The sequence below is a fragment of the Microcebus murinus genome, chromosome 5, assembly GCF_040939455.1.
Source record: "Microcebus murinus isolate Inina chromosome 5, M.murinus_Inina_mat1.0, whole genome shotgun sequence".
NCBI classification, from domain to species: domain Eukaryota; kingdom Metazoa; phylum Chordata; class Mammalia; order Primates; family Cheirogaleidae; genus Microcebus; species Microcebus murinus.
In genome coordinates, this window is record NC_134108.1 from 68,993,492 (window position 1) to 69,065,580 (window position 72,089).

The 72,089-nt window shown below is 40.0% G+C and overlaps 1 protein-coding gene, 1 long non-coding RNA gene, 3 other non-coding genes and 3 pseudogenes across 10 annotated transcripts in view; 5 read left to right on the forward strand and 3 right to left on the reverse strand.

The window, feature by feature from the left end:
• The window catches only part of LOC105862225 (COP9 signalosome complex subunit 8 pseudogene), a 1,597-nt pseudogene extending 922 nt beyond the window's left edge, over nucleotides 1-675 (reverse strand).
• A 5,251-nt stretch (nucleotides 676-5,926) lies between these two features.
• Nucleotides 5,927-6,696, forward strand: LOC105862226 (GTP:AMP phosphotransferase AK3, mitochondrial pseudogene; annotated as a pseudogene).
• An 18,861-nt stretch (nucleotides 6,697-25,557) lies between these two features.
• LOC142871145 (U1 spliceosomal RNA) lies at nucleotides 25,558-25,721 on the reverse strand. Its single transcript, XR_012919420.1, has one exon. It is a non-coding gene; the product is annotated as a U1 spliceosomal RNA (small nuclear RNA).
• Nucleotides 25,722-31,656: 5,935 nt separating this feature from the next.
• On the forward strand, nucleotides 31,657-38,575 carry LOC105862230 (uncharacterized). Its single transcript, XR_001149961.2, has 6 exons — nucleotides 31,657-31,747; nucleotides 32,075-32,286; nucleotides 32,438-32,517; nucleotides 32,602-32,667; nucleotides 32,961-33,028; nucleotides 33,262-38,575. It is a non-coding gene; the product is annotated as an uncharacterized LOC105862230 (long non-coding RNA).
• Nucleotides 32,792-32,861, forward strand: LOC142871287 (small nucleolar RNA SNORD50). Its single transcript, XR_012919538.1, has one exon. It is a non-coding gene; the product is annotated as a small nucleolar RNA SNORD50 (small nucleolar RNA).
• LOC142871286 (small nucleolar RNA SNORD50) lies at nucleotides 33,093-33,162 on the forward strand. Its single transcript, XR_012919537.1, has one exon. It is a non-coding gene; the product is annotated as a small nucleolar RNA SNORD50 (small nucleolar RNA).
• A 14,903-nt stretch (nucleotides 38,576-53,478) lies between the features above and the next one.
• On the reverse strand, nucleotides 53,479-54,066 carry LOC105862224 (proteasome subunit beta type-3 pseudogene; annotated as a pseudogene).
• Nucleotides 54,067-71,150: 17,084 nt separating this feature from the next.
• SYNCRIP (synaptotagmin binding cytoplasmic RNA interacting protein) overlaps nucleotides 71,151-72,089 on the forward strand; it is a 37,916-nt gene continuing 36,977 nt past the window's right edge. For 2 of the 6 annotated variants that reach the window (XM_076003132.1, XM_012748399.2), the window contains exons 1-2: nucleotides 71,151-71,240; nucleotides 72,032-72,089. The exon at nucleotides 72,032-72,089 is cut by the window's right edge and continues 36 nt beyond it. The gene's annotated coding sequence lies outside the window, so the exon portion shown is untranslated. Of the gene's footprint in view, nucleotides 71,241-71,993 lie in introns of those variants that run through there. The other 4 variants (XM_012748400.3, XM_012748401.3, XM_076003133.1 and 1 more) reach the window with 3 other exon arrangements.

The following is a 72,089-nucleotide window of genomic DNA, read 5'->3' on the forward strand; positions in this document are numbered from 1 at the left end:
AGATCTTGAACTCAGGGTGATAGATCAGTTTTCAAGGAAAGCCACATAATCGGTCAGTCTGGCTAGCTGCTGTTCATCGGGGATTGGGGGAACTGGGGCAGGCTCTGATAAGGGAATAAACTTGTTAAAGGAAACATCCAGGGCCCCTGCAACTGGCTTTCTAGGCAGAACCATTCTTGTGGTGGAGTCTGCTTGCCATCCTTGTTCTAATATACCTTTCACAGCCTCTTCAACAGGAAGTCCAACAAAGGCTGCGAAATCATCAGCGATTATGGAGGTATGCGCTTGAGAGACCAGGGCGAAGCCTCTCCTTGTTGCATCTCTAAGTGCTTCCATGATCGGCTGGACTGTCTCAGACCACAGGTGAGCATTGATGGTCGTATAGATCCCAGGGAAATCTCTCTGCCAGATTCTTTGTCCTACGGACCAAATTCCTCCAAGTTCAGAATTTGCAGATTTTATAGCAGGCGGTATTCTTTTCCAAAGATATCTTGCATTATTCATGTCATTATGGAGCAAATATAAAGCCAGAAGCTGACCATACACTGGGGGTGTAGCAATTCCTCCAGGAGCCTCGAGCTCCTGGTTCTCGCACTAATCCAGCAACTTTTTGAAACTGAAGGCGGTTTCCGCCATCACCGCCACTGGCATCTTCCCAGCCGGTCTCGCTGCCGCACCTTATCCAGTATTTTTAAACCTTTTGACATTTTTAAACAAACTTTTCAAAATAAAATTCCAAATTGAGCCTTTTTTTAACCTCAAATTAACTTTGGGATTTTCCATTTGCACACCTGGAAAACTTCAAAGGATGTGTCTCTCACCTTATAAAGAGAAATATTAAGCTAATCAAGCCTATTTGATATATTAAATTATATAAGAAGCATTGTCCAAAAAAAAAAAAATAATAAGTCATGCTAAGCCTTCTTTAAGTTATATTTCTGGGTATGTTATTAATATGAGTGTTCAAAAATATTGTATAAAATTCCTAAAAATTTGATATATCAGTTGTAATTCTGGTCATTGTTGAATGTTGAATTCCATAAAAATAACCAAGTTTTCTTGCCATTTGTGTCATTATTTTTTTTATTTTTATTTTATTTTTTTTTTTTTGAGACAGAGTCTCACTTTGTTGCCCAGGCTAGAGTGAGTGCCATGGCGTCAGCCTAGCTCACAGCAACCTCAAACTCCTGGGCTCAAGTGATCCTCCTGCCTCAGCCTCCAGAGTAGCTGGGACTACAGGCATGCGCCACCATGCCCGACTAATTTTTTCTATATATATTAGTTGGCCAATTAATTTCTTTCTATTTATAGTAGAGACGGGGTCTCACTCTTGCTCAGGCTGGTTTCGAACACCTGACCTTGAGCAATCCACCCGCCTCGGCCTCCCAGAGAGCTAGGATTACAGGCGTGAGCCACCGCGCCCTGCCTGTGTCATTATTATAATGCACTCTCATCAGACCTTTACCCATGACCATTTTAACTTGTTGTCCTCTGTTGTAGTAGTCCCCACCTTATTCTCAGGGGAGGGTAGGTTCCAAGACCCCCAGTATATCCCTGAAACTATGAATAGTGCAGAACCTTATACATACTATTTTTTTTCTTATATATACATACCTATGATAAAATTTAATTTATAAATTAGGCACAGTAGAGATTAATAACAATTAATAAAACAGAATAATTATAATAATATACAGTAATAAAAGTTATATGAATGTGGTCTCTCTCTCTCAGTCAAATTATCTTACGGTACTGTACTAGGCCATGGTTGACTGCCTGTAACTGAAATCCCAGAAAGCAAAACCATGGATAAGGAAGAACTACTGTAATTGCTTTTTTTCTGATGCCTTTCTGAAAACTTTTTGCAAACTGCTTAATCCTAAAGTGTTATGTCTTCAATTACTTCAAGGGGATTCAAGGAAAGAATAGAAAAGACACTGACAAGTACAGATTTCTGATGACTTTAAGATCATACTATTGGACTGGATAAGAATTTCCAGAACTCTAATGAAGAAACTTATAGGTTTATGAAATTACTAACCAAGATCAAGCAGAACAAGAATTAATTACATGAGGCTGAATAAGCTGATGAAGAAAAATTATGAGTTTTTCTGAATATTTTTATCTGAAATTTTGCTGGTTATTAAATGTCTAGTTTTCTAGGAAACTTTTTTCTTTTGTACTATCTATAGTTTACAGCAATTTAGTAAATATACTTTTGTGAACAAAACTGAAACATTTACTTTTTCTCCTTACATGATCCCTCTAGAATTTGGAAACTACTCATGAATGTTCTTATTTTTGTGGTAATATGGTTATTTGCATAAATTCAATCAGAATCTGTTCTCTTTGTAATAGGATACAATTGGAGATATCAGGCTGGCTTCCCATCCTGGAGAGGCTTTTACAAGTCCAATTTTTTATCAAAAATTCCAACAAAGCAAACTTAAAAAGATCCTATGTAGTTAATCACTATTCTTGCTGTATTAATCACTATTCTTCTTATTAATCCAGCCAAATTTGATGAGGCTCAAACAAATTGTCTTACTTTGATTATCTTTGATAAAAATGGGAGTGACCATAGAGGTAAAAATTACATTTCAGAAGAAAAACTATATAGTACAGCTATCATCAGGTTGTAGCCCTATTCATTGTTTTCAAGTTTTTATTACCTACCTGTAGACTGGACTGGATCCTAAATTCTTCTAGTTTCTTCTAGTATCTGCTACAGCTCTCCACCTATGAACAAGAACTACTCTGTTCCTGAAGCACTATAAGCAGAAGCTGGACAACTTGATGTAAATTTTAAGGAACAAGTCTCATGTCTGCTGTGTGGGCTACACAGAGAATTCACCAAAATGTCAGATGCAGAGACATTTGAACTACAAACCAGGACAAGCAATTGACAACTTCATGCTGTGGACAGCTTTTCCCAAGATGTTGGAACAAGACTTCCAATCATAATGAGACTCTTACCCCTTTTATATACCTACCTTTTTCTCTAGGCAGGATAATGCTGTAGTTGGCATTTTATGATCAGTAGCCTTGGTGGGTAACTTGACAAAATGTTGGATTTGTCATGCCAAACCCAGTCAGGGGATGTTAGATAATAGAATTGCAACTTACTATCTGAACAGGGAAGAATCTGTACAGTTGCTAACATTTCCTGTTGCACATGGATGAATAGAACAAATAGGCTGCTTGGCTAAACTAGGTAGATTTTCTATCTGGCTCATTCTTTGATCTATTTAGTTTTACTTGGTTTGATTCATGGGGACCTTGGCTAAAAAGCATACTCCAAACTCTTGGTATTATCCTTCTGATAGTCATAATAGTAGTATCCCTAATGCACTATATCCTCTCAAAAAGCCTTAAATATCTACAATGCATCTGCTGAATGCTAAATGGTCTCTCTCCAGCCGTAATGATGAAAACTCAAAAAAATGCATGATAATGAGAACACCATAACCTAGGAATGAGGTGTTGAGGCTGAAACTCAAAATGATGGTGACTGGCCGGGCGCTGTGGCTCACGCCTGTAATCCTAGCTCTTGGGAGGCCGAGGCGGGCGGATTGCTCAAGGTCAGGAGTTCAAAACCAGCCTGAGCAAGAGCGAGACCTCGTCTCTACTATAAATAGAAAGAAATTAATTGGCCAACTAATATATATATAAAAAATTAGCCGGGCATGGTGGCGCATGCCTGTAGTCCCAGCTACCCGGGAGGCTGAGGCAGAAGGATCGCTCGAGCCCAGGAGTTTGAGGTTGCTGTGAGCTAGGCTGACGCCACGGCACTCACTCTAGCCTGTGCAACAAAGCGAGACTCTGTCTCAAAAAAAAAAAAAAAAAAAAAAAAATGATGGTGACTGAGTGCAGCACTGATGCCCTAAGTTTCTCACCTAGGTGAGCGCATGACCAAAGGAAAGGAATTGTTAAATAAAATTTATATAAGGTCATAGGTTTGGACTGAGCTCCTGCACTAGGCCTAATGGACCAAACCAAAATGAGGTTACTTATGCTGAAGTTCCATGCCACCAAGCCTCTAAGATCTTTATCAGACCTGAGAAATCCTAAAAGGGATAATAGCCAAATCCCCAAGGCCAATTTTAGCTGGCATGATAAGTAAGTCCCTTTGCTTTGATCTTTACAAGAAAAGTAACTTTGAAATGATAAATCAGATTTTTGTTTTTGTTTCTGCTTTCCTCAGTTCCATTCTTGTCTATAAAACCAGCCTCTCCTACTCAGTTCATCAGAACGCTCACTCTATCCTATAGAGTGAGGTGTTGTCCAATTGTAGAATCACAAATAAAAGCCAGTTAAGATCTTTAAACAATATTTTTTATAGTTTTATCTTTTGACAGTGCCTAGCACATATAAATGCTCAATTTGTATCGTGTCGTCATTTAAAAAACAAAAAAGACTTGTTCTAGGAAACTCCACTCCTCGCCCAGTTGACCCCAAGTAAAAAGTTTAGTGACTTTGAACCAGATTTTTTTAAACATATCTAGCCCAAGGATTACATAACCATTCTCTTTTCCTATCAAATGGTCCTAATGAGAGTGAATCTTTGAATGGTCCTATGGGAGATGTTACTGAACGTTCAGCTTTGTCTCCCGAGGCAACATGAGAAGAACAAGGACAAGTGGTTTGAGAAGAAAGAAAGAGAAGTTTATTAATTGCTGGCAAATGAAGAGGTTGGCAGACTCCCATCTCATAGTACCAACCTCCTGCTTCTGAGTAGTACAGTTTTTAAAGGTTCTGATGAATCGCATCTTCCACTAAGACAATCTCGTGACACCTAGATTAATCCCATTTCCTGTAGCATAAAGAATGAAAAACAGTCCTCTGCCCTTCCTGACCACTGGTCTGAGGCAGGGATGCAACTCCTAGTTCTCCAAAAGGGGTGAGGGATGTTTTAAAGAGACACAAAACACTTTTGCCATATTTTCAAGCCATTTCTTCTGTTACATATTCCCCCCTATCAATATTACCCTTCCATATCTATGGGAAGGGGAGACTACTCATTTCCTCTGTTACAGGGGCCTTTTGCTCTTGCAACAAAATTGATATAAAACCTTAATGTTGCTCCTAAGATAATTTTTTATAAGATTTCTTGATCGTAATCTTTTGAGTCTGTTAAATTTTTCCATCCCCTGGGCTTTGTTCACTTCCTAGCACTAAAATTGTTACTTTAGCACATTCCATATATTCTGATATGCCATAAAATGGCATCCCAATAGTTAACCCAGCTGGAAAAACAGAACTGTGCAGGCTGTTATTAGAAGAGAGCAGTGAATTTGAGGAATACTGCATTGCCTTCTCAGGGATGAGAATTCAAGACTAGGAACTATAGTTTATGGAGATATTAAAGCAAAGCAATAGCCAGAAAAATTCCAGGAATCCAGAGACTAGAAACCAATAAACCAGGGAGAGAGAAGAAAGGTAGTTAGGATCCTTCTAAAAGGTTAAAAATATCATCTCAAATACACATCAGGGAATTAAGCAAAGTCCTAATAGAGAACAAAGTGGAATACACAAAATTGAGAATAAAAGCTTAGCCTTGAGCAGAGTAGAGTTAATTGGATCAATGGGATATCTTTAGCCTGAGGCCACCTTGTTGAAGGGGCTGCACCCTAGAGAGCAGTGCTGGGCCTAGCAAAGCAGTGTGAAGCTTGAGGGTGTTTTTGAATACCAGCAATTGACCTGGATTTTGGTTTTGATTTTCCTGATTCTCTTTTTGTTTATTTCTATAGTTGAAAGGCTTGCATTGCTTTATTTTCATTGTAAAAAGAAGGATTAATTTGGTCGCTTTACCAGGCTCAGCTTCACTTGGAACAGGCATTGATCAACCGGGCTCGATCTTGGATAAAATTGTCACAGAGGTGGGGTAAGGCACAGCCCAGCAACAATTAGGGATCAAGATGGCAGCATGGCAGAGGAACTAAACCAGGTAAACTGAGGATAGCAGATGTGAAGCGGTCTAAATAAGGAGATTAGACTTCCGGGAACGCCTGGACGCCGCGGCCGCGGCTGCAGCCTGCTAGCGGCGCTGCCAAGCCTCGGCCCGGGGCCGCGGAGCGGGCGGGCGCGCAGGCCAGGCCCGAGCCTGGCTGTCGGGCGTCACCCCGCACTTTGAGCTGAAGCACCTCTCCAGCGGGGACCTGCTCCGAGACAACATGCTGCGGGGCACAGAAATTGGTGTGTGAGCCAAGGCTTTCATCGACCAAGGGAAACTCATCCCAGACTCAGCTGAAAAATCTCACCCAATATAGCTGGCTGTTGGATGGTTTTCCGAGGACACTTCCACAGGCGGAAGCCCTAGTTACAGTTCATCAGATAGACACAGTGATTAACCTGAATGTGCCCTTTGAGGTCATTAAACAACGTCTCGCTGCTCGCTGGATTCATCCAGCCAGTGGCCGCGTCTACAACATTGAATTCAACCCTCTCAAAACCGTGGGCATTGGCGCTGTGACTGGGGAGCCTCTCGTTCAGCGTGAGGAAGACCGACCAGAGACGGTTATCAGGAGACTGAAGGCTTATGAAGCCCAAACGAAGCCAGTCCTGGAATATTACCAGAAAAAAGGGGTGTTGGAAACATTCTCCGGAACGGAAACCAACAAGATTTGGCCCCACGTACATGCTTTCCTGCAAACTAAAGTTCCACAAACAAACCAGAAAGCCTCAGTTACTCCATGAGGAGAGATGCGTATAACTAGTAAGATGAGCAAACCCTTCTTGTCCTTGCATTTAGAAGCTTCTTTCCTTAAGACTCCAGCTTGTATGAATATTCTTTTAAAATTATGTTACTTTTATTTCTACGGATTTTATACTGGATACTAAGGAGGTGCCAAATGAGTCAGATACTAAGATTATTTTTTTTTTAAATCATCTAATATTTATCTAGTTACCTACTATGGGTGTGCAATTCAAAAATATCAAAGATGTCTAAAGTTTTATAACGTCTGTTAGAGCAAAATTAAAAGAGCAATTGGAGGCCGGGCGTGGTGGCTCACGCCTGTAATCCTAGCTCTCTGGGAGGCCGAGGCGGGTGGATCGCTCGAGGTCGGGAGTTCGAAACCAGCCTGAGCAAGAGCGAGACCCCGTCTCTACTATAAATAGAAAGAAACTAATTGGCCAACTAATATATATAGAAAAAATTAGCCGGGCATGGTGGCTCATGCCTGTAGTCCCAGCTACTTGGGAGGCTGAGACAGAAGGATCGCTTGAGCCCAGGAGTTTGAGGTTGCTGTGAGCTAGGCTGACGCCACGGCACTCACTCTAGCCTAGGCAACAAAGCAAGACTCTGTCTCAAAAAAAAAAAAAAAAAAAAAAGAGCAATTGGTAGTAATATAACCTTTTGTTCAGTAAGAATAAATGGATGATAAAATTTCCATATTTTTCTGGAAAAGTTTAAAAAATTACCTGCCATTTGGGGAAAATATCTCTTCAAAGGTTTTTGCATAGATTGATGCCAAAAATGACATTTCTAACATGGTGGAACATGGTTTCATGAGATACCGTATCTATAAAATTCCAGAAAAAAAGCAACTGGATTTACAGATCTGTTGCAAGATACAAATAAGAAGTGTATAAGGTAGGCATGCTGTATTTTGTTGTTAAACATACCTTCAGTTTACTCAGAATTTCAGTTTGCTATAAAAATGTGTAAATTACCATACAGGAAAATATTACTTTAAGATGACTTGTTTTCTTTTCAAAATACGTATGCATTGAGGGATATGATTTATGTCAGAAATTGACCTTGCAAATTCTTAGATAAGCACCAAAGTTGAATGAATTTTCAACAGAAAATGTAATTAAAGTCTTGTTTTTAGATGTAACTCAGGTTAAGAAATGCATGTTTCAGGATATACTTGCCAGTTTTTCTCTTTGATCCAAACACATTCTACCTTGATAATTCTAAGATACAGTAAAAAAAAAGGAAGGAAGGAAGGAAGAAGAAAAGAAAAAAATAAAAGAGAAAGCCCATGGCACTAGGAGCATACTTTAGGAAAGAGAAAGAGATCAGGCATACCTGGGGCGTATTCCCTTGGCATAAATAGCAAACATAATTAGTAAACAGGTGTAGCAATAAAAAGAATGTATATGATAGGGTAACAAGGACCAGGAAGCAACTCAGTTTCCTGAAGGAGTTCTTTATTCGCAAAGAATTGGTATCTGCTAGCTTTTACTGTCACCCTGTCTTAGGGAGAAAGAACTCTGCTGGCAAGTGTCATGTGAGCAGCCATTTATAACTATAAATCATTTTCAATTCCTTAGTAAGGCAACAAGGACGCATGCTAATGTACTGTGACCTGGAAGAGAAGTGGGGCAATTTGAGAGATAGAAGAGAAACCTATGTCTTCCATAGGATACTCTTACTTGGTGCTAAATCAAATGAAACAAGCCCTGTACATGCTGTTATTAACTGCCTTTGAAAATTTGGCCCATTTTATTCCAGGCACAAACAAATCCCAGCAAGTAGTTCTTATGTATCCTAGGGGGAGAAAACTTATTTTCCTTTTCCTTTGATTTTTCAAAAATTTATTGTTGATCTTTCAAAATGGACCAAGGCTTTTTTTAAAGGATTATAGTAAACATTTCATTCTTTATATAAGTTTATATAATGCCTTATTTGGATGTTAATATTATGTTTTCTAAAAAATATTGTGAACAACTAAACTTATGAATTATCACTAGATTATCAGGCATGCATTAATCTTTATTAGAATAAAATGAAATTTCTTAAAAAAAATAAAAATTAAAAAAATTAAAAAGGAGATTAAAACATAGGCCTAAAAAGGTAGGAAAGACACCAGCCAGCCTACTCTAAAGTTGCCATCCTAGCATCTATCCAGGGAAGTTAAAGAGCTAGGTGAAGAAGGCAGAAGGTCAGTGAGACTGTGGTGGAGAAAACAGATCCAAGCAAGTAGATACCCAAAGAGCTCTGTGATAACCCAAGCATTGGAATCATTGAAAAACACTTGGAATGCTGAGACCTTTCCTCTGATGATTAATCACATCGATAGGAAACTGGTTAAATAAATTATAGTATAGCCGTATTACGTAGATAGCAAAGGATCTCTGGCTCTCCTAGGGACAAAGGTGGGCACCCCAGAGGAAAATCCAAGGCTGGGCCTAGTCAAGCAGAGGACTTGTGAGAAATAAAATGTTTGTTTTCAAGCTGCCCAGAATGCCATAGTATTCTGTTATAGCAGCCCAAACTCACTAAAACACCGCCCAATGGCCCTACCTCCCAATACTGTCACTCCACAAAGGTTGGTGCTGCCTGGAGCAATTACCACCCCTGGAGAAGAAGGACAAGGGCAGAGCCCTGCCAATCAGCAAAAGAATACAGGGAATTCCTCAGCCTTTGGGCCAGGCAGACCAGGCACAGTAGGATCTGAAAAGTGACCTAGAGTAACCCAAGGTTAATCATCACGTCATTAACTGTCCATCAAGGTGGTTCCTTGGTGACATCTGAACCTCGAGGACTCAATCCAGACAGTATAAAATAGGACCCCAGACTATAACCACAGCCTCTTGTTACAGCAGGGGATCCGTTCGTTTTCTGTGGCTAATATATCTTGTTCTTGCTCTGTAAACCTATATCTTGCTTTTGCTCTGTAAAGCTATCTTGCCCTTCCTCAATAAACTTTGTTTCATGCTTGCCTTGCTTTTGGTATGCCTGGTCATTCTTCAGCCAAGAGCACACCAAGAACCAAGAACCAAGAACAGACAACTGCCAACCTAACAATATGATCAAATACTACTATGCAACTGTTGAATAAAAGAATGAGGAAGCTACAGGTTGCTACAGAAAGATCTCAAGATACACTTTTTTAAATTCAAGACACAGACTTCCAGAAAAATGGGATCAGTGTTCCCTCAAGATACATTAGTAAGAGAAAAAAGCAAAGTGCCGAACAATATATTATATATTGTCTTAGTTTGGGCTGCTATGACAGAATACTATAGACTGGGTGGCTTAAATAACAAACATTTATTTCTCACAGTTCTGGAGGCTGAGAAGTTCAGGAGCAAGTCTCTAGAAGACGTAGTGTCTGGTGAGGCACTCTTCCTGATTTGCAGATGGCCATCACCTCTCTTTCTCTCTCCCTCCTCACCAAGTGAGAATATAATAAGAAGATATCAAGGGTGGGGGATTTTCCCTAAACTGATTTAACAGCATTCTTGCTCAAACTGGATTAAACAAGGACCAACAGGAAAGCCCAAGGCTGGGCCTAGTCAAGCAGAGGACTTGTGAGAAATAAATGTTTATTTTGTAAGCTGCCAGAATACCATAATATTCTATTATAGCAGCCCAAACTCACTAAAACACCTCCCAGTGGCCCACCTCCTAATACGATCACATTAAGGGTCAGGATTTCTATATATGGATTTTGGGGGAACACAAACATTTAGTCTGTAACATATATAAATATTAATTTTTATATAAAGATGGAGTAAAAACAAGCATATGTATTTATATATGTTTACATAAGCATAAAGAAACTTTTGAAGATACGTAAGAAACTAAGAGGGGAGAGAGTAAGGTAGAAACTAGACAGAGGGGAGACAAGCATGGAAGAAAGACTTTGCACCTTATAGTATTTTACTTTTTGATTTTCAAAACATGTGGAACAAATTGCATTTTCAAAAAAATTAATTAAAAAATGTAAAGCCCTGACATCTCTCTAGAACTCAGGAATACCTGCCCAACGTCTCCATTGAGATGTCTAATAGGCTTCTCAAATATGACATGTCCAAAACAGAACATCTGAGGTTCCCACTCAGACCTGCTCCTCTCCCACTCTTCTCTAACTCAGTATAACACCACCATCTACATTGTTGCTCAAGTTCAACATCTGAATTTCTCTTTCTCCTACCTCCATGAATTTGTGAGCAAGTCATACAATTTCTGCTATCAGGATACAGCCCTAACATCTCACTTCATACCATCTCCACTCTTATCACCCCAGTCCCAGCCACTGTCATCTCTAACCACTGCAACAGCCTAGCTTACTCAAAGTGAGACCCACAGACAAGAACTGATCATTTTTAATCCATGTCAACATAAGAACTTTGCACCAAAATGAAAATCAACTACTTCACTAAGCACAATATTTAGTTTAGCTAACACATTTTTCATAGCAAGACTTCTTGAAAGAGAGAATGAGGTGTTGTGTATTCTGGAGCAAGCTCTTTATGTCTTTGCAGGCCAGCACTTTGAGTAGCTTTGTTGCTGATCTCACTGCTTCCACACTCACCCTTTTGTACACATACCCATTCTTTAAATAATAGCCAAAAAAATGTTTAAAATTAGTCACATCATGTTGCCCCCAGCTTAAAGCCCTCCATATCCTTCTCATAGCAATTAGAATAAAAATCTAAGCTCTTTACCAAGAGCTACATGAACTTACCTGACTTAGCCCATCTCTCCTTCATTACACTCCAGCGACGCTGATCCTTCCTACTTTGCAAACATGCCAAATTATTTCCCATTTGGGGGACTTTGGACCCTCTGCCTGGAAGTCCCAGCGCCTACATCTTCTTGTGGCTGGTGGAGTATAATCATTTAGTCTTAGCTCAAATGAATGATGATACTGTCAATGTTGTAAGTGATCTTATCTCCCCAGCTTTTTATTTCTTTTGCTTTTAGAAAATACAGAACCAAAGGTGTGGCTTGCTTTTGGCAATTCAACAGGATTTTATGTCATAGATCACTGTGTGTCATGGGTTGAATGGTGTACCCCCAAAAATTCATATAATTGAAGTTCTAAACTATCTCAGATTATGAATATATTTGGAGATAGGATCTTTTAAGAGGTAATTAAATTAAAATGGAGTCATTAGGATGGACCCTACTCCAAAGACTGATGTCTTTACAAGAAAAGGAGATTAGGACACAGAGTATAAGAAGACACAGTGAGAAGGCAGTCATTTACAAGCCAACGAGAGAGGCTTCAGAAGAAACCAACCCTGCTGACCTAGGTGTCAGACTTCTAGCCTTCAGAATTATGAGAAAATAAATTTCTGCTGTTTAAACTACTCAGTCTGTGATACTTTGTTATGGCAGCCTCAACAAACTAGTACACTGTGTATTAACTAACATCTCCTCTGACTTGCTTTGAGTATCCCACCCTTATATCCTTTTTCCTATTGCATTTTTCAATTTTTCTTTTCTGTATGCATTTATGCAACCACTTCAAATCCTTTTTTGCAATTTGTGAATTCTCTGAGGTATGTGTCTGATCCTTTCTTAAAAAGGGTATTAATGTTAATTTGCCATCACTAGCTCTTACTGAACCCTGATGGGTTCTGATCAACTGCTACTTCCTTTTCTAAGTGCTCATACGCCAAATGACTAATGATCCATTCAAGGAAGTTGCCAAGGTTCAACACCATGTTGCAAAGATAGAAAACATCTAAGAGTCCTGGGCAAAGAATCTGGAGTTGGCATTACTACCACGGACTTGAGGAATGACTTGGACTCTGAGTCCTGCTTTTAATAAAATTAACCAAAATAAGTGTTCAATACAGCAAGGCTATATGCTAAATGAGCACTTACAATATGCCAACCACATTGCAAAGCACATGATTATTTTACTTAAGTCTTATCAAAATCCTATGAGGTAGGGATTAATATCTCCATTATAGAGATTAAGAAGGCAGGGCGTGGTGCTCACGCCTGTAATCCTAGCATTCTGGGAGGCCGAGGCGGGTGGATTGCTCAAGGACCGGAGTTCGAAACCAGCCTGAGCAAGAGTGAGACCCCGTCTCTACCATAAATAGAAACAAATTAATTGGCCAACTAATATATATAGAAAAAATTAGCCAGGCATGGTGGCACATGCCTGTAGTCCCGGCTAATCAGGAGGCTGAGGCTGGAAAATTGCTTGAGCCCAGGAGTTTGAGGTTGCTGTGAGCTAGGCTGACTCCATGGCACTCACTCTAGCCTGGGCAACAAAGCAAGACTGTGTCTCAAAAAAACAAAGAGATTAAGAAATAGAGGCACTGAAGAGATTCAGTAGCTTTTACAAGGTCACACGGCTGGTAAGTGAAAGAGCCTGCTTTGAAAACCAGCAGTCTGACTCCGGAGTCCATGTACTTGGCTGCTGGACTATACTGCAGATGACAAATAGAGTGTACAGTCATTTCAGCTAAACAAACTCAAAATTTATTGAGCAACTACTATGTGCCGAACATTTTCCAGGAGATAATGAAGACACAGAGATGAATAGAACATAATTCTGCCCTCAAAGAGCTCTTGGTCCTTTTAAGCAAGGCCAATAGCCATGCAAATAAATAAATTACAATATGGTATAATAGGATAATGAAAAAAAAAAAACCAAGTTCAAGTTTTAGAAGTACTACAGTGAAGGAAATGATTTCCTTGTCCTAGGTACAGTTTCCCAAGGAAGTTATCCTCTGATCTGGGCTTTGTGGCAAGAGCTGACATTAACCATGTAGCTAAAATAGAAAAGGGAGTTCCAAGCAGAGAGCACGACATGTACGATCAGTGTGGTTGGAATGAGGATCAATTAAATACTGTAGTCTGGTAATGATGAAAATAAAGGGAGCAGTAGGAGACAGGAAAGGAGATACATTGGCTTTAAGCTTCCCCTGGGTGTCTTTCACATTTTACGTTTACCTGATTTCATTTTCATTACTGTTTTCATCATAACTTCTCTCTCATTTGGGCAGATGGCATGCTTTACCCCACCTGAGGCTACAGCTAATTTCCTTCCTGGTTGATTGAATTCAACTAATCTCTTTATTGCCTGACTACATTGCTTTTATATATTGTTGTGTCATCAATTACATATTATAGCTATTTAATTGACAAATATGATCAAGTAATTGCTATTCAGAGAGACTGGGCAATCTTAGAGATATGTGCCTGGCACTGTGGTAGCAGAAACCAAAGTGTATCTTGCTCCATTTGAGTAGGAGGAGGTAACTAGACTAGGTATTAAAGGATGAGCAGAGGAAATAGCATGTGTTAAGGTACAGAAGCATGAAGTACAGCTTGTATGAGAAACAGGAATTAATTTAACTGGAGTGTAAAATGCATCTAGGGAAATGGTGAGAGGTAAGTCTGGCCAGATAAGCAAATACTCAAAAAAGGAGGCTTATGTGTTCCATATCAAGGAGCTTGGATTTATCTGTTAAGTAATTAGGAGTCATAGGTGAGTTTTAAGATGCAAAGTAACATGATTAGAGTTTCATTTTAGAAACTGCCTTTGGCAGCATTGTGGGAGTGAAGTCAAAGCAGAGAGGTCAGTCCAAAGACTCCTGCAAAAGACAAGTTGAAGGACAATTTAACATCTGTCAGCACTAAAAGTCTATATACCTTTTGACTCAGCAATTTCACTTGGAGAAATTTATCCTACGGGTACACTTGAACATGTATAAAAGGTTATATAAAAGGTTATTCATAGCACCCAAATGTTCATCAATAGCACATCCATAAAATGGAACACTTTAAAGCTCTAAAAAAAAACATTTTATGTATTAATATAAAATGATCTCCAAAAGTTATTGCTAAATTTTAAAAAGAAACAAATTGCAGAACATGTAGTGTGTACTATCATTTAAGTGAAAGAGACAAACAAAAGTATTTTATGATTTTATTATCATATACATGTAATACATGAAAGAACAACATAAGCATGAGTATCCCTGGAAGAAAGCACTAGGAACAGCCTGAAACTTGGCAAAAATTTGACATATTAAAAAATACAGTAGGATCTGCATTGGCATTATCCCATTTCTTTTTTTCTAACTGAATAAAGATCAGTAGACTGGCTCCTAATATGTCAAATACTAAGAAACATCTCTACAGGTTTGTCTCCATATGGCATCCCTGAACTACCAAAAAGTTATAGCATGTACTATTGTTCTTTTTCAGTCCAGATTTTGGATTTGCTCAAGCAGATTTCCTAATTCTCTTCAGAATTATATATATATGTGTGTTGAAGATCTTTATCTTGTTAGTTTAGTTTCCCTTTGTGTCATTTAGGATTAGCCTTGGCTACATATAAGAGAAAACTCTAAATAATAGTGCCTTAAAGAAAATAGAACTTCTTTCTCTCGAATGTAACAGAAACCCAGACTTTGGCAGTCCAGGAGTGGTACGGTGGATCCAAAGTCATCAGAGCTTTCTGTCTTTCTGCTGGACCATCCTGGTGTGTGGCTGGCATTCTCAAGGTCACCTTATAACCCTGGATGTTTTCTGTAGCTCTGGTCACTGTGTCCACATTCCAGGAAGCAGGAAAAAGAGCAAGAAATACTGAAGGATAAAAGATGAACACTTTTCATTTTAAAAAGCCTTCCCAGTTTCTTTCAACAGTCTCTACTGAAATCTCACTAGCTAGAATTTAATCACATGGCCACACTTAGATTTAAGGGAAAGTAGGAGATGTTGCCTTTTAACTGGGTACCTTGCCACCTCAAATAAATTCAGAGCTCTGTTACTAAAAAAGGAGAAAATGGATATTGAGAAACAAATAACTATTTCTGCCATACCCTACCACAGGTATTCCCCCAACCTATAGGGTTTTCATTTTTTTCCCCTAACTTTTAAACATATGGAAACATTTTACACATATAGAAAAGTTGAAAGGATAACAAACACATTTCATTAGGTACCACCTAAACTTGATAGATCAATGTGTTCAGTGAATAATCTTATTTGTACCTCCTAGACTCAATAATTGTTAATAATTTACCATATTTGCTTTGCTTTATCATGTGTGTGTGTGCGTGTATGTGTGTAGGAGGGAAGAGAGACATGGTAAAATACAAACATATATGTCATACATAGACATATACACATGCATACATATGTCTATGTATGTATATATACATACATAGACATATAAATGTATGTCACATATATATTGCAGAACCATTTGCCATACATTATACATATTAATAGAAATAAAGCAAATATGTGAAATATATATATAGGAATACACATATATATTTGTCTGAACCATTTGGGTTTTGATTTTTGTTTTTTGAGACAGAGTCTTGTGCTCTCGCCTGGGCTAGAGTGCTATGGCATCATCTTAGCTCACAGCAACCTCAAACTCCTGGGTTCAAGCAATACTCCTGCCTCAGCCTCCCAAGTAGTTGGGACTACAGGCAGTTGCCAACAGGCCCAGCTAATTTTTTCTATTTTTGGTAGAGACAGAGTCTCACTCTTGCTCAGGCTGGTCTTCAACTTCTGACCTCAAGCCATCCTCTTGCCTCGGCCTCCTTGAGTAGGATTACAGGCATGAGCCACTGTGCCCAGCCCTGAACAATATGAAAGTAAGGTATAGACATCATAAACCTTCACCTCTAAATATTTCAACATGTATATTTTAATAATTAGAAGATTCTCCTCTATAAACAATATTAACATATTTATTAATAAGAAAATTATAGTATCCTAATACTACATAATATCTAGTCCAAATTCAAATTTCTCAACTGTCTCAAAATGTCTTTTTAACTGATGTTTTTCAACCAGAATTTAACCACCTTAATTCACTTCATTTCATTGTTGTGTCTCTTCAGTCTATTTTAACTCACAGAGATTTTCTAATGGCCACAAAAGTATAAATTATAGCTGATATTTGATGTATACCTCCAGAAAGTGCAGTATGTACATAAGGTTTATTTATAATGTACATCTTGGTTAATGAATCTTTGGATTTAATGAAACTCTTCCAAATAAGTTGATTTCCAATGTACCTTTCTTGAAAGGTCATGTTTCAGTTTCTATTCTTATATATAAGTATCTCCCAAAAAGAAACTCTGAGTTTCCTTCTGTTTCAAAACCCTCATTGAATAATTTTTTTTTTCCGCCCAACGTGGGGCTCGAACCCACGACCCTGAGATTAAGAGTCTCATGCTCTACCGTGAATAATTTTTTAACAGTGTTGACAAGCTCTAATCATTGGCACAATATGAGCTGGGAAAATTCTCTTTATGGCAGCCCATTAAATAACATTTCTGAGCTAAAGGCTCCTTGATCCATGGCCTTGCTATAGTAAATACATTCAGGTTCTTCAGAAATAAGCCATCCATAAATTATCTGATGGTGTTTGAATGAACTAGAATCCCATTAAAGTGCTTATTTTCTTTAAAAAAAAAAAAAAAAGAAAAGAAATAAGCCATCCAGAACATTACAGGAAAGTAAGTACCAGTGTGACAAAAGTAACAAATATATATCTAGGAAGCCATACACTATAGTCCATTCCAAACTTCACTTTAATTTTTTTAAAGAAATTACTCATTTATGATATTTGGTATTTAATAGCTTATAATTCTTTTTAATTATGTTGTATTTACAAAATATAGTCAGTAATCACATTGGTTGCATGATAAAAATAATTAGCAAAACTTACTAGTGTATTAGAAAATAATTTTAATAACACAAAAAACTATAGCCATGATTTAATCCTCTTAAAATATCTTTGAGCAATCTATAATAGGTGTTTATCATTTGAAGAATTATGAAATTCTCTACACCAAAGTTTAAAATAACATACATGGTAATGTGCTGTAAAGCTAAAGAGTAAAACTGTCTATGTAACATCTGCTTGCAAACCTTACTTTAGGGACTTACAATTCTAGGATTTATGTCCCAGCAGTTATCATGATAGCTAACAATTGCATAAAATTTATCAATGAGGCATAGAATTCAAAAAGGTATAGAATTCAGTTATTATAAGCATTCCCCACCAGTTTCTAAGCAATCATTTGCTTGCAGCCATTCTAATTAGTGCTTAAGAATTATCTGAACATCTTATTTATTTTGAGATAGACACTCTGAGCCTGAAGTACAGGAGCATAATCATAGCTCACTGCAGCTTCAAATTCCTGGGCTCAGGCAATCCTCCTGCCTCAGTCTGCTCAGAAGCTGGGACTGGCCGGGCGCTGTGGCTCACGCCTGTAATCCTAGCTCTTGGGAGGCCGAGGCAGGCGGATTGCTCAAGGTCAGGAGTTCAAAACCAGCCTGAGCAAGAGCGAGACCCTGTCTCTACTATAAATAGAAAGAAATTAATTGGCCAACTGATATATATAGAAAAAATTAGCCGGGCATGGTGGCGCATGCCTGTAGTCCCAGCTACTCGGGAGGCTGAGGCAGAAGGATCGCTTGAGCTCAGGAGTTTGAGGTTGCTGTAAGCTAGGCTGACGCCACAGCACTCACTCTAGCCTGGACAACAAAGCGAGACTCTGTCTCAAAAAAAAAAAAAAAAAAAAAAAAAGAAGCTGGGACTATAGGTGCACACCACCACGCCTGGCTAATTTTTTAAATTTTTATAGAGATGAAGTCTCACTATTTTGTCCAGGCTGTCTGGAGCTCCTAGTCTCAAGTAATCTTCCCTCCTCAGCCTCTCAGTGTAAATATACCGGGATTATAGGCATTAGCCACTGTGCCCAGCCCAAATATCTTATTTAACACTGCCTATAATTTCCTTGTGAGAAGCTACAGTAGAATGGGCAGAGGTAAGGTACTACCTGAGGACACATTGAAAGATAGCTTTCATTCAGACAATGTTGCATAATGGAAGACAGGGGGGTTTGTTGTTGTTGTTGTTGTTTTTGAGATAGAGTCTCTGTTGCCTGGGCTAGAGTGCCGTGGTGTCAGCCTAGCTCACAGCAACCTCAAACCCCTGGGCTCAAGTAATCCTCCTGCCTCAGCCTCCCAGGTAGCTAGGACTACAGGCATGCGTCACCATACCCGGCTAAGTTTTTCTATTTTTAGTTGTTTGGCTAATTTCTTTCTAATTTTGGTGGGGACGAAGTCTCCCTCTTGCTCAGGTTGGTCTTGAACTCCTGAACCTCCCACCTTGGCCTCCCAGACTGCTAGGATTACAGGTGTGAGCCACTGCACCCGGCCAAAGATAGGGTTTTTTAAAAATACTAACCATCAGGACAAGCTGGTGTACAGAAACCAATAAGTTTAACTCAATTCGGCCAAGCTGACAAGACAAAGATATTCTTTACTATATATGAGTGTATGTTTGCTTTTAAGTGCATTTAAATTTAGTTCATTAAAACAGAATTTTACAGGTCAGTATTAGTCAGGGTCCTGATAGGAAACATATGGATAATTTGAGAAAAGTTTAATAAACAAGCTATTTACAAGGTGGGCAAGGTATAGGAAAACCGAAAGGATGGAATAGTATACTGGGCCAAGTTGAGCTTTACCAGTCCTAGATCTGAAGGGGCAAGGGAAGGAGAAAAGGTATGGGGCGGCCACCTTGACAGAAGCTTCCCTCAGTGGAAATCAACAGTAATTCACTCCTTCCCTAATCACCTGTTGGCCCAAACTGGTGGGAAGCCAGAGGACTAGGGGGCTCATTGATCCCGCCCATTAAAGGTGAGTTTCCTGGAGTCCAAAGCAGGGTGGAAATTGTTGAGGAGTTGATCTAGAATGGGAAATGTAAGATAATTAGCATAGTAGATTTTTTTAGAGTGGGATAAATGATATATCCCTTTTAGTCCATGGATGAGTTTCAAGGGGTCAAAGAATTAGTAGAAGCACATTGTCAGAGATTATTACAGTAACAGCTTTGGATGAATCATATCTCTCAATATTCACACCATTCAGTATTCACATCCTTGTGTATCTCCCCATCATATTGACTCTGGGATTGGTCATATGACTTGGTATGAGCAATGGAACATCAGCAAACATGATACAAGCAAAGGCTTAATAGATGCCTGCACATTAGGGTCTGACCTCTTGGAATATTGCTCCAGTACTTCTGTACCATGAAGAAGCCTGGGATGAAATACCATGTAGAAAGAGATGCCTGGCTGTTCCAGCTGTCCCAGCTGAACCCCAGCCCCAGCAGATCTAATAACTAAATGCAACAGCGTGAGTAAACTTGGTCAGAAAAACTATCCAGTCAACCCACAGAATCATGACAAATAACAATAGTTTTTGTTTTAAGGCACTAAGTTGGGGTGGCTTATTATGCAACAGTCAATGACTGAATACAACCTGATTTCTACTAAGGAATGATTAAATGCCAGTGCCACAGTAATCAATCAAATTCAACTGCTATGCCCCCAACCTAGCGCTCTCTGCCTCGCAGCTCAGCTGTTCTCTCTTCCGCTCTGTGGATTGACTTAATTCTCAGATAGAATAGGTTCTCCTCTTGTGATCACAAGATGGTTGCAGCACTGCCATACAGTTTCATATCCCGGATGGGTAATGGGCAATAATAAAGAGAAAGTTTCTTTTTCCCAACAAATAGACAAAAGTATCAAGTCTGACTCTCAAAATGAGTTGTTTCCATCCACAGACCAATCATTGAAGCCAGGTGGTTGGATGTGTTGAATGATTAAGCCAATTAGGGCCTACTCGAGGGCTTACGGTGAAGTAACTCCATCCAAATAGTATGAGCTGAGAATTAATGAAGGACAGATTCATACCACAAAATGAGAAAACATGGAGGGAGAGGGATCATTGTGCTAGATGGCCAAAATAATAAATTTCTATTAAAAATACCAAGTTCATATCTCTGTCCTAAACCTTTCTCCCAAATTCCAGGTGTGTATACTCAACTGCATACTTGGCATTTAATATTGAATGTCTCTGGACATTTCAAACTTTAAATGTCCTAAAATGAATCAGTCATAGAACTCAGACCTGGAGGTGGAGAGGTGCTTCTCTTGCTCTTAATTGTGGCTCCCAAACCTTATCCCACCTCTCCTACAAAAGCCCCATAATCGTTGAAGTGAGCCAGCAGATTTTAACTGTAGCTTCTTCTCCTCATTTCTGCCATCTGTAAAAACCCCTGGGTCACAGCCCTCATTCATTAATGACACTAGCACCTGTTTCATAGTCTATTTGTACCACTACTCTTATCAATTTCATGTCATCAACATTCACAGTAATGATTCCCCTAGCACTATAGACTCTCAGTTCCTCAACCTCCAATAATCCTTCCCTCCCATGGTAACTCTGTTGATTATGCTTTGAACAACTGTACCACCTCCAAATTCTCAAATTCCAGAACCTGATCCTTTAGTCTTTCCATTGCAGTTCTTCTTTGAACTTAATGAAATCTCTAGTTCATGTACACCATAATTTTCTAACTGTAAAACATTCCCTTACCCAGTTTATAATTCTTTGTTCATTATTTAAATCATTTCCTTGCAAAAATCCTCAACTCCCCCAGCTCTTTCTTCCCTCCTTCCTTATCTCATCTGACAAACCCAATTAATTAATCCCAATTAATCCTACCTACTCTACACCTGCACCCAAGTGTCTGAATAGTTCTAGAAAAAGAAAGCTTACAACTTTACTCACATTAAACTTATGGCCATCAATTTCACTTCTCTGGTCTGCCTGCTTTTCTATTCTGCATAATGACGATTTCACATATCTTTTCACTTCACACCTCTTATACCCTCCAACTTTCCATTCTCAATTGATGACCTTGCCTCATAATTATTTAAGAAAATACAGGCCGGGCGCTGTGGCTCATGCCTGTAATCCTAGCTCTTGGGAGGCCGAGGCGGGCGGATTGCTCAAGGTCAGGAGTTCAAAACCAGCCTGAGCAAGAGCGAGACCCCGTCTCTACTATAAATAGAAAGAAATTAATTGGCCAACTGATATATATAGAAAAAATTAGCCGGGCATGGTGGCGCATGCCTGTAGTCCCAGCTACCCGGGAGGCTGAGGCAGAAGGATCACTGGAGCCCAGGAGTTTGAGGTTGCTGTGAGCTAGGCTGACGCCACGGCACTCACTCTAGCCTGGGCAACAAAGCGAGACTCTGTCTCAAAAAAAAAAAAAAATACAAATGAGTCAGGACCTCCATTATCTATACTCATACTTCCTCCTGTCAAGCAGTCTCTGTTGACTGCACGATTTGCAGGTGTTAGGGTCACCAAAAAAGACGCGACTCGCACAGGACAATACTTTACTCACATAGAGAAGAGGCAGAGCAAGATCAGCTTTAATAATAAGTATAGGCCCTCCCATGGCCAGTGGGTCTTGCCTGACAGCCAGGGCAGGGTGACAGTCTTCACATATTCCTCTTGTGCTACAGGCAGAGGACCCTATTCCCTTCTCACTGGGAACAGATATAGCAGTGGGCTTGGCCAGGTGCCAAATGATGCTTTAAGCAGAACAGTGAAGTATACATCAAACCTAGAACAGGAAAAAATACTCCTAAACAAGGCCATATGCCCAACAAAGGCTGTTAGGGCCCCTTATCTGCATGCAAGGAAATGTTCCAGGCTGAGGCACACTCATATGCAGCCATGCTTCAAGGCTCAAGAGGCTGTGCACCACTGCCTTCCCCAGTAGAACCTTGCTCAGATGCTGATATAGTAAATAAAGACATCAAATTTGGTAGAACCACTAACCCTCCCTGAATTTGGAGGTGAAGCTGGGTCCTATAGGGCCTCAGAACAACTCTTATGGAGACTCCCAATTATTTTAAGGCAGCATTCCATTCAGGTTACTAAGAGAACCTCCTCTACCTGGAGGAATCCCAAGTGCCTAGATCAAGCCAACTAAACATTAAAATAAGATGAGTCTAGGGAGACTATGAGTGTACAGATGATAACTATTTCCCTGAATGTGGATCTTCTCCAGTTCAGTTTTTACCTTCCCTGAATTACTGATATCAATGCATATAAACAGCAAGAGGTGTTGGCAATAACACAAACACCACATTGTTCTGCCAGCAGGTAATCAAGGGCAATTCAGTTGTCCATTACCACCTTGGCCAGTGAGTTCAATGAGTCTTCTTGGTCTTCCATGGGTTAGAGAAGGTCTGAGTTACTGTGCACCAGCCAGGCCACTACAACAGGAGTGTGGGATGAAAAGGATTTCGGTGTGGGGTGGCAAGTCCAGTATTGTCCCAGCTTGCCTCCCTTCACGACAGCTGTGCTGATTCTCATTATTGTCATCACTCCAGGGGAGGCAAAGGCTTCTGTAGGAATGAGAGGAGGGAAGATTAAGAAACAGAACGACAAACTGAGGGATGAAGCCATTGTCATTGCTCCCACACCTGAAACAGCAAATTACTACCAAATATCTAAAGTGATTTAACAAAGACCATATAAAAAGTCAATACTGAAATTAAAAGTATCCTTGAAGAATTCATTATAACTGAGAATAAATTCTCATATTCTGTAACAAACTTCCAGATAAGTTCATTGTTTTAATCAGTTTTTAAAGAAATATTCACTGAGCCCTTGATGCATACAGTGTGCTTCAGAGAAAGCTAATATGAATACACAGAAGTTTTTGAACTTCTCGAAGGAATTTATAGTTGAGTAAAAAGTGCTCACCTAACTTTCCACAGTTAGAAGTTAGTGCAGTCACTTAGATGAGATATTGTGAGGGACACCACTGTAATTTTGACCATGGAAATGGAAGACAGGGAAGAGAATAACATATGGTGAGAAGTTGTTATATGTTAGGTTCTTATGTGCATTAGATAATGTAATCTCCAAAACAATTCTTTTGTGTACTTTAAACTTTATATTAGAAGTGAGGAAAGTGAGGCATGGAGATCCAATGTTCTCAAATCTTTCTCACCCAAACTCATGATCATGTCATTGGGGCGTTACTGAACCGTGTTGAAGGAAGAGGTGATAGGATGTGATGATGAGCTGTGGAGGAAGAGAGGAAGTACAGGGAGTCTAGGCAGCCAAGAGGATGGCAGCTCCGTTGACAGGAGTTGCTGGTTTGGGAACAGGGAATAGAAGATAATTTACTTAGATTTTTTTTTTTTTAAGACAGGGTCTCGCTCTGCTGCCTGGGCTAGAGTGCTGTGGCATCAGCCTTGCTCACAGCAACCTCAAACTCCTGGGCTCAAGTGATCCTCCTGCCTCAGCCTCCCGAGTAGCTGGGACTACAGGCATGTGCCACTATGCCTGCCTAATTTTTTCTATTTTCATTGCCCAGCTAATTTCTTTCTATATTTAGTAGAGATGGAGTCTCACTCTTGCTGAGGCTGGTCTTGAACTCCTGATCTCAAGTGATCCTCCTGCCTGGAACTCCCTAAGTGCTGGGATTACAAGTGTGAGTCACCATGCCCAGCTGATAATTTAGTTTTGGTTGTATTAAATTTTGGGTGGAACACTTGGTTCCATCCAGTGGACCATCAGAAATGTGGGCCTGTAGCCCAGGAGAAAAGTCAGGGCCAGAGAAGGATCATTTAACAAACACTAATGTGGATGGGATGACTGAAGCCATATGAAGAGACAAGTGTGGAAAGAAAAGGAAAAAGGGCCAATAGCAGTGGCCTATGACAGACTATTATTACAATAGTCTGTGCAGATATCCTGCAATAGACAACCTTTGAAAATATAGTCAGTATACATAAGGATCTGGTTATATAATGAATGCATAAAAGTACACTATTACAGCTTTTGGTTAAATCATGGGAGAAATATGTATATCAAGTTAAGTATTGTAAGCATAATTAACTTATTCCAAAGCAGAAAAATAGCCTTAAAAAAAGGAATTAAGGAATTCTGTCTCTTCATATAATGTTCTTCCCCCACTCCTCAGTGTCTGAACTGGTCAGTAAACTCTAGGTTTGAAGGCAGGACAGACAACTGAATATTTATGAATACTCCGAGAAATAGTAATGTCAAAGATCTAAAGCAGGGAAAATATCTTGTATATGTGGAAACATTAGAAAGGCAGTTTGATATGTGAGTCTGAAGTTCAGAGGAGAGGTCAGGGCTTGGGTGTCATTGGCATGAGTAAGGGATTTAAAGCATGACATGAGTGAGATCATCAAGGAAAGGGTATAAATAGAGAAGAGGAGAGAGCTCAGGACAGAGCCCTGGAGCACTCCAAACTTTAGAGTTCCAGTACAGGACAAGGAGCCAGCAAAGGAGACCTCTTGAGGGGATGATTGAAGAATGTGATATCTCAGAAATGAACAATTTCAGGGAGAAATAGGTCAATGGGTTTGAATTCTTCTGAAAGAATTCAAGTAAGTGAACAGAAATGACCACTGGGTTTGGTAAGATGAAGAGGACTGGTGATCCTGTAAACACAGTCTCAGTGGAACAGCGATGATGGAAAGTCTACTCGAAGAGGATTGAGAAGGCAGAAATGGGTCAGTAACTAGAGGGAAATAAGGTCAAAGGACTGTTTTCGTAAGTGAGGAATACTAGAGTATGCTAATATGTTAATGGGAATGCTTTAATAGAGAGAGAAGATTTATGATGCAGGAGAAGAGGCAAAGGGATAAAAAAAAAAAAGGAAAAAAAGAACAAGGCTGATCTACAGAATAATATGCCTTTTGTTAAAACAGGATAGTTAAAATGAAAATTGATGGGATTCCTACTGAAGATCTCCTTTAATGCTATTAGACAGAGAAAGGTCTCCCCAAATTAGAGGTTAAAGCTCTAATCTAAGCTATACAAGCAAACAAAAAATGAGGGCTCATGAGATTGAAAAGATTTAGAATCCTATATAGCGTCGCTCCAAGCCCCTGAACAAAGGGACTATAGCTTTTCTCTGCCCTGAATAGGACATTCAAGAAGACAATTTTTTTTTTTCATTGTAGGGGAAAAGGCAAATGCAGTCCCCCACTAACAAAAACTAGGAAGTCAGGTTTGCCACATTTGGGGAAACCACAGAGATCAGCACACCCAGAGTGCAATGGATAAGCCTTGCCCTGGGAAAACCACCTTAGTGATCATCACATTTCCCCTGCCAAGTAAGTATTAAGAAGACAATTTTGACTGTGAATATGATGAATCAGACAAGGAGGATGGGACCCTCAACATACCCCCCACTTTACTCCCTTAAAAAAAAAAAGATTGGGAATAAAATCAAAGTCTACAGGTTCCCACTGGACCCTATGCCTCTGCCAAGATACAAAGCAAATCCAAACTATTATGAGGTTCTTAGATACCAAATGGCAACAATCCTAGGCTACGAAAAGGGTAAGGGTAAACTAAACGTTGGAGGTCATTGCAATAGCAAATGCAATGACCTATGGCAGACAGACTAACGTGCTTTGAGGAGGACCCTTTGGACCATTTTGGCTACTGATGATCACGGTTCTCACTGCTGAGTGCACCTTAGGTATTGACATTTTGGCTATTTGCAGCATCACTGCCACCTCAGGGTATATGTTCACTGACAAGAAAGGATTTAAACCACAACAGCGGGGTATGTTCACTTCCACCCACTGCCTGAGTTATCCAAACCTCAGCAGATTATTCAACAAAATAGTACCACTTTCCAGGTGAAGAAAATGACATAACCCTGTTGATATAGAACTTGCTGCAAGCAGAAGTGTTATGCATTGCCCTTTTTCATTTTAACAACCCAGTCTGCACTGTAGAAAAGGCTTCAGGACCCCACAGGCTGACAGTAGACACCCAAAGATTGAATACTTAGGTGCCTCTATTGGCTCCTGCAGTACCTGACATCATTGCTGTCACCGAGGCAATGGTGGCCCAGACTGCAGACTGAAACACTATTATTGATCTGGCTAAGGCCTTCTAGATTTTTTTGTGGGATAAATATCAAGAACAATCTGTTTTCACATAGAATGACCTACATATAGTTTTACTGTAGTTCTGCAGGGATATATCAATTTCCCTGCAAAATGCCACCAGTGGGTAAGGCTACATCTGCAACAAGCCCAGTTACCCCAGATGTTTTTGTCATTCACTATGCTGATGACGTTCTCATTGCTGGCCTAATAAACAAGTTGACCAGGCCCTACATACGGTCATAGATAGTTTGATACATGAGGCTGGGCTCTCAACCTGATAAGATCTAGGGATCTGCTCAACAATTGCAGTTCCTAGGAGCCACCTGGCCAGTTATCAGAGGCGTATTCTTGATAAAGTCAAACAAAAATTGCTGTCCTTGGCAGCACCCACAAACAAGAAAGAAGCTCAACAGTGGGACTGTTTGGATATTGAAGACAGTATATACGACACCTAGGTATTTTTTTTTTAGTTCCTTTAATCAAGATTACACAAGCAGCAGCTTCCTTTAAATGGGGTCCCCAATAAAATCAGACTCTAAAGGTTATACAGCATGCAATGACACGGGCTGTACCATTACTGCCACTGGAGCCTGCCAGAACCATAGGTCTCAGCGACTCTCATCCATACAGATTGGGGCCTGTGACAAGGGACTGTTACTTGGATATGTTGACCCCTCAGGTTTTAAATGCGTAAATTACCTGAGGTGGCTGCCAGTTATACCCCCTTCAAACAGCAGCTCTTAGTCTGCTCTGGGCCCTGGTGAAACAATACCTGACCACTGAAGTGCTGTATGTGACCTTAAAACCTAAGCTGTCCGTAACAAAATATAACAAACTCAGCAAAATTCCGTCATTAAATAAAAATGATACGTCCAAGATAGGGCCTGAGTTGGGCCCCAGGGGGTTAACCAATTCCATAAATAAGCAGCCACTTTGCCAAAGGGGACTAATGGCCTGAAGGGGACACTTCCTTCCCTCCCTTAACTAAATGGGGCTTAAGGTTCAAAGATGTTCTGGCGAATGCATGGATTGGTTCACAGATAAGTCTTCGAAACTCAAAGCTAATGGAGTTCAATGGGCTACTGTGGCCATCTGCCCCAAGGATGGCTACCTGCTAATTGGGATCAGACAACACTCTGTGCAACGGGCCAAACTCCATACAGTAATGATGTCTATACACGCTACTCCAACAGCAACCCTCTGCTACATATTTGCAGACTCATGGGGCTTACAAATGAGCTAATCATAGGCTCCAATGACTAGCAGATTAATGATTTGACCATGAAAGACTCTCCTACATGGAAAAAAAAAAATCATAATGGTTTGCAAACTGGAAAGCAAAGATGGAACTTTTATGCTCCCTATTACCCCCAAGCAAATGGGATAATAAAATGATAAAGTGGGTGACTCAATATCTACAAAGACTATCAGGAACCAGGTAATACACTCCACCTAATAAAAGCCATTTGGAATCAAACACTGCCCTGCAGTGGAAGGGAAACATAGCACTATAATGCATTTTGAAAATATTGAGCCTGGGGGCAAGTGGAGGACCAGGCAGTTGCCTGATTAGGCTATGTCTATGAAATCCCAATAGCAGTATACTCAACAATTCTTTATCTTTTTTCCCAGTGGAATGCACTCCCTGGGGGCTGTCCAAGCTGCAGCGACACCACTGGCAGGGTCTCTGATTCAAACCTGAAGGCAATGCTACCTTCAGGTGCCTCCCTTCTTTGGGACTCCATGGGGACAAGCAAAGGGATGACAGAATATTGGGGCAAGATTCCCCTGATTGTGCCTGGAACTCCCAATCATTCAACATAGGTGGACAATATTTTAGGATATGTCAAATTTGTTCCAGATGTGACTTCCCCTTCTCATGTTGGATGATTGGGGCTGAAATGTTTGGGTTAAGCAATGGGGCAGTGGATCCCCATGGAAATTGTAGCCTCAGGACATGGACAGACAGTCTGGGTAGCTGTATTTGGGCAAGCCTCATCCATCATCGGATAAGAGCATCTCTGGCCTCAGGAGGTTTCTGAAGAGGGAGTTGGGGGGGAATATTAAAGAGAGAAACATCTTGAAAGAGTTGTGTGTTGGCTTCACAGTCATTGCCTATGTTCACTGGAAGGCAGTGTTGTCAATAATCAGGCTCTGGACTAATTTCATTTTAGCATTGCCTTTGTTAGTTATTAGTTTATGAGTCAAAAGGAAGATGAAAGGGGTTTTTTTCAAAGAGTGGAATATGTCACATATGTGGTATCTCCCTTACCCTAAGACAGTGGTTCTCAAACTTCTACATGTATATGAATCACCCTACATCCATACTGTCCAATACAGCAGACACTAGCCACATGTGACAACTGAGCACTTGAAATGTAGACAGTCCAAACTGAGATGTGCTGTAAGTATAAAATACACACCAGATTTTGGACTGCATATAAAAAAATGTAAAACATCTCAATAAATTTTATATTGATTATATGTCAAAATGAAAATATTTTGGTTATATTAGGTCAAGTAAAATATACTAGAATTAATTTCATCTGATTCTTTTTACTTGTTAAAAATGTAGGCCACGCACAGTGACTCATGCCTATGATCCCAGCACTTTGGGAGGCTGAGGTGGGCGGACTGCTTGGGGCCAGGAGTTTGAGACCAACCCCAGCAACATAGCAAGATCCCATCCCTACAAAAAACTTAAAAAATTAGCTAGGCTTAGTGATGCATGCCTGTAGTCCTAGCTACTGAGGAGGCTGAGGTGGAAGGATCATTTTTTTTTTTTTTTTTGAGACAGAATCTCACTCTGTTGTCCAGGCTAGAGTGATGTGGCATCAGCCTAGCTCACTGCAACCTCAAATTCCTGGGCTCAAGAGATTCTTCTGCCTCAGCCTCCCGAGTAGCTGGGACTACAGGCGCAAGCCACCACGCCCAGCTAATTTTTTGTTTCTATTTTTTTAGTTGACCGGCTAATTTTTTCTTTTTCAGTAGAGACGGCGTCTTGCTCTTGCTCAAGCTGGTCTCGAACTCCTGAGCTCAAAAGATTCTCCCAGCTCGGCCTAGAGTGCTAGGATTACAGGCGTAAGCCACCATGCCTGGCCATGTACCATGTGATTTTGATGGTCTTCAGCACAGCAGTGATTTAAAGATAACAAAGATAATATTAGTTCTCAATTTTAATTAGTTCTCAAATTTAATTTGTTTCTCATGTTATAATTGCCAACCCATAATAGTCATACCTGTGTTTTTTAGTTAGCAAAACAGACCTCAAAATATAATCACAACACACAATCTTTTTGTGGGGGTAGAGAACAATTAAGCAGTATCACAATTTTAAGTACATATGACTTTTGACTCAGTTCTAGAAATTGATCTTGCAGACATGTTCCCACAAGCTTACTATGATATTAATATAATTCACTTCAGCACTGTTTCAAATAATGATAAATTGGCAATTGATGAAATAAATTATGATACCTTCAGCGGAATACTACGCAGGCTATAAAAAAGAGTAAGGTCATCTACATGTACTGATATGGAAAGGTGTCATGGTATTTATGAGAAGGAAAAGCAAGTTGCATAAGAGCATATAGATCCTATTTGTATATGAAAAACTATATACCTGTATTTGCATAGACAGTTTCAAGAACTATTAATAGTGGTTACTTCTGGAGAGTAAAACTAAGAAGATTCCCAAAGATGGTGAAAGGTACTTTTACTTTGCTTATATCCTTTTGTACTCTTTTAGGTTTTTATCACTATAATATGCAAATTTTATATTGTACACTACAAAATATAAAAAAACGACACAATGCCCAGTCAAATAAATACTTCATCATTTAGGTTCCTGTTAAAGCAATTTGTTTTTCACTATTACCTTTTAATCTGGAGTTTGATCTTCATTCTAATTTTCTAAAAAGCCACCGAGTACATTCATTAATTCTTTCATTCATTTAAGCAATAATTACTAACAACCTGTCAATACTTCATGCAAGGCACTGTTCCAAGCCTTGGAACAGGAACGCACAAAACCAGTGTTCCTCAAACACGTTCTAGTAGAGGAGGACCATAAACCTACACATAAACAATTTTAGTTAATAAGTGCTATGAAATAAGGAAGTCAAGACTTGATTTTTCAAATGCTGAAATGTTAAAATGTCGTGTGTGCACACTCATACATTCACCCGTATATGCAAATTAACGAAAGCATTGCTTTTGAATCTTTTAAGTTTTGCCATCTGGACAAACTATTCAGGGATACTTCTCAAATTACTCTTCCTCCAGTGTTCAGTATAACTAATTTAGTACAAAGAAATTAAAAATAGCAAAGCAATTCAGCTGTGTAACCTTAGGCAAATCCCTTAGCAGCTTCAGGCCTGTTTTCTCCTCTGCGAAATGGAGTGTTTCACCTGTCAGGTTTGCAGTCTTGGGAGCCTGCTACGGGCTGGTTTTAGTGCAAAAGCAGTGCCTGGCGCAAGGGGCGAGAAGTGGGCTGGGCCCCCGTTGGGCCCTGGCGTCCCCCGAGGGCCCGGCTGGGCCGCCCGCCGCGGCTGGGCGACCCTCCGGAGAGGCGCGGTACTCCGGCTGTGCAGCGGGGGGCAAGCGCAGCGCTTTCGGTTTTTTCACCCTAGCATTTCTGCAGCCAATTTCCCTTTCCCGGCGTGCTGCGACTAGTGCTCGCCAGCTCCCTCAGCGGCCGCCGCTGGGCGCCCGGGGCCCGCCAGCCAGCCCGGCTTCCCGAGTCGGTCCTAAGCTGAGGCGGCCCTGCGCGGCAGAACTCAAGTCCGCTCCCGGCCCCAATCCGTCTCGGGCGGACTTGGCTCCGAGCACGCGACGGCCTCATTGCCAACTGCGGCTGTTAGTTTGAAATCTGGCGCCACTCCCGCGCCACGTAGGGCCGGGTCGCTCGCCAGACTCGTAAGCGACGGCTCGCAGTGCGCCTGCGGGCGCGCGCCACACTTGCGGCGCGCGCGCCACGCCCCAGAACCGGCCCACGAAGAAAAGGAGCCGCCGCGCGCGCTCCCGCTCTTTCGTGTCAGGAAAGCGGCCACGCCCCCTCCGCTCCCTCGCCCAATGGATGCGAGAGGGCGGGGCGGCCTCGTTCTGACTCAAGAGAGGCTATATAGGGAGCTGCTGGGGACGCAGCTCGCCCTTTTACGTCGGATTTGTAAGGTGTTAGTGTCCTGTGGGGTGAGCGGGGCGATGAGGGCGCCTATCCAAGCGGAAGCTGGTGGCGCAGGCCGAGGTTGGTAATTTCAGTATTTAATGCGAAGCTATCTTAAGAGATTCGAGCTTAGCGTGCTGTTGAAAACTCGCTCGTGGGAAACGCGCAGCCGGGCCGCCGCGTGTCCTGAGCTTGAGTCGTGGTGCGGCCAGGATCCGAGCTTAGGCGTGAGGAAGCTGCGGACCGGCCTCGTCCTCCGCGCGCGGCGGGCTGCTTGGCTCTGGTGGCGGGCGACGCCGAGCCCGAGCGGCGGCGGAAAACCGCACTCCCGCACTTGGAGCGGAGGGCTGATTTGAGAGCAAGGGCCTTAGTATACTAACATGGCGAATGCTTTTCTTCTGTCGCCAGATTATTTCAAAACGGGCGGCCTCGCCGCTGCAGGAGACTGCTGCCTGGCGAGCTTTGTGTGCAATTCGTACGAACGAAGGGGAGCGGTTTAGTGCTTGAAAAAACCTTCAAGTGCATTCAGTGAGAATGCTTAGTTTTAAACATCGGCGCCCAGCAGGACAATGGCGCTGTCTTTCAGCCGTATGTCGGAGCAGTTATGTGGAGATATTAAGGTAAGAGCTGTTATGGTTAATTTTCAAACTGAGGGAGTGAGCCTGTTGATGTATAGGAATAGAGAATGATGCATCATCCGAGTCACGGCACCAAAAAAAAAAAGACAGAAAAAAAATGATGCGTCATTTTTAATTTGTTTCTTTTTATTAGATGCATGAGAAAGTTCCAAAAACAGCTGGGAGAATATTTAATGGAACATCATTTGGTTAAAACCTGACTATCTTAACCAGGTATGTCTTGCACTTGTACTTACTAATTGAGCATACATTTAGTTCATACGTAGACTGAGTGAACATTTTTTTGTCGTTGCACAGCATTCTGGATGTTGAATAATGAAGCTGTAGATGTCAGGTGTCAGTGCCAAGCAGCTTCCTTTTGAAGTAAGTTGCGTAGTTGTATAAGTTCTGTAGTTCTTCCCTTTTTACTTAACTTTGGTCTCTGGCAAATAATCACTGAAATACAGCTTACTGTATTATATGTGCATATATAAGGCGTGATTGGTCAAATCAATGATGAAACCTATCCCGAAGCTGATTACCTGAAGAAAAGCATATACGGATTCGGCTTCTGAGATAAGACCAATATTCCGAAATGAAATAAATTTGTTGCACGGATTTTATAACAGTTAACATTCACAATAGTTCATGATACTGGCTTTTTTTTCTGCCAACAGTGAGGGTCGCTGTCTGCCCGTTGAAAGAGGCCACCTTGTTGTGAAATCCCTACATTGCAACAATTTCTGTGAGTGGAGTTTTGGTTTTTAATTTTTTGCTTAGCAGTTGAGTGAATATTGTGTCCTTGGTCTTATCTGTGATGATCCTATCCCGAACCTGAATTCCTGTTGAAAAGAACTATACGGATCTGGCTTCTGAGATAGACCACTATAAGGACAGTAGTTTTTTTAAAAAATGCTTTTACATAAGCTATTGTAATGTTGGCAGTCTTTGTAAATCTCATGTTTTTCCTTTTCCTAGGACCAGTACCATGGAGTTTGCTGGTCTTTTATGTGAAAAGCTGGTGATAACAAAGACATCCGGGGAAAGCTCTTCATTTTATGAATATGAAAGGGAAACATACAGTGTTGGATTATTGATTTTTTTTTAATTTTGTAAATTGTGAATTTTTTATGGAAAATTCTTTGCTTTTAGCTAACCAGTCTTATAATTGAATTATTCTAAATGGATATTTCACCATTAGTCACACTTTTGAACTAAAATGTAAAATTATGATTAAAACAGTGAAATTTTGCACTGATGTGTGGAAGAATCCTTATTAGAGTTTTTATGAAGAGATGATGATCGGTTTGGCAGTTGAGGCCCAAAAATAAGGTATAGAATAGAATACCTTGGCTTTGTGCAGGGTACTAAGTATTTCTGTGTTAAGGTAGGTGAGAGCAAAAGGGGGAGGGGCAGGAATTACTGGGAGAAGGAATGCCAGGCATTGAAATAAGTGGTTACTAACCAATTCATGGAATATTTTGTTTTAATGTGATTTTGTAAATCCAGATGCTTAAGCTGAGAAGAGAGGAATGGGATACTAAAGATAATAGAAGAGAGCACTGCCCCAAAATGAGTTTGTGATTAACCAGGGTTTTGAGAGAAGGTCCTAGGTGACACAGTCTAGGTTAAAGCTAGCCAAACATTATTGAAAATAGATTTGGTATAAATAGTAATAGTGTATGATCTACCCTTGGGCCTCTTACATGGTCATTTTCCATAAATACCCGCATGAATAAATTATTACGAAGCCCAGATTCAAGTGTCATTGTTAAAAAAATTTGGCAGGTTATTGCAGTGAATCCTGTTACCATTCCACAATCTTGATTCTTGATTTTGAGTCTCAAGAAATATTTCTTGCAGCTGTATTTAAATGCAAAGTGTAAATATTTGGGGTATCAGGGATAACTAGTTAACTGCATGGCTAAGTATTGTAGGAAAGTGAATCTTGGCAAGTACTTTCCAGGGAATTAAAACAGTAATAGGCCCTGCATGGACTGTTCATTAAGAAGCTTGGGCCCTCTTAGAAGTTAAGACATGAATTTGAGGGACCCAGCCAATCTAAGTAATTTCCCAAGTTAGTTGGGGGCTTTCAATGCCTTAAGTCTTGCTGAAATCTAGAAAGGAAAAGTCATTTAGCATAATGGATTACATATGTAATTCAATATCTTGATGCTGCCAAATGGAGGGAGGGAGCCTGTGTTTTCTTTTATTTGGAGATAAAAATACACATTCATATGAGCATTCAGTAAGATGGTGTGCATAAAATGTGGTAAAAACTGCCTTTGCACCCTTGATCTCTGATGCCCCCTTACCCTGCTATACTAGAAACTGTGACATGCTCTGTAAATTGTGTCTGTTGTCATCTTTCTCCCCCTGCTAGAATTATGCTTGAAATTCTAAATCATAGAATTTAAGTGCCAAGAAGAGCTACGTTTCATTCATTGATATGTCTCAAGTACCTAGAACAGGGCACAGCCATTAATATTGTACATAAATGACTAATTGTTGAGATCCCACACCAAACTTTCAGGGTAAAGTTTCATTACGCTTTTCTCAAGACTGGCAAATGCTTCCAAACAAGGCAAAGTTGAGAAATAGACAACTTGGCTTTGGAGCCCTCTGACCTCTTTCTGCAGTTGCTTCAGTTTTTACTTCCCTTGCTTCTCTGTAGATCTTTTAAAGTCACTATTTCTTAGTTGTTATCCAAATTAGTTCTGTTTATGCACCGTACTATACTAGGTTCTTCCAAGGAGGCCAGAGTTAAAAACACTCTAATCTCTGTGTCAATAGTGGCACAAGATAACGAGAAATCAAAGGCAAGCTATAAAGAGATACGAAACACAAGGGAAAACAAGTGGATTTGAGTTAAGACCAACTCCAATGTGGGGAAGATACAGTTAGGCATAAAACACTCAGCAAGCAGCACTGCCCAAAGCCTGCAAGTGACAAATTCTCTGAATTTGGGGGACAAAAGGCCAAAATGTTGGAAGTTAGAAATGTGACCATTGTGTCATTCATGTCTTAGTTGACTCTGAAGGATCCACTCATGAAAGTGAGAGTTGGCTCGTAAAGGTACAATTTTAGTGGAAATAAGCTTGGAAGCTCAACGCATAATTAGCATTGGTTTCTGTTGCTGATTCAAACTTTTTAATAAACACCTAAATGGTGTTTTTACTCTATTAGCCAGCCACCTAATTTACCAATACTGACTAGGTAATACCTTTTGTTACTAAAACTTGGGCAATAGTAGTTAAAATCGGGAACCTTTAAGTTATAGTTGGATAAGGAATTTACCCTTCATAATATATCTTCAACTTAACAGAATTCAGTAGAGACCTAAAGGTATGTGACTATAATAGACTGGGATATGCTTGGTTCTGACTGGTTTCAAAGAGCAGGCTGGGTGTAGTGGCTATCATGCCTTAAATCTCAGCACTTTGGCAGAGACGGGAGATTGCTTGAGCCCAGGAGTGCCAGACCAGCAGGGTGAATGTAGTGAGATCCCTGTCTCTGCAAAAAACAGCCATGCATGGTGGCATGTGCCTATAGTCCTACCTACTACAGTAGCTGAGGCAGAAGGATTGCTTGAGCCCAGGGGTTCAAGGTTGCAGTGAGCTATGATCACTACATATAGCCAGTGTATGACAACCTGGGTGACAGACTGTCTCAAAAACACAATTTACTGTGAGGCTGAGGCTGGAGGATTGTTTGAGCTCAGGAGTTCAAGACCAGCCTGAGCAAGAGTGAGACCCTGTCTCTACTATAAATAGAAAGAAATTAGCCAAACAACTAAAAATAGAAAAAAAATTAGCTGAGCACGGTGGTGCATGCCTGTAGTCCCAGCTACCTGGGAGGCTGAGACAGTAGGATCACTTGAGCCCAGAAGTTTATGAGGTTGCTGTGAGCTAGGCTGATGCCATGGCACTCTAGCCCAAGCAACAGAGTTAGACTCTGTCTCAAAAAAATAAAAAAAATTTACATGTGTGGCTTTAGTGACTTGTAGCCAATAGGAATTATTTTCCTTCTTTATACCAAGCTTCCAGATAATCTTAAAATATAATAAGCTCAAACCTAGTATCTGATGCTTTCTAAAATTAGTTCTCTTGCCAGAAACCCAATATCCACTGTACTTAACTTCCCAGTCAAGTGCCTTCTGAACTGATTAACACTTCACAATCTTTGCTGTTTGTCCAGTGTATGTGAAAGAGCTTTTAACTGTTCATGGTTTTTATACCAACTCCCCAGTTAGGATTAGAGTGTTTATTTGAACCTCAGCCTACTAGGATAGCCTGCTTAACTTTTGCCACTTCCTCTCTGGGATTGGGACCCTCCTTCCTATCTTCCCAAGCTTGGTTCTGGATCCACATAGTACTTACAGCATAGTGCTTAGATACTGTCTGAGTATTGCTATTGTCTCTAGTCTTGCTTCCCCTCATTGGTCCTACCTATTTGGGTACATACAGAGATCAAGTGAAGCCCAAATTTGTCATGAAGCTTTGAAAATTTTATGGCCCCTCTTGGTTCCTCTCACTGGTCCTACAGAGATCAAATGAAACCCAACTTTGTCATGAAGTTTTGAAAATTTTATGGCCCATCTTGGGGCAAGGGAAGAGGGTACCTTTTCAATATGAAAAAGAGACTCTCATTTGCATGAGTCCTGTCCTCTTACCCTCACTACTAGTCCACTGCTGAGGTCCCAGCATGCCATGTAGCTGAGTTTGTCAGAGTTATAACAGGAAATAATGACCTAATCTCACAGAATCCCAAATCAAGCACAGTATAATCCAACCTATTTGGGAACTTTATCTTGTTAGTTGAGACTACTTAATTATAATTCTTACTCTCTTCAAGAGTAAGGGAATAAAGGAAAAGGTATTTCAGAATATACAAAGTTCATCATTTGGAGAAGATAACACAAATATAAGTGTATCACTTTATTGAGGTCAGGAAACTGACTTGTACTTGCCTCTTTATTGAATGTAATCAATATATAAAAACTTCTACATGTTTAAAGTATTCTATTTGGTAAGTTTCTCAATAGGCGTACACCCATGAAACCATTATCCTAACAAGATAATAACTATATCCATCATTCCCAGAAATCTCCTCTTGTAGGCTTGATTTTGAACACATTAAGTTTGAGAAGGCATGTGATACCCAAATTGAGATTTTGAGTAGGCAGATACAGAAGTCAGGAATTCAGGGGAGATGTCGGAGCTGAAGAAATAAAATTGGGAGTTACCAACTTATGGAGGGTATATTTAAAGCCATAAGATTAGATCACCAAGGAGAGAGAAAAGAGAAGTGGTCTAAGTTGAGCCTTGTTGCTTTCCATTAGTGAAAGTGGGCATCCTTGTCTTGTTCCAGGTCTTAGAGGAAAGGCTTTCAGTTTTTCCCCATTCAGCATAATACTAGCTGTGGGTCTGTCATATATGGCTTTTATCATGTTAAGGTAAATTCCTCTGTACCCAATTTTTTTATAGTTTTTATCATGAAGGGTGTTGGATTTTATTGAGTGCTTTTTCAGCATCAATTGAAATGATCATATGGTCTTTGTCCTTTATTCTGTTGATATTATATATCACATTGATTTGCATATGCTGAACCATCCTTACATCCCTGGGTTGAATCCCACTTGATCATGATGACTTGTGACATCCCAGGATTAGGACATTCCAGGTTTAGTTCAAATCCTGGAGATTATTTTATGCCAAGGGACAAAAATTGGGAAGCAGAAATCCATTGTCAAGTCCAAGTGCCATATTAGCAACAGAAACTAGATAGAAAACCAGGGGTGCCTGGAATATAATGAGCAGAGAAAATCAAGGATGAGAACCAAGCAAATAGTTGCCTTGGATTTAATGCACTTAGAGCATTGGTTAGCATAAAAATTGAAAGAGCTAATGTCTGATGACAACATTTGCAAAATGATCTACAGGAGAGAATGAGATGAGGAATTTAGGAAATGGCAAGGGTTTTCATCAGACACTATAGACTTAGAGAAAATGGAGTTGAACATGGACAAGTTATAGGTTTGCCTAGCATTGCCAAAGTGTCGGCTGAAGCTGAAAATCACCAATTTTAGCAAAGTTAACCTGCATATTTCTTCATTATTCTCCTGTGGTGCTTTGCCACCTGGTAGCAGAAAGCAGATGACTGGATTAATTCAAAATTAGGAAAAAAACTGTCCAGGAGGAGCAGAGCAATGATGGGCCAAGAGTATTGAGAATGCAGGTAAATGTGTTGTTAAAATTATTGTATTGACCTTGTGATCTGAACTGATTAGGAATGAGAAAAAGAAACAAAACAGAGTGGTAGGAAATTGTTCCAAGTAATGATAAAGATCGGATGTGCCATAGACAGGTGTGATGAAAACAAGGTAGAATAGGACCCTGTCTAGTTATACTATATAATGACTGAGAGCATGTTGTATCATGATTAGTGATTTCTCTCCCTCTGGACCTAGAGTATGAGTTCTTTGATAGTATAGACTGTACCCTTTAATGTCTTTAACTCAGTGCCTAGGACAATGTAATGGCATCCATAAAATGTTTGTCTAGTTGAATGGAATTCAGTATGTATTTTTAGGGTGGGCACTGATGGTGTGATTTAAATTCTCCAAAAGAGATATTTAAAAAATGAGAAAAGTTGGAAGCTGTTATGGACTGAATGTCTGTACTCCCCAAAATTCATATGTTGAGTACCACCAAAAAAAACGTAATATAAGCTGAGAATCTCCATCAGTGATGAAACTCACAAGAATTTGAGACAAGGTCTTGCTATGTTGCCCAGGCTGGCCTCAAACTCCTGGGCTCAAGTGATCCTCCTACCTCAGCCTTCCAACTAGTTGGGATAAGAGGCACATACCACTGGGCCTGGCTCCTAAACTATACTTTTGTTTAAAAATAGTTGACTAAATAACTGAAGGCCATACAATCAATAAAAACACATATTGAGCACATCAAAATACAGGCCAAGTAACTTTAGTCAACTATTTTTTTTTACAAAAGTACAGTTGGGGATTGTTGCTAATAGTTGATCAATTTAATTACATCAATGGGAACATGGTCATTAAACACACTAAACTCTGGGGCAGTAGGTGTATTCTTTGGGGGACATCTTAAATCTGACTTTTGAATTTCATCACTGATGGAGATTCTCAGCTTATATTACATTTTTTTTTTCAAAAATGAATGTACAGCTGGGCATGGTGGCTCATGCCTATAATCCTAGGACTTTGGGAGGCTGAGGCAGGAGGATTGTTTGAGGCCAGAAGTTCAAGACCAGCCTGGGCAACATAGTGAGATCCCATCTTTACAAAATAAAAAAAATAGCTGGATGTGGTGGCACATACCTGTAGTCTTCACTACTTGGGAGGCTGAGGCAAGGGGATGGCCTGAGTCCCAGAGTTTGAGGTTGCAGTGAACTATGATGGCACCACTGCACTCTAGCCTGGGCAACAGAGTGAGACCCTGTGTAAAAAAAAAAAAAAAATGTATAAACATTACTCAGAATTTGGCCACATATCCAAAAATATCAGGATAGTTTGAAATTTAAGGATTTGTTTCCATTTATCTGGACATAGCTAACTCTTAAAGGACGTTGTTTGCTTTCAATTCAATCTGTTCCTCTAGAAACTAAGGCACACTGATAGGTTAGGTGTGTGGTGATTCTGAAATATGCTAAGGTTTGCATTCATTTGTTTATTGAGCAAATATGTACTGAATGGCTACCATGTGTAGATAGGCACTAAATATACAGTAGTTAACCAAACAAAAATCTTTTCCCTTATGGAGCTTACATTTTAGGAGAAAAAGAGTACTACATAATAAATCATAAAATATGTTAGAAAATGGGAAGTGATATAAAAAAAAAAGAATACATGATGTTGGCAGTAGTTTGGGGGAGATAATTTTAGTATTGTAATTTTAAATAGGGTTGACAAGATAGATTTTCATGAGAAAGATTAATTAAGCAAAGATTCACAGAGGGTGAGGGATTGAGCTAAACACATACCTGGGAAAAGGCCATTTCTATAGCAGTAGTCCAGACATAGGAGCAAGCATGGTAAGAAAAGAGAGGAGGCAGAGAGTCAATCTCCCCCTCCTCCCATCTTCCCCTCTCCATCTACCCCTCCCCTCCCCAACAATTTGGAGAGTCTCCCACTGTCCAAAGATGGAAAATTTGACTATTATTTAACTATAATAGAGACAAATATATAAAATGTATTGACATCTACAAATTCATAATGATACTTTAAAAAACTGAATTTGACACTGTTAGAGGATGCTAGTAAACCAACTCATCAGTTTCAGAACTGCAAATAAAGGGACTTTCCAACACCAATCATACTAACAGATAATCAAATAGAAGATGAGATAAAGTTTCTCTTAATTGATATATTGCAGTTAACAACTGATAAAAATGGACATAATTAGAATATCACCGTTTGGCAACATCAAATGAATTAATGTATCTAGGCAATGATCATTAATGGCTGTTGACATCCAAAAAACAGAAGCAACCGGATATTATATGCTCCCAAGGGAAGAATTTAACACTGCCTGTGAAGTATTCCTGCCTGAAAACAACAAAAATGGTTATGAATTTGATAAAGCCTCTGGTTATAACTACCAATTTACAGATGACAGAGAAATATGTTAAATTACATCACAGAGGTGCAATCAGCAAAATCCAGACTATGACAAACTCTACAGCACAAATGGCTTCTATAATAAATAAATTGCAAGAAAGAAAACCAACCAAACAAGAGATGAATGGGTAACTTATAAATTGAGAGTCTGAAAAGATACATCAACATTCTCAATGTATCTCATTTGGATTCTGATTCAACGTTATAGCAAATTATGACATTTGTGAGATAGATATGTGAGCACTGGGTATTTCATGTATTAAAGATAATTGAAGCTGTTAGATATGATAATGGTATTGTGTCTGGTTTTTGTTGTTAAACAGTCTGTATCTTTTAGACAAACATACCAAATTATTTATGGATGAAATGATTTGACATCTGAGATTTGCTTCAAAATAATGAAGAAAACATAAGAAGTGGTTGAAGGGTATGGATAAAATAAGATTAGCCTTAAGCTGATAATTGTTGAAGCTGTATGATGGGTTTGTGGGAGTTTATAAAACTCTCGATTTATGTACATATGTTTGAAATATTTACAATAAAAATGTGTTTTTTTAAAATCTGTGAATTCCTTTTTTAAAAGTTGATTTCATTTCTAACAAAATATGTTGTGTCTTCACAATTTTATTTTACTACATTCAGAGTGGTTCTGTAGTAGGACAACAGTGCAGTTTCCTACTGCCACACGCATAGCTCAACTGTCCATATTGATATATAATGTCTTCACAAATCCACAGTGATCTCATATGTTCTCTCTGTGACTAAATTCAGGAATTCAACTCAGCATAGGCTCTAGGGTCACTTTACGTGCATTAAACGAAATAATGCATATAAAATGCTTACTGCAGTGCTTGCTTGTATTAGCTATGATTGCTAATGAAGTTGGATGTTTCTATGCATATCAGGAAACACAATATTGTAAGCCACTACATTTGAGTATAAGTCCCTCAGATCCCTTCAATTAAAAAAGATGTGATCTGGCCAGGCATGATGGCTCGTGTCTGTAATCCTAGCACTTTGGAAGGCTGAGGCGGGAGGATCACTTGAGGTGAGGAGTTCAAGGCTGCAGTGAACTATGATCACACCACTGCACTCCAACCTGGGTGACAAAGCGAGACCCTGTCTCAAAACCAACAAACAAAATGTGATCTGTGGAAACAGCTAAGTAAAATTCCTCAGCAATTTCTTGTGACTTAAAACACATCACTGCATTAGAATAAATTAAATCCCCATACTGTTTCAACTTCTTAGATGTTCTATGACCCATTTGAAGAAAAATCACAATGTTGATTATTTTTTTATTCCATAAGCAATGAATCTGTGTAAAATTTTATTTTCTACTATCTGATATGTAAAGAGCTTAGATGATGTATAAAATTAACTACACAAACTCTTCTGATGCAATTAATAACAGGCTCATTGGACCCTATCTTTTAACACAAATAAGTATTGAAATTGTTTTTCTTCTTCTCGTTGTACCTGCTTTGTCTATGGGAGGAGAACTCAGATACTGTGCGTTTAGATCTACCATCAGATTGGCAGATTATTAGGGCTTACTATTAGAAGTGTGCTGGGTAAATATAAAAATCATGTATATCTTGCTGAAAATGACATTACCCCCCTTGACTCAGGTAGGACAATTTGACCAATAGGATATATGTGGGACGCCTGTATGTTATACCACACATCTAATACTCTGATATTTTTGTTATCAGTTCTGCTCTATGCTATAATATTACTTCATGATCTCCTAAGCCAACAAGATATATACATATATATTCCTCCACATCTTTTCATTGTGAAAATTTCAAACATAATTTAAAAATCTGAAGAATAGTGTATCAGAAAAAAACAAAAGAAAAAAGAAATAACAAAAAGAAGAGTATATCAAATACCTGAAAACATATTTTTCTTCTCCTTTTTCAAATAATGCCTATATTCTTAATACAAGTGATTAAAACTCTGATAGCCACATAATTTTTTAAAATTCATATTAATTGAATATTGAATGGTTTTGCATTTTACAAAAATTAGAGAACACAATATAGTTTTATAGCAGCTTGAAAGAGTTCTACCTGAATTTAGACATTATATTCTTCGTAATATTTGTCATAGAACAGATGATTAAACTTAATAAAACTTTCCAAAACATACCTTTTATATTAAATATATCTTCTGCATATATCTCTAAATAAAATGCCATTTCTATCTTAAGATGCTTTTATCTGAATGTAACATAAACTCAACTCAAAATGGCTGAAATTATATATGCATTCCTTAGCTCTTATACAATGAAGTTCAGAGGTGATACAAATAAACTGATTTAGGAACTCAGTTATTATATTAAGAACCCAGAGTTGGCTCCATTTCTCTACTCCACCACCCTAAGTCTATAAGCTTTGCCCCAAGAATAGCTTCTCTCACCGTCACAAACTGGCAGCCGCAGTTCCAGACGTCATATCCAGACACAACATCATCCAGAGGAAAAGAAGGATTAGCTCTTACTTTTATTTCTTCTTGAAAATAAGGAAATCTCTTCCAGAAATCCCTGCAGACAACGCCTCATCTTTCATTTACCAGGATTAGATCACAATCTATTCTAAACCATTTACTATGAAGGGGAGCATTACTATGACTGACATGGACCAAACATTTGGGGTAGAATGAATGTTGGGGAAATTATGGCTAACACACCATCTTACACACTCTTCTGAGCGTAAGTGACTAAGTGGACGTTTGGGGGTTGTGTCAACAACACACTGCCACTTAGAGATCACTTTCTACAGGAAATATGCTTTAAGTAATGTTTCCAATAAAGATATAGTTATCCTAAGATTGGCATTCTCCATTCTCTGTATTAATAATAATGTCACACATCTGCAAGATGTCTGATTAATCTTCTCAAAAAGAGTTCTCTGGACAAGTCTAACAAAATTCTAGAAAGCTGATTATTGACATGAATAAAAGAATATGTGATTTATCACTTCAGCTTCAGTGAGATCTTGGGGAGGTGAGTTTGTCAAATCCAGTCAGTCCTCAGTATCAGTGGGGGATTGGTTTCAGGACCTCTGCAGATATCAATATCTCAGATGCTGAAATCCCTTATATTAATATAAAATGGTATAGTTAGCTTGGCCAGGTGGTGGATTCCTATATTCCCAGCTACTCAGCAGGCTGAAGTGGGAAGATTCCTACAGCCCAGGAATGCAAGGCCAGCATGGGAAAAAGACCCTTCTCTGAAAGAAAAAAAAAAAGCTATAATGGTGTAGTATTTGCATATAACCTACACACATTCTCCCATATATAGTCATGCATCCCCTAAAACAGGGATATGTTCTGAGAAATGTGTTAGGTGATTTCATCAATGTATAAACATCATAGAATGTACTTATATGAACCTCAAATTACACACTTAGGTTCAGGGCTACAAACCTGTATGGCATGATATTGTACTGAATACTGTAAACAATTGTAACATAATGGTAAGTATTTGTGTATCTAAACATACCTAAACATAGAAAACGTACAGTAATACTGAGGAGGCTGAGGCAAAAGGATCATTTGAGCCCAGGAGTTTGAGGTTGCTGTGAGCCATGATGACGCCACTGAACCCTTGCTCAGGGAACAGAGACCCTGTCAAAAGAAAAGAAAAGAGAAAAGAACAGAAAGAAAAGAGGGAGGGAGGGAGGGAGGGAGGGAGGGAGGGAGGGAAGGAAGGAAGGAAGGAAGGAAGGAAGGAAGGAAGGAAGGAAGGAAGGAAGGAAGGAAGGAAGGAAGGAAGGAAGGAAGGAAGGAAGGAAGGAAGGAAGGAAGGGAAAGAGAAGAAAGAAGGAAGGAATAAAACTAAGAGAAGAAAGAAAGAAAGATGGAAGAAAGGAAGGAAGAAGGAAGGTAAGAAAAATGAAGGAAGGAAAGAAAAGGCACAGTAAAAACAAAGTATTATGATTTTATGGGGCAACTGTGGTGTGTGTGGTCCATCATTGACCAAGAGATCTTTATGCTGTGCATGATTATACTTTAAATCAGTGGTCCCCGGTTCCCTGCTGCAGACATTAGGAATTCACAGCAGGAGGTGAGCAACAGCGAGCAAAGCTTCATCTCTATTTACAGCTGCTCCCTGTCACTTCCATCACCACCTGAGCTCCCTCTTCTGTCAGATCGCAGGGGCATTAGGTTCTCATAGAGGGAAAATGCTACTGTGAGAGACCTAGGTTGAGTGCTCCTTGTAAGAATCTAATGCCTGATGATCTGAGGTGGAGCTGAGGCAGTGATGCTAGGGCTGGGGAGCAGCTGCAAATACAGACTATTATTAACAGAGAGGTGAGACTGCACAATAAATGTAATGCACTTAAATCATCCAAAATCATGCCCCCCACCTTGATCCGTGGAAAACTTGTCTTCCATGAAACTGGTCCCTGAGTCAAAAAGGTTGAGACCGCTGCTTGAAATCACCTCTAGATTACTTATTATACCTAATACAAAGTAAATGCTATGTAATAGTTGTATTTTTAATTGTATGATTTTTATTATTATATTGTTATTTTTACTGGTTTATTTTCTCCTGTATATTTTTGATCTGCAATTGGTTGACTCCATGAATGTGGAACCTGCAGATATGGAGGGTTGATTGTACACATTAAACACTACTATCTGGCCGGGCGCGGTGGCTCTCGCCTGTAATCCTAGCACTCTGGGAGGCCGAGGCAGGCGGATCACTCGAGGTCAGGAGTTCGAAACCAGCCTGAGCAAGAGTGAGACCCCCATCTCTAATATAAATAGAAAGAAATTAATTGGCCAACTAATATATATAGAAAAAATTAGCCGGGCATGGTGGCGCATGCCTGTAATCCCAGCTACTCGGGAGGCTGAGGCAGCAGGATCACTTGAGCCCAGGAGTTGGAGGTTGCTGTGAGCTAGGCTGACGCCACGGCACTCGCTCTAGCCTGGGCAACAAAGTGAGACTCTGTCTCAAAAAACAAACAAACAAACAAACAAAAACCACTACTATCAGCTGATGATATCAGTTTTGCCCATAGTTTTATTGTCTATCTTACTAAACAGTCATATTACAGGACAGGAGGTACAATGTGTTTAAATACCATGATAATGTTCATTGTACATTTATGGTCAATGGATAAGTCATATAATGGTACCTTAAATGTCTTTGAATATTCCCCATGATATAGAATAAATACAACCTATTGAACTTGGGAAATCCAGTGAGATATGTAAAAGAAACTCCCCTATACAGTTTTCTGTTTACCATTTTCATGGTATTTAAATTATTTATCAATTTTTAACTTGAATAAAAAATAATCTGGAGAACATAAACCTCCAGAACAAGGTAAGTATATATTTCCAATGTTAGCCATGGGGTTTTGGGTGTTTGAATATATCTAATTTTCTAAAGGCTCTGTTTTCTTAACCTGTTAAAAAAGTTATAAAAAGATGTAAAAGATACCCTATAAAAATATCAAAATAAGGAAGATAAAAAGATTAAAATAACCCATAATTCCACTATTTAGAGATACTCATTATAAAATTTTAATGTTATTTTTCTATGCAGAATACAAATTTTAATAAAATTTGAATTCTACTTTATATGATCAGTTATCCTGATTTTTTTCATTTAATATTATTTTTTTTTAAATGTTATTTATTTATTTACTTTAGAGAGAGGGGCTCTCTATATTGCCCAGGTTGGCCTGAAACTTCTGATCTCTAGTAATCCTCTGCCTCAGCCTCCTGAAAAATTGGAATTACAGGCATGCACTCATTTAATATTCTATCATGACAATTTTCAATGTCATTAAAAATTCTATTACTCATTGTTCACATTTGCAACACTGAGCACATTTCACTTTTATGGATTTCAATGACTATTTAATCAATTTCCTAATGCTGGAAATTTAGGTTGCTTTGAATTCTATCAAGATGACAGATTTTGTAGCAATACATATACCAAATGGTTAATGCTGCACTGATTATCTCTGAATAGTGGGATAATCTCTGAATAGTAGGTTTATATATTACCATTCTAGAATTTGGCCAGTCACAGTGGCTCACACCTGTAATCCCAGCACTTAGGGATGCCAAGGCGGGAGGATCACCTGAGCCCTGGAGTTTGAGACCGGTCTGGGCAACACAGTGAGACCCTATCTCTACCAAAAAATTGTAAAAATTAGGCTGGCATGGTGGTGTGCACCTGTAGTCCCAGCTATGGGAAAGGCTGAGACAGGAGGATTGCTTGAGCCTAGGAATTCAAGGCTGCAGTGAGCTATGATTACGCCACTGCACTGAAGCCTGGGTGACAGAGTGAGACCCCATCTCTGAAAGAAAAAAAGAATTAAACCCTTCTGGTAATCTATCCTCCCACATCCATTTGCAGCCATTGTAGTCCATACCGTCTCCCGACAGTCCATACTGTCCCTCTCTCTCAATATTTTCCACTGAACAGATAAGAAATTACCCCATATTCTCAATAATTTTTGTGTGCATTTCTCCCATCTCCTTGCCCTGATTAAAATCTGGTTCTTCCCTGAGGGCACTGCTTTCTCTTATAGCTGCCTGCTACCTCTCTCAAGTGTAAAGTAAAAGTACCTTCCTTGCTCCCTACTGCCACTTCTTAACAATGACTCCTCCGTCTTTAGGTAAAACTCCTGATCTTTTCATGGTCATCCCACCTGGCTGGCTGGCTGCCTTTTGTTCTGCCTCAAGGCTATCATTTTCCAACTTTCTGGTCACTGCTTTTACTAATTTTGAAGCATATGGGAACAAGTTTGCTGTTCTATTCTGTATCATCTGTTTCCAGTGTTTACACATCAATGTCCAAGCAATCTGCTTTATCAGTTCTTTGACTTGCTCCAATTTCTCCCTCCACTCCAGTCATTTTTACTTGGCATCCTACTGGCCCCTAAAGAGCCATGGATAAAATTCAAGAGGTCTATGAACTCCTACAGGGAAATACACAAGTCTTTATTTTTACTAAACGCTACCAGAAATTTAGCATTTCCTTCAATAACAAATGTAGACAACATACCAAAGTAATATTAGCAATATCTGTGGCTTTGTCACCAATAGAAAACACAACTATTTTTATATACCTTACAGTTCAGATTGGATACAAATAATGTAAATCTCTGCATTATTCCTACCCAGCAATTATGATACTCTTTAAGCCTGTCACAGATCTTGTTATTTAATGCAAAGAAATACATATATAACTATAGCATACATTTAATTTGTTGAAAAATTTTGATACCTGTATTTTAATGTAAGAGTTTTCATTTATAATCTTATACAAATGGTCCCCAGCATACGATGGTTTGACGTAAGAGGTTTCAGCTTTACAATGGTTCCAAAGCTGTACTTAATGAACACATATGATCATTCTGTTTTTCACTTTTGGTAGAATTTTCAATAAATTACATGAGATAGCCAACACTTTATTATAAAACAGGCTTTGTATTAGATGATTATGTCCAACTGTAGGCTAATGTAAGTGTTCTGAGCACGTTTAAGGTAGACTAGGCTAAGCTATGACGCTCAATAGGCTAGTTATAGTAAATGCATTTTCAACTTACAGTATTTTCAATTTACAATGGATTTATTGGGACATAACCCCATCATAAGTCGAAGTGCATCTATATATTTTGCTTTATGCATTTAAAAATAGTTTTTGAAAAGGGACTGATAGGTTTCACCAGATTGGCAAAGCGGTCTATGGCACGGAAAGTTAAGAACCTCTGCGTTTTATATCAAGTCCACTTGTCTTTAACTTCCCCTCCTATCCAGCCTGATTCCAAGATTTATCAGTGGCCTTCTCAGGCCAATATTCTGAACTTCTTTACCCTGTTGTCTTTCCTAGGCAACTACCTGGTAAACCCCCAACTATGGATTAATCTGATCAATTGCCTTCCCTAGTAACACGCCAGAATTACTGAGCCTTGCTGTAAAAATCATACAGTAGAGAAGACTTCTGCCACCATAAATTCATGGTCTCCAACCCTCAATGCTACCAGGCAGTCCCTGTTTCCATTGTCACTTTTCTTTCCTGTCTCAGACTTCCTTTCTCCTCCATACCTCTCAACTCCTCCTTCCCCTATGTCAACTCTCCCCTCACTTCAGCAGATAATTTCACCTCCTTCTTCATAGAGTTTTGAAGTCTTCAGATGACACATTTTCCTTACACCAGCCTTCATATGTACCCACTGTTTTTCATCCCCTCCCATGACAAAGGAATGGTGTCCTTTCTCTGGTGTATGGCAAATTCCCACTCCACCCCCAGTGTTCTGAATCACATTCATTCATTCAACAAATACTGATTCAGGATTTACTGTATTTGCTATGGGTTGAATTATGTCTTCCCCTGCAAAATATATACTGAAGTCTTAACCCCTAGCACCACAGAATGTGACCTCATTTGGACATAGGACCATTGCAGATGTAATTGGGTGAGGTCATACTGATGCAGGGTGGGTCTGAATCTAAAATGATTACTGTCTTTATAAGCAGAAGGCCATGCAAATACAGAGATACAGAGAGAATACCATTTGACAATAAAGGCAGAGATTGGAGTTATGCAGCTACAAGCCAAGGAACACCAGATTGCCTGAATACCACCAGAAGCTAGGAAGAGGCAAGAAAGGTTTCAGAGGAACATGGCTCTGCCAACCTTGATTTCTGACTTCTAACGTCTAGAACTGTGAGACAATAAATTTCTGTTGTTTTAAGCCACCCAGATTGTGGTACTTTCTTACAGGAGCCCTAGGAAACTGATGCATTGTTTTAGGCACAAAACAGTAAGCAAAATGTCGATCCCTGCCCTTATTGTGGAGCTTACCTGTCCCTCTGAAAAACTGGATATATAGATAATACCTTCTTTCTCCTCAGTCTTCAACTTCTCGCTCTCTTCTTGCTCCTTCCAACTTCTGAAAATCCCAATCTCATTACATAAAAATTAAGATATGCTTTGGCTGAGCTCAGTGGCTCATGCCTGTAATGCCAGCACTCTGGGAGGCCAGGGCTGGAGGATTGCTTGAGCTCAGGTGTTTGAGATCTGGCTGAGCAAGAGTGAGAGAGACCCTTTCTCTACTAAAAATGGAAAAATTAGCTGGGCACATGCCTGTAATCCCAGCTACTCAGGAGGCTGAGTTAGGAGGATCACTTGAGCCCAGCAGTTTGATGTTGCAATGCACTATGATGACGCCATTGCACTGTACCTGGGGCAACAGAGCTAGACACTGTCTCAAAAAAAAAAAAAAAAATTAAGATATGCTTTGCCTTTAGCTCCTGTTGTCCCTCATTCCTCTTTCATAGCTGCATTTCTTGAAAGAGTTGTCTACACTTGTCTTGGTATGCTGATCTACTTGTGCTGTAGCCCACTGCATTCTCACCTTTGCCTCCACCGCTCCACTGATTTGCCGTTAGCAAGGTCAGCAGCTGACCTCCTTGTCACCAAATCCAATAGAACCTTGAGTTCCCCTCTTGTCTGACCTCTAAGCAGCCTTCGACCATGTTGACCACTTCCTGCTTGTTTAAATGCTTTTTCCCTTTGGTGTCTATAACACTAACCACTCCTATAATTTCTTAACATTTTCTGACTGCTCCTTCTTAGACTGTTGAAGACACATCTTCCACATAAATGTTGGTGTTACTTAAGGTTCTGCACTAGGTCCTTTTCTGCTCTTACTTTACATACTCTTCCTAAGCAATTTTTGTTATGACCACGGCTTTAGCCATGGAAATTTGGATGGTTCATATCTCTTTCCAGAATTGGACCTGTATATCCTACTGTCTATGAACGTCACTATCATGTAACACATATACCTCAAACTCAACATTTTTAATTTCTCCCTCCATTCCAGTTCTTTCTTTAGCATTCACAGTAGCAGGAAATGGCATTTTCATTCCTCCTATTGCCAAAGCCACACCTTGGACACATTCTTAACTCCTCTCTCCTTTATCCCCATTCAACCAAGAAATCTCTACACACTGCTAATCTGGCAGCCCAGATCTTTCTTGAAACCATCTACATTCTCTCATCCTCAAGGCTACTCTTCTAGTCACCACCATCCTTTCTCACCTTGATTATTTCACTGTTCTCTTTGTTGGTCCTCTTGCCTCTGGTGTTGCTCTCAGGGCGAGATTCTCGGGCAGATGACCTGTGCAACTGCACAGGGCCTCGCACTCAGAGGCAGCCCCACACTTGCTTTTAAGCTTTGTTGTTTCCATCTTGAATTTCTTAATAATTTTATATTTAAACTTGTATTTTGTAAGTGAAGTCCAATGGGACAATAGAGTATGTGTGTGAACAGAGGAGGTACATGCACTATGCGTGTCTGCCATTTCCTGCTGCTCCATTTCCATACAGTAGCCAGGATGCTTCATGAGCACAGGATTCCAGGGCACCTGTAATGGGTGGGAGTACAGTGAGGTTCAAGGTGAGTACAAAGGAAGTGTGCTGAGGCCAAGTCGGCACAGAAAGGCCGTGCTTTCCCCTGGGGAATCAGCTCTTGCTTTGAAGGCACAAAGAAAGCAGTGGTGTTCTAAGAAACATCCATGATGACGGCCCCTGTGATATCCTTTCTTGTTCATGTTACTTCCCAGTATCAGTCAACAACTTATGGTGAACATAATGATGTAGAAGAAAAGGGAAAGATAAGGCAACCTCTAATTTCCTTTCCTTTCAGTCCCTTCTTACTCATCAGTAAGCCAAAGATAACATATGTTGGTGAAATATACACATAACAAACAGTGAGAGAAGGGGCTGGGCACCGTGGCTCCACCTCTGGAGCCTGTAGCTATAGCCTATACCTATAGTCCCAGCAACTAATATTTAGGAGGCTGTGCTGGGAGGATCATTTGAGTCTGGGAGTTCAAAGCTGCAGTGAGCTGTGATTGAGTCATTGCACTCCAGTTTGGGCAACACAGAGAGAGCCTGTTTCTATAAAAAAAAATAAAATTTTAAGTGGTAAAAAAGAAATTTAATTTTGCACAGCATTTCCACTGTTCTGATAGGACAAAATATATTATATATCCATGTACCAGCTATGAAATACAAATTATATAATTTCATGGCCAGGCATGGTGGCTCATGCCTGTAATCCTAGCACTCTGGGAGGCCGAGGCGGGAGGATTGCTTGAGCTCAGGAGTTTGAAACCAGCCTGAGCAAGAGTGAGACCCCGTCTCTACTATAAATAGAAAGTAATTAATTGGCCAACTAATATATATAGAAAAAATTAGCCAGGCATGGTGGCACATGCCTGTAGTCCCAGCTACTTGGGAGGCTGAGGCAGGAGGATTGCTTGAGCCCAGGAGTTTGAGGTTGCTGTGAGCTAGGCTGATGCCATGGCACTCACTCTAGCCTAGGCAACAAAGCGAGATTCTGTCTCATAAATAAATAAATAATTTTAGCAATTCTTCATATGAGTTAAATATATTATATTTGTATTCAAAGCTGGCATTACACAATGTAAAGATGAATGGTAAAATTCATGCTAATAATGAAATATATTGACTTTTCTTTACTTAGAACAACACTAAATAACAAATAGGAAATACCATCAAGAGTCAAGAGAAACACTGCAGAAGAATGGAAACAACTTTGTTGTTTTAGGTACTATTTTATCTTAGTACCTTTAACACCATTTTCCCCCTGCTTTTTGAACAAGAAGCCTCGCATATTCATTTTGTACAAGGCTCTGCAAATTATGTAGCCAGCTGAGGTTGCTCTTCACCAATCCATTCTATAGCAAGAATGAACTAAATTGTAAAGATTATTAAGTCATTTTCTTGTTTAAAATGTTTCTGAGACTTGCCAGAACCTCATCCTACAGTGGCACTTCAGACAAGGATACTGACAAGCAGAGAGGGATCTAAAATCCAGCCTGCACTCTGCCTGCCCTGCTTTGTACCCTGAGGGGGGCAGCACTGACCTTAGACCAAGGAAGAGAAGCCCCTGCTCTGGACCCCTGGCTTTACAGTAGTGGGTCTGACCCGCAAATCAATGTGGGATCTGCAGAATCTTACTTGGTTGGTCTGAGTTGAGGTCTGAGGTTCTGCATCTTTGCAAGCTTCCCTGCGGTGCCCATGCCGCTGGTTCTGCAGACCACATTTTGAGTGGCCAGGCTTTAGAACCCACTCTTGGGTTCCTCAGGCCATGCCACTGTCACACAAAAACCCATTGTAAGCCAGGAACAGTGGCACTCACCTGTAGTCCCAGTTACTCAGGAGGCTGAGTTGGGAGGATCACTTGAGCCCAGGAGTTCAACTCTAGCCCGGGCAACATAGTGAGAGTCTCATCTCCAAATAAATAAACAAACAAATGCCATTGTGGTTCAGCTACCCAGGACTGTAGAATTTCTTGCCCAAACAGTTCTGAGTCTACTTCTATTTGCTGGGAGGAGAATAGTGAATAGAACTTGGCTACATGGGCCAGGGTGTCCAGATGTATATGTACAAGGCCCATTTTTTTTTTTTAAAGGAAATCTATTTTATTTAAAAAAAAATGTGGGCTCTGGGAACAAGGTTAGCCCATTCAGGCCTTCAGTGTTCTGGTGGTGATTTTGTCCTTCTCAATAATGTGGACAATGACTCCCATGCATGACACTGTCTCAGTCCATAGCTTTCAGCATGGCTTGGGAGATGGTTTCAAACAGGTGTTCTGGATCTATGTTGGGCTCCCAGAGGGACTCGCACATCCCGTACATTTGTTCTGCGCAGGTGCCACTGACCACAAAGTCATCAGTCACCATGGGGCAGCTGATGAGGTCTAGAGAGCAAATGAAAGGCTTAAAGGTCTTTGGGTCCAGCCCAGCAATGACTGTCTCAGTGTAGTAGGGGCCAAACCATTTCTCATACAAGAGGTATAAGGTTTGATCTGCCAGCTTTCCTTCAACTCACACAGATTGAGCCAGAACTTGATGCGCTGGGCAAGTGTCTGGACGTCAGTGGCGAGTGTGGCCAGACCAATGTACAAACGGTCGCCCCTGGGAAAGATCTTCTGAAAGTCCGTGGTCACCATCTGGGCCTGGATCCTGAAGTGCCAGTCTGCAGCGATGGCCACACAGGTTTTCCCCTTCATGGCCATGACGGCACCTCCGTTATAGGACACCATAACAGACATGTTTGCGGTACTAGGACCCCCGACCTCCGGTGCAATTCCCGCAAACCGGTTCTCGCCTTCACTGTGCAACCGCTCTCGCTGCTTCCTCTCCATGGGCTGATCTACAAGGCCCATTTTTGAATATGATGGAGTTAGGAGTGGGAATAGAAGGGGCGCAGTCTTGAAGTCATGTGACTACATTAAACTCTGAGTCCAAGAATTCGAAATTTGAACCTGGTCTTTCAGGTCATTATGAAGTTATGTACACCAAAGTAGAAGAACAGAACACACTTAATTTAACAGTTGGTTAGATTGATCTATAACTTTTAAATATTTCAACTTGTGGTATGTGGGCTTGCATTTGCATGCTTGCCCTGGGTTCTGCAAATGTTAGGGGCAAATATGTGGAGCTTCATCTACCCTGAGGAAGGGGTATCTTCTTGGAACAAAGGCACTTTCCTCTGTCCCTTCCTCTCACTAAGGCCTTAGCATTCTCTAAGCTGTGTCTATCCAGAGGGAACGCTTGCTTCTAATTTACACAAAGGCTCAGTACAGGCTAGCAGGAGGCAGACAGAATTTTTTAGAAGTAAAATTGAACATGAAATAGAAAATATAGGAGAGCTTTGGACATAGTAAATGTATTGTCATAAAATATGCCTTGTATTTACATATATATGAAATGTGTAAACTGGTGGTATTATGAAATATATCCTTTTCTTTTAGTCATGGTCAAAAAAGTATGAAAGCCTCAGCTCCAGATGGTGTCCAAGGTTTTCCTAATTGGGCTGCATATTACCTCTCCCATACCACATCTTACAATGAATTCCCCTTCCCACCTCTGCCTTTGTGTTCTGACCACATGAACTTTTTTTCCATTTCTAGAGGGCACAATCTTTCTCTGATCCCTGTGTCCCTGCACTTGTAGTTTCTTCAGCCTGGATCCCTCTTTCCCTGTCTCTTCACTTAGGCAATACCTACTCAGCCTTGAGGTCCCAGGACAGCCCTCTCTAACCCGAAGTCCAGTGGAGTAACTCTTCCTTAAGGGCTTCAGCAGTATCCTTTCTCCTATCCTTGAATGAAACACCGTATTGTATGACTGCTCAGCTGACTTTTGGTCTTGTGAGGGAAGGAACAAGGGCTTTGTTCATCAGTGTCTCTATTATAATATTTAGCTCAGCATCTGGCACATAGCAAGTGCTCAGTAAATACTGTTGATTCTAAAGGATCAATATTGAAAAAAGAAAACAAAAAAAATTGAATTGCATTGAATATTTTTTCTATTTTTTATATGAAGTATGTTATACTATTATATATGTATGCCCTTGTATTTAAATCTTTTCCAAGTTTCTGATTATTTTCTTAAGACAAACCTCTAGAACAAAAATTATTACTGCATCAAAAAACATAATTATTTTAAAGTCTTGGTATATATTGCCAAATTTACTTTCAGATGTTTATTGTCCTAAACCTGTTAAAAATGAGTGACATTTCAGCTATGTCAGTAAAATAAAAAAAAATAAAATTAGTGATATTTTTACAACATTCATTCCACTTCCCAGGACTATGCTATATCTTTCCACTTATACAAGTCTCATTTATATTACTCAATACAAGTTTTGCGATTTTCCCAGTATGTGTATTTCATATTCCTTTTAAAGATGCTTAAATGTTTTATATATGTTTGCATATGTATATATATGTGAATACAAACATACACATTCACTTATATGTAAAATCATCACTATTGTGAAATGAGGTTTTTTCTACCATATTTTATTACCAGGTACTACTGGTGTATAGAAAAGCTAATAGTGATTGCTTTCTATTCTTTTCCTTTTTATCTTTCTCTCTCTGTCTCTCTCTCTCTCTTTCTTTCTTTCACAGATGGAGTCTGGCTATGTTGCCTAGGCTGAAGTAAAGTGCTTATTCACAGGTTCACAGGTGTGATCATAGCACACTGCAGACAACCTCCTGGCCTAAGTGATCCTCCCTGCCTGTATCTGGGACTACAGGCATGTGCTGCCACACCCAGCTCAATAATTGCTTTCTTATCTGTTTACTTTATTGAACTTTCTTATTAGTTATAAATGTATACAACCTTATCATCTGTAAGTAAGAATACGTTTATCTTCTCTTGTCTGTAGCTATGCTTCTTATTTGTTTCAAATCCTATTTTAATGGCTAAAATTTCCAGAACTTGTTAAATAATGGTAATAAGGGCAGATTTCCTTTTGTAGTCCTTACGTTAATGGAAACATTGGTATTTCAATGAGAAGTGTGATATTTGCAGGTTTTCATAAAGGTATTCTTTATTACTGTAAGTTTTATTCAATTCCTAGTTTACTGTTATTAAGACTTATTATGGACTGAATGTTTGTATCTCCCCCCAAATTCGTATGTTGAAATTCTAATCCCCAAGATGATGGTATTTGGTGGTGGAGCCCTTGGGAGGCAATTATGGTTAGATTATGCCAGGACAGTGGGGTGGGCCATCATGATGAGATTAATGCCCTTAGAAAAAGGAGAGGAGATGGGGGATCTCTCTCTCTCTCTGCTCTTCATCATGTGAGGATATACAATGAAAAGATAGCTATCTACAAACCAGGAAGAGGGCCCTCACTAGGCCCTCACGGATATCGTGGTACCTCGGTCTTGTACTTCTCATTCTCTAGAACTATGAGAACTAAATGTTTGTTGTTTAAGCCACCTAGCCTGTGCCAATTTGCTTATAGCAGCCCAAACTAATACAAAACTCAAAAGTGGATATTTATTTTTACAAAAACCTTTTCAGCATCTATCTAAATAAATATATAGGTTCCTCTCTTTGACCTACTAATGTGATGTATTAGGGCAGATGTTGTAGGATAAATTCTACTTCTTTTTTTCTTTTTTTTAGAATCAGGGTCTTTCTCTGTCACCCAGGTTAGAGTGCAATGGCACAACCATAGTTCATTGTAGCCTTGAACTCCTGGGCTTAAGCGATCCTCCCTTCTCAGACTCCAAAGTAGCTAGGACCATGGGTGCATGTCACCACACCAGGCTAAGTTTTTAATGTTTATTTTTGTGGAGATGAGGTCTCATATTGCCCAGCCTGGACTCAAACTCCTGGCCTTAAGTGATTCTCCTGCCTCTGCCTCCCAAAGCACTGGGATTACAGGCACGAGCCACTATGCCTGTCCTCCTACTATTTTTAAACCAATTTTAGCATTTAACTTGCAAGTACTTATTTAAGATTTTTATATTCCTTTCCTAATATCAATTGGTCTGAATTTGTGTGTGTATATGCATGTTCTGTCAGATTTTGATATCAGAGTTTATGCCGATTTTATAAAATGAACTAAGAAACTTTCCATCTTTTCTCTTCTATATAACAGTTTATAAAACATTGTAATTACATTTTTCATGACAAATTTATTCTTCAAACTATCTAGGCCAAAAACCTTTTTTTTTTTTTTTTTTTTTTGAGACAGAGTCTCAATTTGTTGCCCAGGCTAGAGTGAGTGCCATGGCGTTAGCCTAGCTCACAGCAACCTCAAACTAACTCCTGGGCTCAAGCAATCCTCCTGCCTCAGCCTCCCAAGAAGCTGGGACTACAGGCATGCGCCACCATGCCCGGCTAATTTTTTCTATATATATTAGTTGGCCAATTAATTTGTTTCTATTCATAGTAGAGACAGGGTCTCACTCTTGCTCAGGGTGGTTTCGAACTTCTGACCTTGAGCAATCCGCCCGCCTCGGCCTCCCAGAGTGCTAGGATTACAGGCGTGAGCCACCGCGCCCGGCCTAAAAACCTTTAGGGGAATTAATTCTTTAACACGTTTTTCAATTTCTCTAATAGTTTTTGATCTATTTTTTACTTGGGTTAATTTTGATAATATATTTTTCCAAAATATTTTTAGTTTTATCAATATTTCCAAATGTATGTAGAGGTATTATGAAGCAATACATAAAGTATTCATGATTTTTTAAAAAAACACAAAAATCAGGCCGGGCGCTGTGGCTCACGCCTGTAATCCTAGCTCTTGGGAGGCCGAGGCGGGCGGATTGCTTAAGGTCAGGAGTTCAAAACCAGCCTGAACAAGAGCGAGACCCCGTCTCTACTATAAACAGAAAGAAATTAATTGGCCAACTGATATATATATATAAAAAATTAGCCGGGCATAGTGGCGCATGCCTGTAGTCCCAGCTACTCGGGAGGCTGAGGCAGAAGGATCACTCGAGCCCAGGAGTTTGAGGTTGCTGTGAGCTAGGCTGATGCCACGGCACTCATTCCAGCCTGGACAACAAAGTGAGACTCTGTCTCAAAAAAAAAAAAAAAAAAAACACAAAAATCTTGTATCTATAATTTTATTCTTCTTAATTTTCTGAATTGTGTTTTTATCTTCCTCTCCAAATTAAACTGCCTGATATTTGTCTATATTGCTGGTTCTTTAAAAGGAAAAATAATTTTGGGGTGTATGTATCAATGGCATTCTTCTCCTCTTTTTCAATTAATTTTTTCTATTTTTTCTTTTTAAAATTTATCATGTTATTTTATAGTTCTTTATTTCTGATTGGAATGTTATGCTTATCTCCCTCCCTCCCTCCCTCCCTCCCTCCCTCCCTCCCTCCCTCCCTCTCTCTCTCTCTCTCTCTCTCTCTCTCTCTCTCTCTCTCTCTCTCTCTCTCTCTCTCTTTCTTTCTTTCTTTCTTTCTTTCTTTCTTTCTTTCCCTCTTTCTCTTTTGACAGGGTCTTGCTTTGTTGCCCAGGCAATGATGACTTGTACGTTATCATAGCTCACTGCAATCTTGAACTCCTGGGCTCCAGCAATCTTCCCATCTCAGCCTCTCAAGTAGCTGGGATTACAGGTTCCAGCCACTGCACCTGGCTCTGTGGATATATTTTTAATATCTGAATATAGGATAAGGATTCCAGTTGTTACCTGTAGTTAAAAAAAAACCTTTTGATATGTCTTATGTATTGATATTTGGCCAGTCAGTTGAAGGATAAGAGTGTAATATTGCAATAATTAATCACAGTCCTGAAGACTATTATTAATTATTGAATAATTATAAGCTAAATAAGAAAAAACTGAAGTCATTACAATTATTAATAGACTGCATTAGCTATTTGTGAGACTGAATTCTTTAGGAAGAAGGTTATATCCTTTTTTAGTCAACAAATATTATTGAAATTTAAATAATATGAGGAAGAATAATTGGAATGAGATTATATAGTAATTGTTATGTATGTATTGCCATTCCTAACATTAAAGTAAATAACCTTTAATAGGTATGTTTAATTTGATTCCACTTAGTCCTTGAGTCTTATAGAACAAAGAGCTTTTAGGAAATTATTTACAACTTCTAAGAATGACACAAAAGCAGAATGTCAAATTTGCCACTACCAAATCTTACTTAGGAGGAAAAATTACAAAATTATGTATAAACATTCATGGTAAATCACCTTTAATACAGATGTTATAAAGAGTATGAAGAAAAGAAAGCCAGGCGCTCACGCCTGTAATCCTAGCACTCTGGGAGGCCGAGGCGGGAGGATTGCTTGTGCTCAGGAGTTCAAGACCAGCCTGAGCAAGAGCAAGACCCCATCTCTAGTAAAAATAGAAAGAAAGTAATTGGCCAACTAAAAATATATAGAAAAAATTAGCCAGGCATGGTGGCGCATGCCTGTAGTCCCAGCTACTCGGGAGGCTGAGGCAGGAGGATTGCTTGAGCCTAGGAGTTTGAGGTTGTTGTGAGCTAGGCTGATGCCACGGCAATCTAGCCAGGTCAACAGAGTGAGACTCTGTCTCAAAAAAAAGAAAAGAAAAGAAAAGAAAGGAAAAGAAAAGAAAAGAAAAGAAAAGAAAAAGAAAGAAAAGAAAAGAAAAGAAAAGAAAAGAAAAGAAAAGAAAAGAAAAGAAAAGAAAAGAAAATGGTAGAGTGCTCAGAAAGTATCTCCTTCTCCATAGGCCTTAGTGGAACATCTATTTAGCAAGGCACAGGTGCAGTAGAAGGTCTGAAGGAACAATCTAGCAGATGACAATGCCAAGACATTTTTGTTCCTCTATGCTGGTGTCAAGCATTTATAATTTGATAGGAGAATTGTAATAATAATTAAATTTAAAATAAAATATCAGGTTCATTTTTGTGTTTCAGAAGTTCATTCTATGATTATGATATTCATCTTTGGCCTTGGTCTTGACCTGAATAAATATTGATTTTAATACTCAGCTGTTTGGTATTCAGCCCAAATATATGTTTATTGCAATTTATTTTGATCTTTTTTCTTTAATCCAAAATATATTCAGGAGAATTAATTTTAAGTTGAAAAAATCAAATTAAATATTTTAACTAAGGCATAGTTTTTGGCTAACCTTTTGTGGTCAATTTGTAGTGGTACTAAATTGAATTCAGAAGATTTAGGGTATTCAATTTAGCTTTTTAACATTTATTGAGGGTTTTTTTTTGTAGCCTAGAAGATGATTTTTCTGTAAATGCTTGAAAAGTTGTATTCTCTGTGAGATACCAAGTTCAACATGTATATAAAATACTACTTTAAACTTATGAATAAAATCACTGAATATTTCTGTCCTTATTTTATTTGCTGTCAGCCTTAACCTAGGAAAGTCTCCTACAGCAATTTGCTTTCTTTTTCACGCTGCTTTATTTCTTCCCATCCTTCTACTCAGTATTTTCTCCTTCTACGCAGTAACTACCCTTTTTGTGCCCAATCGATTCTACCTCTTTTCCAGTTTTATAGTGGATTTTGAGCATTTTTAGACTTTGAGGTTTATATTTGTACTCTTTTCTGTATTTACACAAAATAAAAATACACACACAATTGCATCACTTTAGCCATTGATTTAATGTTGTAAAAGTTTTATTTTTCACTTATGTACATGCAAATTCCCCTATATAAAATTGCTAATGTAACAATAAATTTAGGCGGGGGAGGGGGTTCGCGGGGTAGAGGAGATTGGGGGGATGCAGTGGGTCATAACTATAATATCAGCATTTTGGGATTCTGAGGTGGGAGGATCATTTGAGGCCAGGAATTTGAGACCAGTCTGGGCAACATAGCAAGACCTTGTTTCTAAAAAAAATTGTTTTTTTAAATTAGGTGGGCATGATGGTGTGCACCTGTAATCCTAGCTACTTGGGAGGCTGAGCCAGGAGGATCACTTAAGCCCAGAGTTCAAGGCTCCAGTGAGCTATGATGACACCACCGCACTCCAGCTGGGTGGCAGAGTGAGAAACTGCCTCTAAAGTAAAAATAAAAAATAAATAAAATTGAATAAATTCAGCTTTATAAAAAGTATACTTATTCAACAGAAATAAAAATTATCATTATGGAATTATTTGTAATGGTAAAAAAATAATTACGAGCAATCCGATTGCTCATCCAGTAATAGATTGGTTACAGAAATTTGAAACATCTATACAATGAAATCCTATGTATTTTTTTTTTTTTTTTTTTTTTTTGAGACAGAGTCTCGCTTTGTTGCCCAGGCTAGAGTGAGTGCCGTGGCGTCAGCCTAGCTCACAGCAACCTCAAACTCCTGGGCTCGAGCAATCCTTCTGCCTCAGCCTCCCGGGTAGCTGGGACTACAGGCATGCGCCATCATGCCCGCTAATTTTTTATATATATATCAGTTGGCCAATTAATTTCTTTCTATTTATAGTAGAGACGGGGTCTCGCTCTTGCTCAGGCTGGTTTCGAACTCCTGACCTTGAGCAATCCGCTCGCCTCGGCCTCCCAAGAGCTAGGATTACAGGCGTGAGCCACAGCGCCCGGCCCTATGTAACTATTTAAAGGAAAAAAAGGTATACTGACAATAAAACATGCCCAAAATATACATCTTAGGTGAAAAAGTTAGTTATATTAATAAAAACATGATATATAAGATATGAAACCATTATTGTTAAACATATGAAAACAATATAAGTATTTAGAAAGATAAAAATTGGAAGAAATATACATTCTTTGTATTTTTATATAGTAATACTCTCTGGCAATGAGGTTATGAGACATTTTTACTCCTACTTTACATGTTTGTATAATGGTTGAGTTTTCATTAGGAGCATGCATTATCTTTTATAATAAAAAACCAATAAAATATATTTAAAATAAAAGCATGACTGCAGATACACAAGTTGGCAGCCTGATTAGCTATGTGATTATCTTTCTCTTCTGTAGGATTCTGTGATCTAGTTATCTAGCACTTCTATTTCCTCATTCTTTTCTTATTGGCTTTTTATCTCTTTACTAATCACTATGCAAACACAGGGAGAGAAGAACTAGTCAATGATGTCATATTTTATCAGTTGTGATAAAGAAATAGACACAATAATGCAATTAAATTTTACAAAAGGTTAAATCTCAAATGGGGATTAGTCACTTTGTGCTATATCAAAGACCTCATCTAGCCAAATATAGGGAGTATAATTTTAAGTATACATATCCAGTAGAACTTTCTGGAAAGATTGGAAGAAATGTTCTGTATTGATTCCATCCATGACCATAGTCACTAGCCACATGTAGCTATTGAGCACTTGACATGTGACTAGTGTGACTAAGAAACCAAATTTTAGATTTTATTTAATTTTAATTAATTTAAATCTAGCCACATGTAGCTAGTTGTTGTGGTTTTGGGCAGTTTGGTTCTAGATTAACTGAAGAAACATAACAAAATACAATGTGTGAACTTAGTTAAGTGTACTGAAAAACACATGCAGAGATGCTGGTGTTTCACCTTGATCTCTCTTTCCCCTGGTCTGTACCAGCTCTTTTTCCCAACTGTCAACCCTGCTAACCAACAGCGACCCCAGGCCCACCACCAGCCACAGACTAGCCTTCTATATGGTTGTTTTCATAGTCCGGCTTCCCAGATTTCCCCCGTAAGCTCTCCTTGTTCACTCAGCCTTGCGGAGTACTGGTTAGTGACTTATCTCTCTTTCTTCAAATCTCTCTTTTGAACCATTACTTTCCTAGCTTCTCTCATTTCGTATAAATTCTTATTCCTATAACAAACCCTTTATTCCACAACACTCACGGTGGTCCTGCTTCCTTGATTGATTCATAACTGATACACCTTTAAAATCTGTTACTCTCCCTTCTTCTCCAACTCAGTAAGTGACACCAACAACCATCCAATTGCCTCTTTACTCCCTATTTTCAGTCCATCATTAATTCCTTGGCAAGCTATGCTGAAAATACACCTTGTGGGCTGGAAGCAGTGGCTCACGCCTGTAATCCCAGCACTTTGGGGGGCTAAGGTAGGAGAATCACTTGAACCCAGGAGTTCAAGAGCAGCCTGGACAACATAGTAAGACTCTGTCTCTATTTTTAAAGGAAAAAAAAAAAAGAAAATACATCTTGAATATGTCCAGTTCTATTTCCTCCACAACATCCTTGTAACTCCCACCAAGTAACTCCTACCCCTCACCTTGTTCCACTTCCATCCTCAACCTCCAATATCTATTATGTTTCTAAATACTAATTTTAAACATGTGAAATGTCTCAATGGCTTCTATTATACTTAATCACACAGCCCTGCATAATCTGGTTCCTGCCAACTTTTCCAAATTCATCTTGGGCCACTTTATCCCTCACCAAATATGCTCCAAGCCACTGGCTTGCTTTTAGGAAAGACCAAGCTCTTGACCCTCTCATGGTTTTCACACATGTATTCACTCAGCCTAGAATATTCTTCTAGCTCCCTTCCACTCTTCGCTTTCTTTTGTTTACTCCATCAAGCCTTGGCTTAAATATCCCTTCTTTAGAAAAGCCTTTCTTGACCAGCCTCCTTGTTATTCTATATCATTACATATGTTAATATTTTCATTGCATTTATCATGTTTTGTAAATATTTTATTTACTTATTAATCTCTGTTTTTCTCACTTAGCTATGATCTCCTTAAGGGTAAGAGACATCTCTGCTTTATTCACCTAGTGCCTGGCGCACAATTAGTGCTCCAAATATATCTGTGGAATGACTGAGAGAGTGAATGATTCCTCTTCATTTTTGCTTCTTAATAGTTCTGCTCTCTTTTAATTTTAGTTTGACATGACCTCTCATAGCTCTAGGTCTCACTTCCCTCACATGACGTTGACTCTACTTTCAGTTTTTCTCTAGGAATGGTCTGATGGATGTCTGATGCTTGTCTCCTTAGCTGTGGCAAGGCAAGGATGAGTGGGTGCTGCAGAGTAAAACTGTGACAGCCTCTGACACTCCCTTAGCAGGGGCTTTGGGTAAAGTTACCCTTGAAAAGAGGTTTGAGACACACCATGATGGACATGTTCAGTGAAAGAATTATCACAATATTTTTCTTTTTTTGTGCAATGAATCATCACGAAAATCTGAACAAGCAAAGACTGCTCATATTCTGGAACTCCATTCAGAGTAGAGTGGGAATACTTTGATAAAAACCATTGTTTGGGTTTGTGTTTACATAATCCCTGTTCTTTCTATAGTTGCTTGAATACACTCTGTGGCTTCTTGTAATTTAATCCATCACCTTCTATTGTAAAAGTTAAAAGCCAAACAGCTAAATTGAGACTGGGCTTCTAACCTTAAAAAAAAAGCTAAAACCAATACAAAAAATGTCTAACATTTCTAGTGCATGTAAAACATTAGCCTTTTAAAAAAATTAATAAACAAATTTTTAAAGATTGCTTGTAGGTTTACAGAAAAAATGAACAGAAAGTACTGAGTTTCCATATACCCCCTTACCACCACCACCTTGTCCCCCACCCCGCCAATTTTCCCTATAATTAACATAGTGCATTAGTTGGCATGTTTGTTACAATTGATAAGGCAATACTGATATGTTATTATGAACTGAAGTCTATAGTGTACATTAAAGTTCACTTTTTGTGAGTTTTGACATTATATGGGGTTTTTTTGTTTGTTTGTTTGAGACAGAGTCTCATTCTGTTGCCCTGGCTAGACTGCTGTGGCATCAGCCTAGCTCACAGCAACTTCAAACTCCTGTACTCAAGCGATCCTTCTGCCTCAGCCTCCGGGGTAGCTGGGACTACAGGCATGTACCACCATGCCCGGTTTTTTTTTTCTATATATTTTTAGTTGGCCAATTAATTTCTTTCTATTTTTAGTAGAGATGGGGTCTCGCTCTTGCTCAGGCTGGTTTCAAACTCCTGATCATGAGCAATCCTTCTGCCTCGGCCTCCCAGAGTGCTAGGATTACCGGGGTGAACCACCATGCCCGGCCAATATATGGGTTTTGACAAATATTTAATAACATGTATCTACTATTATAATAGTATCATACAGAACAATTTTACTGCCCTAAAAATCCCCTGTGTTCTGTCTATTTCATTCCTCCGCACCTCCTTCTGAACCCCTGGCAAGCACTGATCTTATTTTGTCTCCATAGTTTTATCTTTTCCAAAATGTCATATAGTTGGAATCATAGAGTATGTAGCCTTTTAAGATAGGCTTCTTTCACTTAGCAATATGCACTTAAGAGTCTTCCATGTATTTTTGTGGCTTTATAGATTCTTTCTTTCTAGTGCTGAATAATATTCCATTCTGTGTGTACCACAGTTTATTCATCCATTCACCTATTGGAGGACATAGTGATTGCTTCCAATTTTTGGCAAGTATAAATAAAGCTGCTATAGACATCTGTGTGCAGGTTTTTGGGTAGACATATGTTTTTAACTTATTTGTGTAAAAGGAGTATGATCACTGGATTGTATGATAAGAATATGTTTAGTTTTGCAAGAAGCTGCCAAACTGTCTATCCAAAGTGACTGTACCTTTTCGCTTTCCCACCAACAATGAATGAGAGTTCTTGTTGCTCCACATCTCCATTAGCATTTAGAGTTGTTGGTGTTATGGATTTTGGCTGTTCTAATACGTGTATAGCAATATTTCACTGTTTTTTGTTTAAATTAATGCAGAATATTTGTACATATATATGGAGAATATGTCAGATGTTGATACAAGCATGCAATGTACAATGATCACATCAGGATATTTAGGGTATTCATCACCTCAAATGTTTATCATTTCTTTGTGTTGGGAACTTTTCAAATCTTCCAGTTATTTTGAAATGTACAATATATCGTAGCTAACTATATAGTCACTGTACCGTGCTTCAAACCCTAGAATTTATTCCTTCTATTTAATTGTATGTTTGCACCCATCAACTAACCTCTCTTCTTCTCCACCCTCCTCCCCCAAAAAAACCCTTCCCAGCCTCTGGTAACTGTCATTCTACTGTCCACCTCCATGAGATCAACTTTTTTAGCTCCCACCTATGAGTGAGAACATGTGATATTTGTCTTTCTGTGCGTGGCTTATTTCACTTATCATCATGACTTCCAGTTCCACCCATGTTGTTGCAAATGATAGAATTTCATCCTTTTTATGGCTGAATAGTATTCCGTTGTGTATATATATATATGTGTGTGTGTGTATATATATATATATATATGTATATATATATATATATACCACATTTTTTCACATTTTTTCCATTCATTCATTTGTTGATAGACACCTAGGTTAATTCCATATCTTGGCTGTTGTCTCACTGTTTTTTGTTTTGTTTTATTTTTTTAGAAACTGGGTCTTGCTCTGTCATCCAGGCTGGAGTACAATGATGCAATCATAGCTCACTGTAACTTTGAACTCCTGGGCTCAAGTAATCCTCCCATCTCAACCTCCAACGTAACTTGGACTACAGGTGTGTGCCACCATGCCCAGCTAATGTTTTAAAGGTTTTTGTAGAGATGAGGGTCTTGTTATATTGCCCAGGCTGGTCTTGAACTCCTGGCCTCAAGTGATCCTCCCATGTCAGCCTCCCAAAGTGGTGGGATTACAAGTGTGAGTCACTGTACCTGGCCCATTTTTTAGTTGAGTTTCTTTTCTTATTGTTGAATTTTAAGAGTTCTTTAAATATTTTTGATAACAGTCCCTTATCAGATATGTGTTTTGCAAAGATTTTTCCCCTCAAGTCTGTGGTTTGTCTTTTCATTCTCTGGACAGTGTATTTCTCAGAATAGAAGCTTTTATTTTATTTCTTATTTTTTACTTTTAATTTTTAGAGATGAGGTCTTCCTCTTTTGCCCAGGCTGGAGTGCAGTGCTGTGATTATAGCTCACTGCAGCTCTGAACTCTCGGGCTCATGTGATGCTCCTGCCTCATCCTTCCTACATATTGGGACTACAGGTGTGTACCACCAAGTCCGGCTTCAGAACAGAAGTTTTTAATTATAACACACCAGACTTTTTATTACCATGAAAGTAAGATGTGAGACATTTTGCCAAAATTTTCCTTTTTTTTTTGAGACAGAGTCTCACTCTGTTGCCCCAGCTAGAGTACAGTGATATCATCATAGCTCACTGTAACCTCAGACTCTTGGACTCAAATGATCCTCTTTCCTCAGCCTCCTGAGTAGCTGGGCTTACAAATGCACACCACCATGCCTCATCAATTTTTTCTATTTTTAGTAGAGATGGGGTCTTGCTCTTGCTCAGGCTGTTCTCGAACTTCTGAGCTCAAGCAATTCCACCCATCTTAGCCTCCCAGAGTGCTAGGATTACAGGAGTGAGCCACTGCAACTGGATGTAAAAATTTTCTTGATTACCAGAAAAATTGGATTGAATGACTTCCACAGTCTCTTTCAACTCTAGGTTTTTATGGTTCTATCTATGGCAAGAATGATGATGTGCTGTAGATTTTTCCCACATGAATTGTAGTGGCCTCCCATTATAAAATTAATATTTGTTTGTAGCAGAAAGTTTAGAAAATGCAGAAAAGAAGAGAATATGATTTTTTTTTTAATAGTGTGACATTGAGTAGGTGGAAAAATTTTGGACAAGTAAAAGATCCAAACAGACCTGCCTATATGCCTCCTTTTCATTAGTTGCCAACTCAACAGGTCTGCATCTTCTATTTCAAAGGCTACTTAGATGAAAAGACAGAAATGAAACAAATGAATAACTTTTTTACACATTATTTTATACACATTTATTGCATATAATATACACATAAAAATATATATAACAAAAACAATGCAGTTAATACTATATCTGAATTATCTTCTAAAAAATTATATCAAGTTATCCTCTTGTGAACAGTGTATGTGTGTTGATTTTTCCACATACATGCTGGGGTTGATTATTTATTTAAATTATTTTTTGTTATTTTTCTTTGGGTTGATTAAATTTAAAGTCAGATATTATTGATCTTTGTTGTTATTACTATTGCTGTTATTTTAGTTTGGGGCAAGGGTCCATATAAGGGGACCAGCAGGCTATTTTGCTGTAAAAGGAAGTTGAGATTCAAATGGGGAAGATCTTAAGTGAGAAATAGGACATCTGAATATTTTTAAGCATTGAGAGACTAGAGAAAGAGATTGGGAAATTTTAAAATACATTATAAAATGTATGAGCTAGAAGAAATCTCAAAAATCATTTTCCAAGGCACCTCTTTTATAGATAAGGAAATGGAGACTCTGAAGCATGAAATGATTTGTCCAAGCCCACACTATCCGGGGCTTAGATCTGGGATTAGACGGTTGTCTGGGTCTCAGCCTATTATCCTTTGGTTTAATTCAGCAAATGTTTACTAAGCATCAAATCCTGTGCTAGATACTAAAGAGGATTCAGGGAAATAAAGACACATACTTATGGAGCACTTTCTTATGCCAGAGCTTTCATATACATTTCAATCTAACCCAGTGTATCTATCATACCAAGTTAATCAATCGCTTTACTAGGTTTTGTTGTTGTTGTTTGTTTGTTTAAAGTATTATTAGGAATTCCCTTGTTTCAATAATAATAATAGCAGTTCTTGGAGTCAAGCCCAGAATAAGAAGTTGTGAAGGTCAGGAGGAAAATTAAACTGTTTTTTCATTCAAAAAGGCATCAAATGGCGAGCGTGACTGATGAGTTTTTACTCAGTCCTGCTCTTTACATCAGTCACTTCTCTGTCCAGGTCCTCAGTGTGAGCAAACTGCCAGAATCAAGGGAACGTCGGCAGAAGCCAAGAGGGTGGCTAAAATGAAACTTAGGAGACAGGTGGGACAGGTCTTAGAGGGCTTTGTTGATCTAGTTAAGGATTCTGGCCATTGTTCTAAGTGTAATGGGAAGCTAATGTAGGGTTTTAAGCACGTGTGCCATAGGATTTTTTTTTTTTTTTTAAGTAATTAATCTTAAGAGAAAGGGGCAGGGGTTCCAGCTATGTTGCCGGCCTGGTCTCAAACTTCTGGCCTGAAGCAATCCTCCTGAGTAGTGGGGATTACAGGTGCAAGTCACTGCTTTAGCATCTTATTTGCAATTAAAAGAGAGAGGGAGAGACAGAGAAAGGAAGAGAGGGAAGAGGGAGGAGACACTGATTTGGGCTTTAAATGGGTTAGGAGAGCTGCAAGAGTGGATGAATCATGAGTATTGGTAGTGGCTTTCCCTGGGTGGTTGCAACATAGAGAGAAGTAAAGATATATTTGGGAGACAGAATTGACAAGGCTTGATTAGCTGATATAGCAGTGGGGAGAAGGAAGTATCCTGAATGACTTGCTCATTTCCAGGGATGCATAGTGGGTGACATTCATAGAAATGGGAACTCTGGAGATGGAAGATTAGGGGGAAGATCATATGTTCAATTTCTCGAAATGCTGATTTGGAGTGTCAGAAAAGCCCACATATAAGGCTAGGGCATGGTTAGAAAGGAATTAGGGGTCAGAAAAGAGCCAGAGATTTTAATTTGGGAGTCTTTGACATTGCCTAGGTAGAGACAGTTTTTAAAATAACTCCGAGGCCGCGTGCAGTGGCTTACACCTGTAAACCCAGAACTCTGGGAGGCCGAGGCACTTTGAGGCCAGCCAGAGCAAGAGTGAGACCTCGTCTCTATTAAAAATAGAAAAATTAGCCGGGCATGGTGGTGCGTGTAGTCCCAGCTACTGGGGAGGCTGAGGCAGGAGGATGGCTTGAGCCCAGGAGTTTGAGGTTGCTGTGAGCTAAGCTGACGCACTCTAGCCCTGGTGACAGAGCAAGACTCTTGTCTCAACAACAACAAAACTCTGATACCCAGGAAGGTCTAAATTAAAAGCGTCGTATATTTCAGACTCATTATTTTCACTTTGTTTAATCCATAGTATTGCTTTTATTGTATTTTTCTAGTAAACATTTTGGTTATTTATATCATTAACCACTACCTTTGGATTTTCAACAAATTCCTATTGCTGAATTAGCTAAATACTACAGCAGGTATGTCTCATAGAAATTTCGGGTAGTGGAGATCTCAGATTCTTACTAAACAGGGTGGGTAGTGATGTGGCTAAGAAGTATTTGATTCGAGTACCTATGAAAATCATTTGGTATTTTATGTGCCTGTACAGTTTGAAGAGTGCTCATCTAACTTTTCTTGAAACCACCAATTTGTTACCATAGCAAAGAGCTCATTTGGGGAACCACTAAACTCTTTAAAACAAGCTTTTAAATCAAAAGGACATTCTTACTATTTTTCATTACAGCTGCACCAGATAAAATTAGTATCCATATCGCGTCTGAAATTCAAATGCCTTTGTCTTGTCTTTCTTGTACCTAGTAAACGGTTACAAAGGAAATGTCACTTCACATAAGATTTAGTTGCCAAAAATTTTGAAAAGAAACACAGCTATTCTCCTCAAAGTTGTCTTAACCACACAGCGTTGTGCTGTTTCAAGTTGCTCAAATTGTGCCAGGAGGAAGCCCTTAACTGCCTGAAAGGCCAGGGACTGAAACGGAGTATTGCACAACCCTTCACCACCGGGAGGTTTCGCTTCCAAATCTGGTCCTCGTATCATCCCAAGGCGGGTGCCGCTCTTCGCCCCACTGGAGCCAGCCCCGTTCCCCCTTCAGAAGCAGCCGGGGTTTCCTCTTCCAAGCTTGGGGCGCCCCTCCCTTCGCCCAAGGTTCCCCTGAAAGCGGAGCCGCCCGGCTGCAGGGCCCCGGGAGGCCCCGCTGCCCAGCTGGAGAAACCGAGTCCCCGGGGCGACTCTCGCTTTCGAGTACCACCAGCCCAGCGGACCCCGGATCCGCAAGGTTCCGCGCCGCTCCCCTCCCCCGCGGCCCCATTGTCTGCCTCGCCCCGCCCCAGGGGACACGTGCGCCTGCAGCTTCCCGAGGAGGAGAGCGCGGGGCGGCGGCGGCGTGGACTCCGCCTGGAACGGCTGCGCGGCGCGGGCCGGGCGCGCACGGACCGGTGGGTGCCCTGCGGGAAACTGCGGTCCCATTCCGCGCCCACCGCCTCCTGCCTCGCCAGCCCGGGACCGGGCGGGGGTGGGGCGGGCGGGAGTTCGGCAGGGGTGGGGCGGGGTGGGGAGATGCCAGTCTCCTGACAAAGGAGAACGAGTGGGACACGCTGAGCCGGCCCGCCCCGCCTGGAGGGGAGCGGGAGGGGGAGTGTCGGGAGGGGAAGGGGCGGGCCTTTCATTCACTCTCGGCCCCTCCGCCGCTGCCCGAGCGGAAGGGCGGGGTCTCGCGCCCCCCGGGGTGAGGAGCGCGGAAGGCGGCGGGGCGTGGGGGCGGAGCCCGCGAGCGCGCGTCCCGAGGCGTCGGCTACGTCGTCACGTCAGCGCGGGAGAGAGAAAGAGAGCAGCCGACTCGGCAGGGACTGGGGGACGGGGCCGAGAGAGCGAGCGAGGGAGGGAGTGTGCGAGCCAGGAGGGGAAAGGCGGCCACTCGTGCTTGAGCGGCCGCGGACGGGAGTGGGAGTGGTGGGGGAAAGGAGCAGGAGGGGGAAGACGAAGGGCCGAGAGAAGGCGGCGGACAGAGGCTGGTGGTGGTGGTGGTAGGGGGAGAAGGAGGAGCTGGAGGAGGGCAGGGACTGGGAGAGAGTGAGTGAAGCGGACGCGCGAGGGAGGGGAGGGAAGGGAAGGGAAGGGGGGGGTCACGCGGGGGCGCGCGCGCGCACCGGGAGCGCGCTCGGAGGCGAGTGGAACTGGATCGGGTTTGCTGCCAGCGGCGTGAGCTTCGGCCGCCATTTTACAACAGCTCCACTCGCGCCGGACACAGGGAGCAGCGAGCACGCGTTTCCCGCAACCCGATCCCC